At 33.5% G+C, this 71,032-nt stretch overlaps 3 protein-coding genes across 8 annotated transcripts in view; 2 read left to right on the top strand and 1 right to left on the bottom strand.

Moving 5' to 3' along the window:
• Window positions 1-10,466: 10,466 nt before the first annotated feature.
• Window positions 10,467-21,237, top strand: LOC134260188 (ETS domain-containing protein Elk-3-like). Of its 5 annotated transcripts, none has more exons than XM_062742776.1 (5): window positions 10,467-10,481; window positions 10,930-11,053; window positions 14,459-14,504; window positions 16,210-16,314; window positions 20,029-21,237. In XM_062742776.1, the coding sequence occupies exons 3-5, from the start codon at window positions 14,498-14,500 to the stop codon at window positions 21,030-21,032; spliced, it is 1,116 nt and encodes a 371-aa protein (XP_062598760.1). In that variant the 5' UTR covers window positions 10,467-10,481; window positions 10,930-11,053; window positions 14,459-14,497; the 3' UTR covers window positions 21,033-21,237. The 5 variants fall into 5 exon arrangements, with proteins under 5 accessions (XP_062598760.1, XP_062598761.1, XP_062598758.1 ...); XM_062742777.1 differs by lacking the exon at window positions 10,467-10,481 and adding an exon at window positions 15,284-15,361 and having other exon boundaries at window positions 10,799-11,053; XM_062742778.1 differs by lacking the exons at window positions 10,467-10,481; window positions 10,930-11,053 and adding exons at window positions 13,973-14,293; window positions 15,284-15,361.
• Window positions 21,238-45,233: 23,996 nt separating this feature from the next.
• On the top strand, window positions 45,234-60,470 carry LOC134260187 (NCK-interacting protein with SH3 domain-like). 2 transcript variants are annotated; one of them, XM_062742771.1, is made up of 12 exons: window positions 45,234-45,504; window positions 45,931-46,037; window positions 50,498-50,658; window positions 51,476-52,305; window positions 52,683-52,712; window positions 53,880-54,044; window positions 55,387-55,473; window positions 56,016-56,154; window positions 58,009-58,089; window positions 58,421-58,642; window positions 59,274-59,446; window positions 59,869-60,470. In XM_062742771.1, the coding sequence occupies exons 1-12, from the start codon at window positions 45,331-45,333 to the stop codon at window positions 60,082-60,084; spliced, it is 2,385 nt and encodes a 794-aa protein (XP_062598755.1). In that variant the 5' UTR covers window positions 45,234-45,330; the 3' UTR covers window positions 60,085-60,470. The 2 variants fall into 2 exon arrangements, with proteins under 2 accessions (XP_062598755.1, XP_062598756.1); XM_062742772.1 differs by lacking the exon at window positions 52,683-52,712.
• A 4,480-nt stretch (window positions 60,471-64,950) lies between these two features.
• LOC134260182 (uncharacterized) overlaps window positions 64,951-71,032 on the bottom strand; it is a 7,001-nt gene continuing 919 nt past the window's right edge. The window contains exons 2-3 of the mRNA XM_062742767.1: window positions 65,230-65,355; window positions 64,951-65,060 (exon numbers count right to left, since the gene is read on the bottom strand). Of these exons, the coding sequence (XP_062598751.1) occupies window positions 64,951-65,060; window positions 65,230-65,355 (236 nt within the window). The remainder of the gene's footprint in view (window positions 65,061-65,229; window positions 65,356-71,032) is intronic.

Here is a 71,032-nt window from a genome sequence, read left to right as displayed (position 1 = left end):
AAATTAAACCCCCACTAAAATTTGTGATTTCACAGTAAGTAAGAGGGAGGTTCAAAATATTACAACCATAAAATATTGAGTCCCCCTAACCTTTTAATTTTAAGAGGGGGGGGGGTCAAAATATTATGACCATATATTATTGAGCCCCCCATACCCTTTTAATTCAAGAGGAAGGGGTTCAATATATTATGTCTATAAAATATTGAGTTTCCCTACCTTTTTAAATTAAGTAAGAGGAGGTTCAAAATAATAAAACCATAAAATATTGAGTCTCCCTGACTTTTTAATCAAAGAGGGAGGGGGTGCCCGGGGTTCTAAATATTATGTCCAAAATTTATTGAGTCCCCCTATCCTTTTAATTAAAGAGGGAAAGGAGTTCAAATTGAAGTAAGATGGGTTCAAAATATTATAGCCCTAAAATACTGAGTCCCCCTACCCCTGGTTTTCATTTAAAATTGAGGGGGTTCAAAATATTATGACCATAAAACATTGATTCCCCCTACCTTTTATTCCTCTCTACCCTTTTAAGATTACTCTAAATATTGAATATTAAAGTAATGGTCTTGTAGACTGGGAATTAACAATATGTATATTTGCTGTCTTAAAATATTCTCAAGAGGGGATAGTTGTAGCTGCAATAATGTAGCCCTCTCCGATTTTTTTTAATCTGATGTTTTCTGGAGAGGGCTACAATTCCATCGCATCTCCGTAATGGTGCAAATATTTTTTTTTAATAGGAGCGACTGCAGGCAAAATAACTTATTTTTACATTCAACTTACTTCTAATAAGACGAATTTTTTATTCACTGTCAACAGTAGACACTGTTAAATGCGAAAAACTTGTAAAATAACTCTGCATGTTTCCTGGTAGTTTACTTCAGCAGCCATGACAGTTCACGCGTGACGTAATGAGACTTTCGCTTGAAATTTAGAACAACTGAATAAAGCAATTATCTGTATTTATAAATGTATTTGCTGAATTTCATCACAAAAACATAGGTATATAAAACCATTTTAAGTGTTATTTTTATGCAAGCAGCGATATTTATGTTTAAAATAAGGGAATTCCAAAAAGATCCGCTCCTATAGAACCTAAATTCTCATTGGCTGTCCCAAAATACAATCTATCAAGGTCAGTAAACATGGCGGATAAATTCGAGTTGTGATGTTGACATACACGAAAAATAAGCGATATAGGGATCGTTCTGTATATTTTTGCATTGGTTTACGTCTTGGATGACTACTTATTGGATGACTACTTATAATCAAAGAGGGGGTGAAATATTATGTCCAAAATTTATTGAGTCCCCCTATCCTTTTAATTAAAGGAGTCAAGGTAAGAAATGTTAATAAAATAGCCATTTACTGTTAATTTGAGCCGAAATCCGTGCGGGAGTAAATCACTCCCGCAGCTGCGCCATTAGAAAGATCCTAAGGAGTTGTAGCCCTCTCCCAAAAAAAAAAAAAAAAAAAAAAAAGGGAGAGGGCTACATTATTGCAGCTAGGATAGTTGGTACATGAACCATTCACCAGTAGCTGCAGAACTGTACCTCTCAGAAAAAATATAATTTGACAGACCAGAGAGCTACAGTGCCACCCATTAAAAAAAAAACTATATATTTATTGCGGACATAAAAGTGCGCTGTTTCTCATTTATTTCTCAATGTTTTTAAAACTGTCATCTTAAAATAATACTCACCATATGTTCCTTACAAATTCTTACACTGTTTCCGCAACAAAAATAATGCTTATTGTTAATAGTACAGACATTTTTTCGTAAACAGGGTACCCATACTTATTTCTACCACATCGTTTCAGACATCTCTGGTCAAGCCTCAGCTCTTTATTGTAAACCACTCATTTATTCCTAAAAAATTATGTGGATACATTTTAAGACTTTAATTGAGATACAACTTCTGGTTGGGAGTAGGATAAAACCAGAGAAAACCAGACTTCTGAATCTTCCATTCCTAGGTCTCTGGTTTTATCCTTCATTTATGAACCCAACTGGAAATTTGTATCCCAATAAAAGTCTTAAAATGTGTTAGAGGAATAAATGAGTAGTTTACATTAAAGAGGTTTGACCAGAGTTGTCTGAAATGATTTAATTGACAAGAAAAAAAGTCACAATGAGAGTACTTGAATGATAGAGAGGAAATTTAGGAATTTCTAGCTTTTTTTGCAATTAAGGTAAGAATTTGTTAATCCTCTGATCAGAACCAAGCGCAACTTTTTGTGTGCAATAAATATACAGTTTTTTTAAAATGGGTGGCACTGTCGCACTGTGGCTCTCCGGTCTGCCAATATATTTTTTTGGAGAGATACAGTTCTGCATCTATATATAATTCATCAGATGTCTGATATCAACTTTCAGTTTGTCTATGGCACTCTAATTTTATTTTTACTGCACAATATATTATTATGTTTAATTAACTAATTTTCTTTACTTTATTCTTTTCAATTTTAATTTCCATATGTCTTTTTATGATACCACTTTTTCGGATGCTCCTTATACATCATGTACATATGGGGGAATTCCTAAACTGAACAAGAGACATAAAAAATGGGGTAACACGAATCACCGGAATGCCCCGTAATCACCGAAATGCCCTTACAAATCACCGAAATGCCCAACAAAATCACCGAAATGCCCATATATGTGTTTTTACATGATGTTTTCCATAAAAAATAATGTTTAATTTTTTCATTAAAGCATAACTGATCGCAAAATTAATTATTTTCAGGTTTTGTGCTCGAAGAGTTCAAAGGGCGATAACTCGTATTTGGTGATAATCTTCTAGGAAGCTAGGGAAGTGAGATCTACGTATCTAAGAAAATAATAATGATATTTCTCAGAAAAATTATGAAAATAATTGTGACCGTTATCATTTCATGAGCTTTAATTAATAATTTAATGTTAAAATAGGTTAGTATAGGTTTCTGGTCTTAATTTTCATAGTCAAGTGCACATACTATTATTTCAGTTACCTATATCATACTTACACTGTTTTATTAACCAGGTGAAGTTTTGGGGAATTTTGATTTGTTTAAGTTAAAAAAAAATGTTTGTGTCCTTTTCTTTTTTTTTCTTCCTTTTTTATTGACTTTTTGCTTTGTGAACCAGGTTGGGCCATTTATACGCCTGCCGAAGCCTACCTGGGGAAATAGGTCTGGCGGTAAAATCTAAATACCTGACATTATTTATCGAGTAAATTTTTCTTTTATTAAATATATCTACTTTTATAGACTATAAAATTAATGTTTTACTAAACAAAATGTCAGAGGGAGAGAGAGAGAAAGTACCGGTAGACCAACTCCCATGATAATTTACGACCGTACTATAGTTCATTCCTATAGGAAATAGTAGTACAACGAATAATTCAGAGCAGACTATTGTGGAACTCTTCAACATCGGAGGTTTAAATGAATGAGACATAACAGAGGAAAAATAAACAACTTTATATTTTGTTGGATTTAAACATTTTAAAGGTAAGAAAGGAAAGTTTTATTGTGATAGAGACTTAAAGGGATGTTCAAAGGAAAAAGCTGAAGCGAGCAGATAATTCATTTCAGCCCATATTGATTGAAACAAGCGGTCGAAATCTGAGCGAAAAATCCCTAATCAGGTTGTGTGGAAGTGGACTGAGATGTCGTAGTGGACGTCCGACCAAATATTTTAGTCCCTACGACATCTCGCCGAGATTAGACATAGGGTAAAAGGCTAAAGTTCAACCCTTATCATATTAAATCGAACTTTACTCAGCAGAAGAATATATGTCTTTACTTACATTATTACCATGACATAGTATCAACTGTCAATCTTCACATGGCGATTGGCGAAATACAGGGGAAGTAACTCTAAACTGAATACAAATAAAGTTTTAAAATGACATTTTGTATTAAAATTAAATTCTGGCTTGCTTAATGGTCCTTATTCGACTCATAAAAATTATAATTTCATACATAATTAGTCAAAATGTGTCAAGTTTTGGACAAAATATGAAAATGAAACAAAGAACACGCCAGCAAAATATGACTCAAGTCAACTTCCGTTCTAAACAAAACATGTTTCAACATAAATGTAAGGAATATATTATTATAACACTGTCGTACCTTACTTTGTTTGTGAGAGGTCATCATATACATTAACAAAAATTGACTGATAGGACAATAATTCCCAATTTATTGGCTAATATTTGAAAAATGTTTCGTACCTAAAAATTCCACTTCCTGTTCGCCATTTTATCCTTCCGAAAATCGCACCTTCCAATGTTAAAGAGTTCCGCGCATATTTATTCGCGGCAAAATTCAAAAGTTTCGATAAACCAGTGTTGAACTATTATGAACCATGTTTCCTAACAGGAATAGTTTTATTCTTTCAACTGAGACTAACAACTTATACTACAAATACAAATACAAATATTTATAGGCACAAACACAATTACAATAATTGGCAAAGGCAATCATATTATAAATATCATGATCTTGATCAATTGTTCATTTAAACAATAAACTGGTATATAATGTAAGACTATACATAATCATAGTTAAATTGTACCATCATTTGTAAAATAATTATGTTATGCAATGATCATTTCTAGATGCAATACATTTTTAAATAAATGAGTTTGTTATTTTCAGTACTTCTGGACAATGGCTATTATACAAAGCTTAAAAAATATTATTAGGTAGGGATATATTTTTTATTAAAAGAAAAAAATAAGTAAAGTCAGGTGTCTGCACAGAATTTATATAAAATAATATCTCAAAGTAAACTGAATTTTTAGAGTATGCATCAAATTGTCTCAATTATAAAAAAAAAACAAACAAACAAATTTTCTCTTTCCACGTGTCTTCGTATTATGTAATAATTTTCGAACGTAAGTTCACAATATTAGATTTAGAACAACAAAAACATAGCATTTCATCACCCCCACCCCCTAGTATATTGATCTGCTAAATTATTACCAACAGTTGTAATAATAAAAAAGTCACATTGAATGTGTTATAATATAAGGTAATGACTTTTTATTAAATTTTTTTTATTTAAAAAATAAATCTGAATTTAACATGCATGGAGTTTAATTGGACGCTAAAACGCGCGACGAAAATGGAACGGAACGGTAAACGGAATATATTTTTTTTAACTAAAATACACAAATTTTATCATAAACGATATATCGTATACAGATTCAATTCCCCATTATTAAATAGAAGTTGATTTAGTCATGTTCAGTCTCTTATTCACGAAAATCGTTGACATAGTAGATCACTTTGCAAGTGGAAACCTCTTTGTAGGCCATAACTATGCTGATTCTGGGATTTCAAAATTTATTGTTCATATGAAAAAAGATGTAAAATAGAATAGGGTGTCTTTGTGAAACACTGATGCCCCCGTATGGCAGCTTATGGCGAATGTTAATGTTTCTCATATGCAAGTCAAACTCCAAGGTCAAAAGATGTTGACTAGGGATGTCAACGAATATTCGAATATTCGAATATTCATTCGATGAGTTGATATTCGAATATAAATTTATGATTCGAATATTCGTTTTTAAGTATACAAGCATTAAAAAGAGAGAAAAACCTGGCAAGTTTTATTAGAAATTGAATAAAGTTTGTACAAAATTAAAAAAAAAACACTCCTCTTGGATTACCTTAAAGGTGTGAAGAGTGTATCTATTAGAGTAATTTATTTATTTGTTCACTTAATTAGTAGTATAATAGTTTCCAGTACTTACAATCAGCTTGTATTGTTGTATGGACATAGTTTTGCAGTAAACACACAGACCCCTTGTTTATGTAAATATCATTTAAAATAATTATCAGGAAATCATAATTAGCGAAAAGTAATTGCTTTTAATATTTCACCGTTAGATAATTGTTCTGCTTGGTATAAATTTGTAGGAGTTATCAGTGTAGACTTTAGTAAGACGATCAATAATTAATCTGGAAAATACAGAAGAATCTTTTTAATTTTCTAAAGACAATCATTACATTTGGGATGTATACTATTCAATATTTTTTAAAAATATAATTGCAGTGTATTTACCGAACTCTACATGAGTTTTTATTCCAAAATAATGGCATAAACTCTATACTACTTGACAGGAGAGTGAAGATATATATTTAATAATGCAAGATGTATTTATTTTATCGAATATTCGAATATATTCGAATACTCCTGTTGAATATTCGAATATCAGTTATTGACAATTTTGACATCCCTAATGTTGACACTCAAAAAAAAAAAGACTTGTGTCAATGAATATACTTTTCATATATGAAAACTCGATTACAACAAGTCAGAAGTTATGTCCAAAGTTAAAGTCTTTAAAGAGTGGGTCCAACTGTTAGGTCAAAGTCAAAATAATGGTACCCAAGGGAAGACCGTGGCATAAAAATACACAAGTAAAATATGCAATACCTATAGCACCAACCGTTCAAAAGCTATGGCAAAAATGAAAGTTTTTAAAAGTAGGTCAAGGTCAAAATTGGTATTTAAGAATTAAGGTCTTGTCACAAGGAAGATACAATATGAACGCCTTAGTAATAACTGATTAAAAATTATAAGACCAGGGTTAATGTTTTCACAGGAGTTCACTTACCTATCAATTTTACCGAAATTTTCAGTAAATTAAAAAAGTACGTAATACCTATAAAAATAATGGAGTTATTATTATAGGTATTACGTATTTCTTTAATTTACTGAAAATTTCGGTAAAATTGATAGGTACGCGAACTCCTGTGATGTTTGAAGAATGTAGGTCAAACTTAGGGGTCAAGATTAAACGATTAAGATATTTACTACCCGTGGAATTTTTTTGTCACCATACATGATCAGATGAAGTTTGAAAGCCCACTGCGCAAGCAACTACTGTGCTGGTTGGTAAATGGGCTTTCATATTTAATAGGTGTATTTTTGTCACTAGTCCTTTCTTTGGGTAACAACATCTTTTGAACTTGACTTTGTAGTTTGACTTGAATTCGAGAAATTTAAATTTTCGCCAAAAGTTACCATACGGGGGCATAGGTTTTTCACAAACACATCTTTTTCTTGAGATGTTTTATCAATGGACCTGAATAATTTTTTTTCAGATGCAAATTTTATTTTCCACCAAGCTGAGATCACATGGTGTCTTACATAAGCAGAATCACTAATTTAGTAAACACAAGGTAATTCCTTTTAATTCCTTAAAAATGTCCCCATCATGGGAACCTCAAGAGATTTTACACACCTCCCACTCATCGTGGGATCATATCGTAAAGTACTTGTTTTCAGGAAATAAAATATACGTGTACTTATATTTTAAAAATATAGAGTGAGAAGTACATTCATAGGAAATTATAGTCTAGAAATCTGACACATCGTATTTTAAAAAATCATTATAAAAATGTTATGAAAGAAATGCAAAGCTCTTATCGATCGAAGAAAGACCGAGCATTCTGTTTCACAGACCAGAATACTAGTTTATCAAACCTTTGTATCCTTTGCAGATGACAAAGAATTTATAATGAAACACAAAGCTTTCATTATTTTGTTTTCTATTAAAAGTAAGAATGTAATAACCTACATGAAAAATTCAATACAAACGAATAGTTCTATTTTCCTTGATCCGTGTACATCATGTATTGAATCTTACTCGTGATACGATTGATGTTTGTCTGTCCTTCTGTGGCTGCATGAAATCTTTCACAATTTTGATATTTCCATACGTTAATTTTATGCATAAACACCTTCAGTCTTTATGCCAATTATCACGCAAGTCACTCAATTGATCACATCATGAAATAAAAAGAAAATAGACAGTTATTTCTTAAATCATATACATCTGGAGTTTACATCTCTAAGTTGAATCCATATGCAAGAACATGCATATGCCACGTACAAACCTTTTCTAAAACGAGACAAGCTTTTGACAAATAAGTTGATGACACAATGGTATCACCAGTCTCGTTTTAAATCATCAGTTCATTAGCAAATTCTATGGATCAACGATACAATCTATCATTAATTAGAATTTTAAATTATTATATTTTTTTCATATTGTTAAGGACTATAAATTTTACATTATATGGTTTGTAGATTTGGCTCGCCACATCTTACAAATTAAATCTGACCGTGTAAATAGGAAAAACCATAAGACATATAAATCAATAGGATACCTGTTCTGATCTATCGTACACTAAGTCGGATGGTTCCAAACGATCAAAAGAAAGATCAGAAAAATGAACCTAAATTAGGTAAAATTAACGTGGATTTCCCGCGACCGTTTGTTCCCTACTACATGTAATTTGAATTAATTATTACATTTTTTAGATTCATGTAATAAATTTAATAAGACCAAATCTTTCTTTTTTTTTTCATTTTCCAAACACTTAAATTAAAAAAAAACCAGGATAGTTAAAATGAACAAACTGATTGATCAAAAACTAATTATACTTAAGTTAATTTATCAGAAAAAATGAAACAATGTGGGTTAATTTCCAGCATGGCCAGTTTTTTTTTTTTTTACTTAAGGTATTGTATAATACCCACCTTGTCCTAAACAAGGTCTTGGTCATGTTCTTCTTTGTTCAAATACATGTCCACGTACCGGTAAAAGATAGTTGCTATCATTAGAAAGTATAACTGCTATCGAGTTTCTGATTGATAATACATGTATCTATGTGGTTTTCTGAGACTATGTCTTTCAACAATCTATTAGAATTCCCATGGGTACCAATTGCGCCTCGTTATTAGCAGAACTATTTTTGTATTCATATAAAACAGCATTTGCCCAAAATCTTATACTTTAAAAGAAGGAGAAAACACTCGATGTGACCTTTAACTCGACATTTAGATATACCGGTATCGATGATGTATTGTCAATTAACAATTTTTCTTTCCATTCTTACCCCGTAGGGATCCGGGTTAGAATAGGTCCTCAGTACCCCCCTTGCTTGTCGTAAAAGGCGACTAAATGGGGCGGTCCTTCGGATGAGACCGTATAAACCGAGGCCCCGTGTCACAGCAGGTGTGGCACGATAAAGATCCCTCCCTGCTCAAAGGCCGTAAGTGCCGATAGGCCTAAATTTGCAGCCCTTCACCGGCAATGGTGTTCATTAAAAATTTTTCAGTATACAATCAATCAATCTTTCCATTCTTAACTGTATACGATATATCCCGGTAAGCTTGAAATAAAAGATGTAACAGAGTCTGGCACATCTGTTTCATATATTTACCTGGTTAATATTCTACTTGAGAAAGACATTAATGTTAATAAAATAACCAAGCTTTATGACAAACGAGTTGACTTTAACTTTCCAATCGTCAACTTCTCTTACTTAATAAATGCAGCAATAATACCTTCACAACCTACATACGGGGTATTTCTCTCAGTTGGTTTGATACGCAAGAATATGCTCTAATCATGGACTTTTTTTAAACAATCACAATGTAAATTATTGACAAACAAGTTGATGAAACAAAAACAGGGGTCTCGTTTAAAGTCATAATTGATTTCTTAAGTTCCATGGTCGACTCAATGACCTGGTCAGGAAAATATAATTTATCATTGAGTCAAATTCTGACTGACGTTTTTCATTTTAATTGTTAAGCCATTATATACACACGATGAATTATCGACGGATTTTCAGTTAATTCACGGCGGGTGTGACCGGTCGGCAGGGAATGCTCATTTCTCCATGCCACCTGATCCCAACTTTGATGTTTTGGAGGTCATTGTTTGCATTGTATTGGACTTTTTTTTATTCCGGCAAAACCATTCGTCGATATACTTAGAACTTTGAATCTCGATGCGATCTACACTATCAAGACATACAATTTTGGGAAAGAAAGTTAAAAATCGTAGGAGGGGGATTTTGAAAAAAACACTTACCCGTAATTTTGTTCCAAGTTCTATTTTTGTGATCATGACGTATTGTCACGTTACATGCAATTTAGAATCGATATACGGAAGGACACTCTCCAGGGTACTTTTTTTTTTATTGAAAGAAAGTTTACACGTTACACCGCCAGAACATTATTTTTTCTACCGTATGAAAAAAAAAAAATGAAAAAAAAAGCCTCGGGGCCCCCTCTTCCAACACAAAAATATAATTATTGAACTGTCAAACTGTTATAGTAATTTGCACTCAGCAAAGGCGTCGGAACGGGGGGCTTTTTTTGCAAAGATAGACATCTTATAGGTATTCAGAATAGGAGTTTACCTTTTTTTGTTGGCTCAACCCCCCCCCCCCCATTTCATTTTTGCTCAGCATGAGCCAGACATTCTAACATGTTAACCTATGTATTATTGAACATAAAAAGCATAAGAGATGCATGTTGAAATAAACATGTCGAAAGACAAACCGCCCCCGCAAAATGTTTGGAAATCCGTCTTTATATTTTAAAGTTCTAAATTCCAGGGTTTAGAACTAAAATTTTATTGTGGGTGTATGAAATTCAACTGACAATTTAAACATTTGTCTTTCCAAAGGTAAGTCATTTTTAATGGTACTGATAAATTGTTAAAATCATTTTAACGGTATGTAAAAATTACACTGCGTATTGGATAGATCTACAAATTAATTACATAATTTTGATTAACATGCTCGCCAATGCAATACACACCCAAGTGCCATGCTTGTCAATGTACAATCTATTAATAGCAATTACCTAACGCTAATAACCATTTTCTCGGTATCGATTGGTCAAACGTGACCCTGTTTGGTTCACTGACAGTAACAACTCTTTTTTTTATATTTTTGTTCATCTGTGACGTGACGTCAATATGGGGAGTTCCCCGAGTAAACGCTAACTTCCGGGTCATCTGATTCACCCCACCGCATTCCACGATACGCATGGTTGTTTGTAAGAAAAAGAAAAATTGTGATGTTTTTGTAGAGTTTGTCATGGAATAACTTCATCTATTTTCAATATTATAGTTTGAGAAACGCTTGACAGAACTATACCGTGTGGGCAGGTACTATTTAGTGTGTCCGGGGATTTGCCGACGTCGTGGGAGGGGGTGCATTTCACTTGACCCCCTATTTTATTGGAGCTTCGGAGGTCAGTACTGGTGATGCTGTAATCATTTATTTACAATATTAAACACGTGATCAATATTGAATGTTTAGAAGGTTGTAATGTTTTATGTTTATATTTGTGAGAGAGAGAGAGATACGAGGGCTGTTCAATAAATAATGTCCTCGGTGCTCAGAAAGAAGCAAAAGACGTTTTTCAATGATTTAGTCTTCATGATTTTACTAATTAATCTCTTTTAAGTAAAATACATGTCTGTAACATATTTTATCAAATTTCTGATTGTTTTTAGAACTCATTTTTGAGTATGACCCTCAGTATACTGGAAAATGGCAGATCCAATGATTTCCCGGACTTGATTCTTCCCTCTGAAATGTGTTTTTTCAAGTTTGGAAATAGAAATAAGTCAAAAGGTCGTTTGGAAATTGTTTAATGAAAAAACATTAACTTTCTGTTTATCCCGAAAACCCCTTTATTCTTCAGGGCATGCGAGTTTGGACGCTGTTTTGAAGAAATTCAATGTAGTGGATTCCTGATTCTGGGTCCTTCCTCTAATAAACCTTTTGATTTTTTTTGCAAAAAAATTGCTTTCTAGACTCCTCCAGAAATTAAAGTGTCTATCCGAATACGAATTTGAACAACAATACCACTAATTTTTAAGAAAATTACATATAAATCTGTCTTTGTGCTCTTGAATACCTGTGCTCTTGTCAGACATTCGCCGTTTTTATCAAGTACATCTTATGGTTAATTTTATTTTGAGGGTTTTAATCAATAGATTCATGTTCCAATATATGTTTGAAAATAAAAAAATCGTGGATAACTAAAATTACTGATATTTTCAAATAATTGTTAAGAATTTCGTATACGCTGTCGTTTGCGCTCATTTTTCAAAATATAGGGTGACCTTTGAGTACCACGCTTTTTTACCGTCAAACGTTTCTTAAAAACAGTGTAAACTACTCCCGATATGATGTCTATCAAATTTGCTATGTGTATTAAATTCAGTCATACATCATCAAATATTATTTGTTGAAATTTGGCAAAACATAAGTTGTTATAATTTTTGTTGGCAAACCATTTTTTGATGCCCATTATATATTTTTTTATCATTGAAATCCACCTGCTCTTTGTCTATAAAACAGGCATTGGTTGCTGTAAATGTCATATATTTCATTGAATATTTTTTTGGGATATTTAACAAGTTTTACGGCAGCTATAATACAGCTTTTATTTTCACTCTAGTTTACTGATTCTTTACCATTCATTTATAATGCAGTGTCTCGAAAAGCCCTTGTTTCCCAGCTTCTCAAGATGAAACTATGTGATGAAAAGTGGTCACATAAACTGTTATAAATTCATGAAAGATTGAATAATGAGAGAAAGTTAAGTTTAATGTCATATGATATCTTTAATGTATGTTATAAAGTTCAGGACATTATTTATTGAACAGCCCTCGTAATGTATTGATCATTTGAAAGATATTTCTAGATTTCTTCAAAGGTATGAAAACTCGAAATTTTTACTGAGTTTGTACGTCGAACGTATCACACGCTATATCTAAATAAATACATTATTTTTTTCAGTTACAGCTTTTTGAACCAGTGAGCCAGTTTACTGTAAAATATGTGATTTCTCAGTCCCAGCCATTATTAAATTCTGTACGTTTGGAAATTGTTTAATCTCAAGCCATCTATCCGCCCTGTGTTAGCACCAGGGGGTCAGATTAACACAAGTGTGTCCCAAACAAATTGAAGCATTAGATCCTATTCAATCTTCACTCAATGTTTCCGGTGTTATGTCAAGTGGGGTACCCGCTTTACAGATTGGGTCTTCAAGTGTGAAATAGCATCCCATCGGGAATTTTTCAAATATTTCAAACCGACCAATTTAAAAGGATCTACATGGATTCTTAAAAATCTTTACAACATAATTCCCCATAATTGTAAACCGCTGGCAAAAAAAAAATAGCATAATGGTTAGGGGAAACCAACAGTGGGCATATGTACTCTTCTCTTAAAAATTGATAGAGGTCACCGGAGCAGGTGCCCGAGAGAAATCCTACAGGGAATACAATCTCACGAAAGATCAAAGTTAATGATTTTTTTCATTAACAACAAAAAAGTGTTTCGGTTTTTTATCGTAAACACTAAAACACTCAGTATTAATAAACAACTTTGCCCCGGCTATCTGAATTTAGTTGTAGACACAACAAAAATACAGAGGCGCATTTATAGTGAGCATGACTGGTTAATGTCACTTTTTGGCTGTGTATTACGTAATGCTGAATGTTGGGTGACGATCAAGGTTTGCTGCTCTATATCATTATCTCACACATCATGGACACCCACACGCAGTGCTTACTCTCAAGTGTAAAGACCTTTCGTAATTAGAGTAAAGCATAATTACATAGTCCTAGTACAATTGTAGATTACTTCGTCTCCGAATCAAACACGCATAGACAAACCATTTCACGAGAGAGAGAAAGAGAGAAAGAGAGAGAGAATCCTGTTGAATGGGTACAGTTCCGGAACCTGATAAGTTTTACCTGTATTCGTTCAGCATATGTTCTCAATGATGCATGAATGTTCTGCAACAAGTATTTGTGGGAATTATCAATGCATCTGATTTCAATATTAAGGATCACTGGTTTTAACACATTCAATAAGGGCATGAATAATAGGGAGGATATCTAATTTTATGAATAACAGTTTCAGTTGTTTAATTATTACTTGTACTTATATTCAACCTCTGATGTTTAAGAATGTGTTTACTCTGCTCCTGATTTGAATTACATTTGAATGGACTTGATAGCTAGAAATCTGTACACTATATCGATATGTTTTATTAGATCTTGAAGTTTGAAGTTTCATCAGTATCTAAATTCTATGTATTGGTGCTTGGAGAACTTATAAGTTTTAAGTGTTGAAATTCACAGAGAAATGTTCAATGCGATGAGGAATACAGTAAACTGTTCTTAAAGTATTAACTCAGTTTCTTTGCCTTGAACTAGAACCCAATAGTTTATTATTGTACACTGTCTAAATAATATACTCGGAAGTAAAGACTGGCAAAACTTGATTCTCTTTACAAAAAATAAGGAAGTAATTCACGTCGGAAATACTAGAAATCCCGCGGCATTAAAACCCCTGTCTTAACAGTTGGTTCCAGAATCTTTTTACCAGATTAAATGTCCTCCGTGTCGGTTTACATCTCCAATAATACAAAAATTAAATATACTTCATACACAAGGAAGACTTATTGGGGGTAAGTTTCCTTGTCTATGTATATATATAAACAAGCCCCCGATTTACCGGACCTTTTTCGTAGAACAAGCTATTTTTCGCCATTGAATGTAAATGTGTCACGTGTCGAGATATAGAAAAGGCTTCCACACCAAATGGAATAAAGCATTTTTTGAATTTTTTCCAGGAATTAAAGTGTCATCAATAAGAGTCGATTCATCATAGTATGGAAGGTAAGTTTAAATTTTCTTGCTTTTTTAGTGAAAGAAAAAGTGATTTTGTGAATCATTGACTTTGTGGATTAAAAATTAACCCATATTTGTTTATGAGACAATTTATAAATGCTTGGTGTAACTCTTGCAAAGCGGAGATAAAAAAAATCATTCCAGAAAAAAAATAAATTGGAGAATCTTATCCTGATATGTAATGGTCCCGCCGACTTTATCTCTGAAACTGATGTGAAAATATGTAAGAACATTTTGTTATGATTCCGTTCTCCTGCCGCCTCTGAGAAAGAAAAAAAATCTCCTCGGAATATCAGCGTTCTGCGTCATTTGGAGAAACATGATACCGTCATAGGCTCTTGAAAAATCAAAGGAAAGAGAAGCCAAAAATTCCGACTCCCTCTCTACTTTTGAAGTGCTAGGGCGAAGATTCCCACCGATTTTTTACCCCCTAAAGTGCATTTTTTGCATGTATAATAGATGGGTAACCCAAATTAAAATTTTTAAGGTTGCCCTAGAGAGAGTGGAGAGGTGGAGTTGATGTTGTAAGTAGCAGTCTCCCTTTCTCGTTCCCCTTACGTTCATGACAGGCGAGATTTTGGAGCTATAAGGGAAACATTTTTGGGAGTCCTGGGCGCTGAGTCGCTTTATTTCAGGCCCGTGGATTCAATTTCAGCCGCTCTTTACTATGAAATTATTTGAAGAATGTGTAAATTCTCAACAGATGGGGAAAAAGTTGTAGATGTGTTTTTTAATACTTCATAGTTTTTTTTTCTTTCCACACAAAGAAACTGTGATTTGAATCCAAATCTGCAAGGAAGAAAATTTTGGAATTTCATTTCCGCTAGCTGTTTAGGTTTATAAAGGTCAGTAAATGTATACCTGCATGAATATAAATTTTGAACCAACTTTTGCGGTAGACATTGATTGATAATGATGTATTTGTTCAGTTTGATTTGATCAGTCATAACATTGTACCAGTCCGTGTAGTTTCAAAATAAATTCAATGTTTCTATGGGAGTAGATGCACCAGACGTTATACATGTACAACAATAAAACAGATAGTATACATAACAGACGGGCATTGTGTATAGGCAACTAATTACTTCCTACCTAAATGAACAAAATATAAAATCTGAAAAAAAGATCATTAAATTAGTCTTTTAAAACATCGATGTTTTCAAAATTATGGAATAATTATACATCACCAATTATAGTGCATTTTATTAAAATTGAATTGATATTGGACACGTCAAATAATTTTTTCTGTCATGCACGTTGCAATGTCTTATGAAATAATTGCAACAAGATTTAGACCGCTGAAAGAACTCTGATCTAGAAAGCAAATCGTGGGGATTGACGTCACGACGTGATTGGCATTTTTCAAATGAACCATATTATATATCACTGTATATCATTCAATACACGGTAAAAAGAGCTGTCTCTTGAGAAGTCTTTGTCAGCATCAGTCTGCCCTACATGTAAGACAGAAACAGTGGAAGATTGAAAAATAGGTAACAGGGTTTATTAAAAAGGGGGAGCGGGCGGGGGTGGGGGTGTACAGGGGCCGGACGAACGTTCACATTTTGTTGGCATGTGATTGCCTTTCTTAACACCTTTCGTAAAAATGTAATGGGCAGGTGCTTGCATATTTAATTTGATAAGATCCATATTTTTTGTATGTTTGAAAGCTACGTAATTTGTTTATTTTAAGATGCCCGCTCGTGGACGGCGTCCCCCGCTCTTTCTGATTCGTCATCTCGACTCTCTGACGGCGGGGAACCCCCAAATAAGAAACTCTGTGTAACTAAGCAACGAGGTGAGTAGTTTTTTTAGCACATATTTTTTAAAATTAACTGTATACATGTATATCATTATGTACAATGTAGCTTTGAAAAAGATAAACTTGAAATTAAGAGCCAAAAATATTAATCTGTATGAAGATAACAATGGTTAGAAGGAATCACAATCTAGTTTGTTGGGTATACCAGGGTATCAACGATAGTTGGAAACATGGGATAATTTGTATAACGTGCAAACCACACGTTATGCTTAAATTATCCAACGATTTAACAATCAATGACCTTAGCATACCCAACAAACCACGTATATATGTATGCATATTAGGCCTCCTGACCTCAGCTTCTGACATATCGCTTGGCAAAATTTACATTCCTGCAGAATTATCAAGGAATCAACTCAACTAACTTTCCAAGAGTGACATACATGTTAACCTATTGTGATGAAAAATAGGGAGATTCAGACCTCAAAAGCGGTAGCATTGCGCGCGCGTTGTTTAACGCTTGGATTATCGATATCTTTCATGTAATATACATGTATATTATAAGCCTTAAATGAAATCAGGTACCTACACTAATTAATCTTAAATATTAAGCCTTAAATGAAATCAGGTACCTACACTAATTAATCTTAAATATCAACAGCAAAGAAGAAGACAGAAACACCTTAAGTTTGACATAAGTTGTACAAATTCAAATATTTTTCATGCTCATCATTTTGCTTGGATTGGCTGCTTTACTTAGCCTTTTGAAGAGTGATCTTTGCTGATATAGCCTAGAAGCAATAATTCTGAATGTTCATTCAGTTTTTAAACAAAACAAATGATGACATGGTTTAATCTAGATCTAAAACAAGTTCCTATCTTTCGTTATATAAATCAGATTTCCCGCGATGATCGAAAACGAAAGTAGAGATGTGCCACATGGCCATGGCTTGGTCAATCGAGTGAGTTCTATTGACTTTATTGATAAAGTTGTGAGCTTCTGTGCTTTTAAAGACGATGTCAAATGTTTTCATCTAATTCTTAAAAGCTGTATCTCCTTTTTCATGGCAGGGATGTTGATTAATTTATCGTAACCAATGTAATCACTGGTAGTCTTGTGTTGTTGTCGTTGTCAAATCCGTGCTTGAAATCTATGTACAAAAAAAGCGTTTGTATGATTCCGAGTCAAATCACGCGATATCTAGCGAGATTTTATGAGAGTGGCTTCAAAAATGGATACCCAAGCGAACCAAAAATACTTTAGACGCAGCTTTTGTAGAAAAGCGGTAGATTTCTGAATTAAATCGGTAGGCGGGAGATGGAGTGAAAAAGCGGTAGACTCCCGCCTAAATCGGGAGAGTTAACATGTATGAAGAGTGATCTTGAATAAACAAATAGAAATGGAAGTATTAAATTTTTCACCATTGACAAAGGGAAAGTCAGACATTTCTGTCGTACTTAACGATCCAAACGTGATCTGATCAAACTAAATACATGTAGTTCCAAAATCGACCCGTTTCACTCATGCTTTCTGTAGGAAACAGGAAATTATATTTTTTCTGTGATAAAAAAAGTTTTAACCCTCGGATTTTACCAGATTTATATTAAAACTAGAGCATACGTGTTGATATTTTCGTCTACAAAGGGGTGGGTATATTTTGTACTCTCAAGCAACTGTTACACAAAAATAAACAGTTACATCGCTTTTTTTCTGTACTTCAGTTTTAAAATGTTAAAGAAGCATTGCTTTACAGTGTCTTTGGTAACATCTACTTGAAGTTGTTCTATTTTTATAAGAATTTACGTAAATTCTGAAGGAAATTAAAACACAGTAAAAATCTTTTTTTGTAACTTTTCCTATTTCCTTTTAAAGTAAGCATTCACTTCATAAAAACAACAACAGGAACAAATGTACAAGATTATGCTTTATATGGAATACTAGTATACTTATTATATCTAAACATATAAAAAAAAAAATCAAGTGCAACAAAGAAGTTCCCAGCAATTGTTGTACTATATATATACAGATTTTATCATGCACACTTTGTCATCATGGATATTTTTATTATTTTGGTCGTTTAGCGTCCTTAAAAGTTTCACGTGTACCCATTCTGGTTTAGATGATCGGTTTCCGGCTCTTTACGCCTGTCAGACTGTTTCCCTCTTATCCTTTAAAAGCCTTCTCACTTAATTCTTCCGCCATATTATCTTCCGTGTTTGTTTGTCAATGAAAGGATGGGGAAAGTCGGCCAGGAAAAGATAAAGTTTACTATTGACTCCGTGTTGCGGATATTTTAAAATATTATTTTTATCATTTATTCCAAGCTCTCTGATTGGCTCAAACTTGATCATGTGATTAAGTATATAACAGCATAAAGACCTGAGTTACTATATATAGAATCTGAAATGCATATCGACTTGATGTTTTTTAAAATGGAGATTATTTTCTGTAAAACAAAAATAATACTGATTTCACAATTATAGCTAATACAGTGTATGACTTGATGTTTCTCAAAAAATATATACTTCATCTTGTAATTAATATTTTTTAATGTTCTGTAATTAATGAGACATAACAATTCCATGAATTAGGATCTACTTTGTATTGAAACATATTGAATATGTTTGTCAAAAATTGATACAAATAAATGTACTATTTAGAATTAGTAAATCCTCTAAATTACTTCATCAGTATAAAGGTTACAAAATTACATTAAATAGCTTAATTTATTTTGATCTCTAGTCTCTAAAAGTTAAAGATAGAAAACTTGTGCCTTGTTCCCATTATTTTCAAATTGTATTTTGTTAATCTATGTAAAAATAATATAACAAATGTAGCCCTTTAATTCGGTCAATCCATAGATATATCGACTTCACAGAAAAGCATATCGACCTCGCACTTCGTGCTCGGTCGATATGCTTTTCTGTGAAGTCGATATATCTATGGATCGACCTCATCAAAGGGCTATATTTATATAATAAATCTCAAGTTTAAATTTGAAGAGTTTTTGAGTTAGGGCATCACGTGCCGTATTCTTCAATGAAGCTAAATATGGCACGTTACGTTAAGGTCATCTGATTCAAATTAAATATGCCGTAACATTGTCAAATAATTGAGCAATACCATTTAAGACAATTAAACACGTTTTTTTTTTTTTCAATTTACAAGTACTTGAACTACAGCCAAGGGATTTATTTTTAAAATGATAATTAGGAAAATAATGAATTATATATTTTGATGGATAAACCAAAACCTCATTTAGCTAGTGGTCTGTTCGCGTAAAAATTGATAAAAAAAAGAAAATAAAGGAGCTAGAATTTAAATTTGAGACTTAATTATGCATAAGCAGAAAGGTGAATAGTACATCAATATTGACATGTGTTTGTGATCGATCGCGCTGTGTGAGTAATGTGCAGTGTTTACATATATATGTGTTATATTGTTCACCGATTGAAGAAAACAAGGTGACATATTGTATGATGCCTCTTATAAATAATTTTAATGATTGTACTGCTTTCATATTGACGAGCATGTTCAGACAACACATGCAACGTCTGTAGGTCACGTATGACCCTCCCAGACAGACGGACAGACAACAGATAGCGTGTTCTACCAGGCCAAGCAGACGATACTCGACTACAAAATCATGAATGAGGTTTTACCCACATCATTCTTCCGTCTTTCCCCTATTTTCTGTATAGATTGAATTTTGTCTGCTTTAAGTCATGTTAATGTGTTGTCTTTCACAGGATCAGTGATGGATACCAATGTGACGCTGTGGCAGTTCTTACTGGAGTTACTGGTGGGAAATCAACACAGTGAAATCATTCAATGGACGAACACAGAGGGAGAGTTTAAACTGATAAACGCGGAAGAGGTGGCGAAACTCTGGGGACTACGTAAAAATAAACTAAACATGAATTACGACAAGCTCAGCCGAGCGCTTAGATACTATTACGACAAAAACATCATTAAGAAAGTGATGGGACAGAAGTTTGTGTACAAATTTGTGTCATTTCCGGAAATTGTGAAAACGGAAAATAAAATCTCTTTTCGTGCAATGATGGATAACATGGCAAAAGAACATGGGTGTGTTATGCCACATTTTGCCTCTTACGACATAAATAGAATAAAGTCTTCTGCTACATTTGCACTGAATCCTGGAAACCCTGCAGCACCAACGGTTAAAACCGAAAGTCCTTATATCGGCAGCGTAAAGTATCATAGCACAAATCCCACATCTTCCGTAATAAGAACCTCTCAACCTGCACCCCAGACTGTGATGTTGATCAAATCAGAACCACATTCAATGCCTTCCTCCCCAGTGCCCAAATCTCTGTCTCCCGCGTCGTCTGCTTCAACTGACCAGACGTCTACGTTATCAAACGCGCGCCCAAAGCCGACCCCACTCAGTCTCTCTATCCACGATCCGTCTCCGCTCCTCTCCAGCGCCCTCTCCACACTTCCGATCCCGAGTCCGAAAGTAACAATGTCCGCCGGATTGTCTACACCTATGGTGCTCGCTAGTCCGGTAATTGGCCCCAGAACGCCTTTCCTCCATTTTTGGAGTTCCTTGAGTCCAATTACAACGATGAGTCCCCGTTTAGGAGGCCCTACATCAGCTTTCCAATTTCCGAGTTTCGCTACAAATCACGTGACACTTTCTCCAATGACTGCTACTTTTTCGAATGTCGAGTCCTTGGCAACTCCCGCCTTGACGTCACCGACGAGGTCCATTCCTTGTGTGTTATGACCACTACAGAAGAAAGAGTCCGATCTCTGATTCTCCGGCTCTTCCTCGGTGCTATTGGGACCAATTCCACATTTATTAAAAATTGTGAACAAACTACAAAATGTAGATGCTCATGATCTTCAAAGTTTTTTTTCATGTAATTTATATATACATTTATATTTGTGATTTATTTTTGTACGTATGAAAACACAGAGGATGTTTTGTTTTTGAATTATTTACTTTTTTTGCGATTTAAAACAAACACCCTGGAGGTGACATTTGTATAGCGTATAATAGTCGCTTAATCATTCTAATATTATACTGATGCTTAGAATTATATATACCAATAATTCATCCACATCATTAAGTCCCATTGATTTTGTACATAGTTCAATGAAGTCTGCGGACGCAAACAAACAAAAAAAGTGTTGGAGTTGTATTTTATAAAGGTTATTCTCTGTATACACTAGAGTCGTTTATTTGTAAACTAGACTAGATTTGTTGGTAAAAAAAAATAGTGCCCCACAAGTCGCGTTTAACGCTTGAAAACGTTGCATTTTGATCTTTCATTCGAGAATTTTTGTGAATATTATACTTGCAAATGCCTTTAAATACCTGGCATTTGACCGTATATTCCTGAAATAGCCGTCTTCTCTCTCAAATGACCTCTGAACTCTTTTTAATCTGTAATTCTCTGATAACCCATTGTCTGTTGCCCGCCTGCCAGTCCGTCTGTAAACTTTTTACTATTTCAACCACTGGGCCAAGTTTAACTGAAGTTGGTATAGCTGCAGATCTGTAGCTCTCCGAAAAATATATTGATAGACCGGAGAGCTACAGTGCCACCCATTGAAAAAACTGTATATTTATTGCGCACAAAAAAGAAATCTTTCCTTTTTTGCAACTGAGGTAAGAATTTGGAAGAATCAATCAAGAACCGAGCGCACTTTTTTTGTGCGCAATAAATATACAGGTTTTTCAATGGGTGGCACTGTAGCTCTCCGGTCTATCAATATATTTTTTCGGAGAGCTACAGATCTGCAGCTAGGTACAAAGCTCCGTGGGTAAAGGGGGAAGATGAAATGAAGGACCCAATCTAATTAAAATTAGATGTTAGATCCCGCTCGCATTCTCGCAACACTAACAAATTAAAATTAGATGTTAGATCCGCTCGCATACTCGCTACACTAACATCTAACAACATCCCAAAGAGGATCAAGTCAGAGGTCAAATTCTTTCAACCAATCAAATCGTTGCTTGAAAAATGATCGTATATTGTTGAAGCGAATAAATCTAGAGCTGTTCCGAATTTTACCTCTGATATGACCCTCTTTGGGATGTTGTTAGATGTTATTGTAGCGAGTATGTGAGCGGATCTAACATCTAATTTAAGTTAGTGAGTATGCGAGCGGATCTAACATCTAATTTTAATTAGATTGTGAAGGACCAAATCCCAGTTACAAGGTTTTAAATATCGAATTGGCAGAGTAAAATAAGGCAAGATGCTTAATCGAAGTGTTTATAGCGAATAGGAGAGTAGAATATGACAAGATGATAAAATGAATAGTTAGAGAGTGGAATATGACAAGATGATAAAATGAATACGCAGTGAGAAAAATGTGACAAGATGATAAAATGAATAGAGAAAGAGTAGAATATGCAATATGATAAAATGAATAGACAGAGTGTAGAATATGACAAGATTAAAAAATGAATAGACAGAGAGTAGAATATGACAAGATGATAAAATGAATAGACAGAGAGTAGAATATGACAAGATGATAAAATGAATAGACAGAGAGTAGAATATGACAAGATGATAAAATGAATAGGCAGAGAGTAGAATATGACAAGATGATAAAATGAAAGAGAGTAGAATATGATAAAATGAATAGACAAAAAGTAGAATATGACAAGATGATAAAATGAATAGACAGAGAGTAGAATATGACAAGACGATAATATGAATAGACAGAAAGTAGAATATGACAAGATGATAAAATGAATAGACAGAGAGTAGAATATGGCAAAATTATGAAATCAATAGATAGAAAGTGGAATATGTAAAGATGATAAAATGAATAGACAAAGAGTAGAATATGACAAGATTACAAAATCAATAGATAGAAAGTGGAATATGTCAAGATGATAAAATGAATAGAAAAAGAGTAGAATATGCAAAATGATAAAATGAACAGACAGAGTGTAGAATATGACAAGATGATAAAATGAATAGACAAAGAGTAGAATATGACAAGAGAGAATAGAAAAAAGTATGACAAGATGATAAAATGAATAGCCAGAGTAGAATATGACAAGATGATAATATGAATAGACAGAAAGATGATAAAATGAATAGATAGAAAGTAGAATATGACAAGATGATAAAATGAATAGACAGAGAGTAGAATATGACAAGATGGTAAAATGAATAGACAGAGAGTAGAATATGACAAGATTTTAAAATGAATAGATAGAAAGTGGAATATGTCAAGATGATAAAATGAATAGAAAAAGAGTAGAATATGACAAGATGATAAAATGAATAGACAGAGAGTAGAGTATGACAAGATTATAAGATGAAAAGACAGAGAGTAGAATATGACAAGATGACAAAATGAATAGACAGAGAGTAGAGTATGACAAGATGATAAGATGAAAAGACAGATAGTAGAATATGACAAGATGACAAAATGAATAGACAGAGAGTAGAGTATGACAAGATGATAAGATGTATGACAAGATGGTAAAATGAATAGACAGAGAGTAGAATATGACAAGATGATAAAATGAATAGGCAGAGAGTAAAATATGACAAGATGATAAAATGAATAGACAGAGAGTAGAATATGACAAGATGATAAAAACAACAGACAAAGAGTAGAATATGACAAGATTATAAAATCAATAGATAAAATGAATAGACAGAGAGTAGAATATGACAAGATGATAAAATGAATAGACAAAAAGTAGAATATGACAAGATGATAAAATGAATAGGCAGGTAGTAGAATATGACAAGATGATAATATGAATAGACAGAAAGTAGAATATGACAAGATGATAAAATGAATAGACAGAGAGTAGAATATGACAAGATGATAAAATGAATAGACAGAGAGTGGAATATGTCAAGATGATAAAATGAAAAGACAGAGAGTAGAATATGTCAAGATGATAAAATGAATAGACAGAGAGTAGAATATGACAAGATGATAAAATGAATAGACAGAGAGTAGAATATGACAAGATGATCAAATGAATAGACAGAGAGTAGAATATGTCAAGATTATTAAATGAATAGACAGATAGTAGAATATGACAAGATGATAAAATGAATAGAGAGAGTAGAATATGACAAGATGATAAAAAGAATAGACAAAGAGTAGAATATGACAAGATTATAAAATCAATAGATAGAAAGTGGAACATGTCAAGATGATAAAATGAAAAGACAGAGAGTAGCATAGGTCAAGATTATAAAATCAATAGATGGAAAGTGGAATATGTCAAGATGATAAAATGAATAGACAAAGAGTAGAATATGACAAGATGATAAAATGAATAGGCAGAGAGTAGAATATGACAAGATGATAAAATGAATAGACAAAAAGTAGAATATGACAAGATGATAAAATGAATAGACAGAGAGTAGAATATGACAAGATGATAAAATGAATAGACAGAGAGTAGAATATGACAAGATTTTAAAATGAATAGATAGAAAGTAGAATATGACAAGATGCTAAAATGAATAGACAGAGAGTAGAATATGTCAAGATGATAAAATGAATAGACAGAGAGTAGAATATGACAAGATTATAAAATCAATAGATAGAAAGTGGAATATGTCAAGATGATAAAATGAAAAGACAGAGAGTAGAATATGTCAAGATGATAAAATGAATAGACAGAGAGTAGAATATGACAAGATTATAAAATGAATAGACAAAAAGTAGAATATGACAAGATGATAAAATGAATAGGCAGAGAGTAGAATGACAAGATGATAAGATGAAAAGACAGAGAGTAGAATAAAAGATGATAAAGAATAGACAGAGAGTAGAATATGCAATATGAATAATGAAAGATATAAAATGAATAGACAGAGAGTAGAATATGACAAGATGATAAAATGAATAGACAGAGAGTAGAATATGTCAAGATGATAAAATGAATAGATAGAAAGTGGAATATGTCAAGATGATAAAATGAATAGACAGAGAGTAGAATATGACAAGATGATTTTTAAATGAATAGGCAGAGAGTAGAATATGTCAAGATGATAAAATGAATAGACAGAGAGTAGAATATGACAAGATGATAAAATGAATAGACAGAGAGTAGAATATGACAAGATGATAAAATGAATAGACAGAGAGTAGAATATGACAAGATGATAAAATGAATAGACAGAGAGTAGAATATGACAAGATTTTAAAATGAATAGACAGAGAGAAGAGTATGTCAAGATGATAAAATGAATAGACAGAGAGTAGAATATGTCAAGATTATAAAATGAATAGACAGAGAGTAGAATATGACAAGATGATAAAATGAATAAAAAGAGAGTAGAATGTGACAAGATGATAAAATGAATAGACAGAGAGTAGAATATGACAAGATTATAAAATGAATAGACAGAGAGTAGAATATGACAAAAAGATTATAAAAATCAATAGGCATAGAAAGTGGAAAATGAATAGTCAGAGAGTAGATAAAATGAATAGACAGAGAGTAGAATATGATAAGATGATAAAATGAATAGGCAGAGAGTAAAATATGATAAGATGATAAAATGAATAGGCAGGTAGTAGAATATGACAAGATGATAAAATGAATAGGCGAAGAGTAGAATATGACAAGATTATTAAATCAATAGATAGAAAGTGGAATATGTCAAGATGATAAAATGAAAAGACAGAGAGTAGAATACGTCAAGATGATAAAATGAATAGACAGAGAGTAGAATACTGAGTATGTCAAGATGATAAGATGAAAAGACAGAGAGTAGAATATGACAAGATGACAAAATGAATAGACAGAGAGTAGAGTATGACAAGATGATAAGATGAATAGACAGAGAGTAGAATATGACAAGATGATAAAATGAATAGACAAAAAGTAGAATATGACAAGATTATAAAATGAATAGACAAAGAGTAGAATATGACAAGATTATAAAATCAATTGATAGAAAGTGGAATATGTCAAGATGATAAGATGAAAAGACAGAGAGTAGAATATGTCAAGATGATAAAATGAATAGACAGAGAGTAGAATACTGTAAATCACTTTTTATTCGCGAGAACTTTATTTTCGCGTAATTACGCGAGACAGTGTACTCGCGAAAATTTAATTCTCGCGTATTATAGTATTCCTTAAGATTATATAGAGCAATAACCACAATTCGTGAAAATTTTGTCTCGCTAATCAAGAGTCAATGACTATCTTGCCAAAATAAGGTGTCGCGAAAAATTAGTGATCTACAGTATGTCAAGATGATAAGATGAAAAGACAGAGAGTAGAATATGACAAGATGACAAAATGAATAGACAGAGAGTAGAGTATGACAAGATGATAAAATGAATAGGCAGAGAGTAGAATACGAAAAGATGATAAAATGAATAGACAGAGAGTAGAATATGACAAGATAAAATGAATAGGCAGAGAGTAAAATATGACAAGATGATAAAATGAATAGGCAGAGAGTAGAATACGACAAGATGATAAAATGAATAGGCAGAGAGTAGAATATGACAAGATGATAAAATGAATAGGCAGAGAGTAGAATATGACAAGATTATAAAATGAATAAAAAGAGAGTAGAATGTGACAAGATGATAAAATGAATAGACAGAGAGTAGAATATGACAAGATGATAAAATGAATAGACAGAAAGAAGAATATGACAAGATAATACAAAGAATAGACAGAGAGTAGAATTTGACAAGATGATAAAATGAATAGAGAGTAGAATATGACAAGATGATAAAATGAATAGAGAGAGTACAATATAACAAGATGATAAAAAGAATAGGCAAATAGTAGAAGATTAAAAGTTGATAAAATAAAATAGAGGGGGAGTAGAATATGACAAGAGGATAAAATGAATAGACAGAAAGTAGAATATAACAAGATGATAAAATGAATAGGCAAAGAGTAGAATATGACAAAATTTTAAAATGACAGAGGGAAGAATATGACAAGATGATAAAATGAATAGAGAAAGAGTAGAATATGACATGATGATAAAATGAATGGACAGAGAGTAGAATGATGTAAGGCGATAAAGCAAATTGTTTACATTGATACTTTTAAGGCAGAGAGTAAAATTAAAACTGAAAAATTAGACTATGGAAAATTTGTTTAGGCGATAAAAAGTTTTTATATCGATGAGGCAGATTATGAACTGATTTTCTTTGTTGTAAATAACCATAAAATTGGTACAATCTTTGACATTGGATAAGATTCGTCTACCTTTGATTGTAATATTTTTTTATGCGCTCGATTTGATAGATCAAGGCGTGTATTGTTTTTGTCCTGTCTTTATTATTTTTGTCTGTTTGTCTGTCTGTTGTCAACTTTAACCTTGGCCATAACTTTTGAACCATGTAAGGGACTTTATAATTGGTATGCCTACTCCACTTATTAAACTCTTTCAAATGACACCAAGGTCAATGACTTTGTGACCTAGACAGTGACCTATATGCTAAAAATAGCTTTTCCGAGTTTTTTTTTTTTTGCCGGGCGCATAGTGTTCACAAACACATCTAGTTTCTATTTAAGGTATTTCAAACCTCATGTTCGCTTAATCAGACATTGCATATTTAAATGCTCAAAAAATAACTCCGAATCCTTAAAATCATGTATATTTACCCAAGGTAATTTTCCTAACTTCATCATTAAATTCAATCATATTAGGGCTGACTTCAAGTATATGGGGAAAATTAGTGAAACTCAAATAAATTTTCAGGAAACGTGACTTAAACACCGAGCATGCATCTTCTTATTACAAATATAGATCTACGAATATATTTTTTGGAAAAAAAATCGATAGGAATCCAGGCTTTTGAAGAAAATTGCACGATTTTTATATTTATTTGGTACGTAAGTTTCTTCTGTTACTTCAATTATTAATAATGCATCGTGTATATAAAGTACTTCCTATCATTGCTAAACTTCAAAAATCTATTCTAATTTCAAATAACGCCAAGAAACAATCCTATCTATGGCTAAATTAAAGGAAAATGTATTTATAGTACAAAACAATTAATAATCGCCCGAAATGTGTAGGTTGTCATATTTCCATGCTGTAAGACATAAACAAGCAGATGAATAATCCTTTGTAGCAAATAGTATATATTATGTTATACTGTATGGAACGCCGTCACTGCCTTATAGCAGAACACAACAATTGCACTGCGTCAACCTTCAATTACATTATGTCAACTCCATATGACAGTTACTCACACAACTATTACATTGTGTTAACCTTCTATTACATTATGTCAACTCTACATGATATTAACTCATACTACTATAGCATTGTGTGAACTTTCCTTTACATTATGTCAACTCTTTATGACATTTGCTCACACTACTTTGCATTGTGTGAACTTTCCTATACATAATGTCAACTCCATATGACAGTTACTCACACTACTATTACATTGTGTCAACCTTCAGTTTCATTATGTCAACTCTTTATGACATTTACTCCCACTATTATTTTATTGTGTCAACCTTCCATTACATTATGTCAACTCTTTATGACATTTACTCACACTACTATTGCGTTGTGTCAACCTTCCATTATATTATGTCAACTCTTTATGACATTAACCCACACTACTACTGCATTGTGTCAACATTCCATTATATTGTGTCGATTCTTTATGATATTATCCCACACTACTATTGCATCGTGTAAACCTTCCTTTACATTATGTCAACACTTTATGACATTTACACATTCTTGCATTTCGTAATGTTTACTGTTCATGACATTTAATTAAACAACAATTACATTGTGTTAACCTCTCATTACATTATGTCAATTCTTTATGATATTAACTCACACTACTATATTATGTCGATTCACTATTACGTTATGCGAACACGGGTATCCTCGGCCTTTATATGAGCATACCGTATTTTCCGCAATCGGCAATCCTCGGCTGACTCCGCTACACTCGAGCTCCATTCAAACGTTATGTGCGAGGTACGAGTCATCCGAGGAATTCCGATTGTATTTTCCGCGTTCCGAGAGCACTAAAATTGGCGGGAGAGAAAATTGCCGTAGAAGAAATTTAAGCGATTTGGGAATGGCATCTTTAAATAAAAATTTTAAGCGACAAAGGATTGACAATCTTGAAACGTGCAAAGCCTTAACACTGCGACTGTGAATTAAAGTCACGTCGAAATAATAATAATAATAATAATAATAATAATGCTTTATTTAGAGAAGGTAACCCGATTAGTACCAGGTACTATTCTTCCCCGGGGCCTTCTAATTTCAAACAACATATTACATAAAATGATACAATCAAAGATAAAACATGTAGAGTTCGTTAGTGCATAATGTAATGTACATCTAAACTAGAGCAAAGCTCGTTGCAAAGCAACGAGTAGGTCTTCCGTCCTGTTTTGACCGGAAGTAACGTCAACAAAAGAAAGAAATGAGCTTAGTCGTCTCCAGTCACTTTATAATTTTAATCTTGCATCAAAACTTTAAAAAATAAACTATTTTTGATTACTTCCGGTTTGACCGGAAGTGATGTCGATGGACGGAAAATTAAAGTTTTATGCTTCCAGTGACATATGTTACCCAAAAACTTGTCAAGAACGGCAAAAATATGCATTTTCTGACTACTTCCGGTTTGACCGGAAGTGACATCGCCGGACGCATTTTGACGACTTCAATAGATTAAGCTTTACATTTTGAACAACTTTGCTTCTTGGATGTATTACAAATTCTCAATACTTTTTGAGATATCTGGAAAAAAATTTTGGCCCCTCTAGATCCCTTAATTTAGGGGTCAGCCCTTTTTTCGAGATATCATTTGAAAGATCTTGTAATTCTGCACAAATTTTGTTCTATATGTTTTAACAAAATATTTTTAGTTTAGAAGATTAAAAGCAAAATATGTGTAAATTTTCGCTCTTTTAGGCGTTCTAATTTTTGACCCCTATATAGCACCATTTTGAATAGAGAAATCGAAAAACAAAAACCGCCATGCACAACTTCAATCCTTCTATTATCTAAAATCAGTAAAATTTCTGCTCCAGCTTTAGCCGTCTCTGAGCCTTTGTCTGGAAACGAAAGCCTGTAATTTTTTGTTTAAAGGGAAATAACTCAAAACCGGAAGTGACTTTTTGAAATTTTAGATAGCATTCTGATAGAGTTTAGTAACGTCTATAAACTCTGAAAATTTGAGCAAAATCCATGGAGAAATAAGTGAAATATGAGGCCTCAAAGTTGGCGTCTAGGAAAAGGAAAAAAAAAAGAATAATAAGAACTAGAGCCGAGCTCGTTGCAAAGCAACGAGTAGGTCTTCCGTCCTGTTTGACCGGAAGTAACTTTCATTTGAAAAAAAAAGAGTAATGAAGTCGAAAAATGGTTTAATCCTCCAAATCTATGTTCATTATTGCAAAATTAAGCCATTTTTGGCAACTTCCGGAACCGGAAACCGTGCTTTAAGATTTAAGCTTCCAGTGATATATGATATCCAAAAACCTGTCAAGAACAACAAAAATATGCAATTTTTAACTACTTCCGGTTTGACCGGAAGTGACGTCCACTGACGTATTTTGACAACCACATTAGATAAAACTTGACATTTTGAACAACTTTGCTTATTTGACGTATTATAAATTCTCAATACTTTTTGAGATATTAAACAAAAACTTTCAAGGGTCCTAGATCCCTAATTTTAAGGGCCAGCCCCTTTTTAATGATATCAAATGAAAGCGCTTGTAATTATGCACAACTTTTATTCAACATGTCTTAACAAAATATTTTTAGTTTTCAAGATAAAAAGGAAAATATCTGTAAATTTTCGCTCTTTTAGGCGTTCTAATTTTTGACCCCTATATAGCGCCATTTTGAATGCAGATATCGAAAAACAAAAACCGATGTGCACAACTTCAATCCTTCTGTTATCTAAAACAAGTAAAATTTCTCTCTCTCTCTCTGGTCTCTCTCTTTATCCGGAAACGAAAGCCTATGCTTTTTCGTTTAAAGGGAAATAACTCAAAACCGGAAGTGACTTTTTGAAATTTTAGTCATCATTCTGATAGAGTTTAGAAACGTCTATAACCTCTGAAAATTTGAGCGAAATCCGTTTAGAAATGAGTGAGATATGAGGCAAAGTTGGTTAAAGTGAAAAAAAAAGAATAATAATCTTTACCAACAGAATCAGTTGAAGGTCTTCCATTTTGAAACGGAAGTTCTTATGAGATATAGATTCAAAATTAATAAAGAAGTCAATATTAATTGTTCAAGAGACATTGTCTTAAACAATAGTAATAGTCAAACATTTTATTCAAACATTTATTTACATACGTGTGGCTAATTATTTTTTTCTACATTCAATGGCGTTTACTTTAATCTGATAATTAAATAAATCAAATATTATGAGTCGTGCAGCAACACATTTTGAATTGTTGTTTGTTTGAACTGTTTTTTTTGGAAAAAGTCTTTAACTACTGATCTTACTAAGAACATTGTCATAATTTTTTTTTTATCAGTCTTGAACTTTCCTTTTTTTTTTTTTTTAAGTGTAAACACATCGTATAACATACGTGCACTGGTGGGTTGGGGGGAGTTTGAAATCTGCTCCGCATTTGTACCAAAATCTACATGTACAAAAAATTAATAAATTTATTGGATTTACTTTGTAGGACATTGCAAGTTTCACATTTGTGTTAAGTTGAAAACTTTTTTTTATAAAACTATAAAGCCTGAGAGCTTCAAAGTCTCCAAATAAACCGTCCCCCTTCAACAATTTTTTTTGTTTCAAGATTCTCATATCCGCTACTGATATGTGTTCATGCATGCTTACTAAGGCATATTCAATTGATTTAGATGAGGGATCGGTAGATTTTTTGTAAAAGAATTCTGGCCCTGGAATAGTTGAAAAAAATTACTAATTCCAGTGCGTGACGTTCCTTTTTAAAGGATGGGGGGGGGGGGGGTTCAAATAAAAATTTAAAAAAAAAAAACTTGAGAAGCCAAAGAAAAAAATTGTCTACTCCAAGCAAAAATCCTATATTCGGGGAGGGGGGTTAAATCAGTCCTAATTTTTTTTGTCAGATATACTACATTACCCTCAGTGGAAAAAACTTCAACAAAAAGTGGGGGTGGGGGCTGTACTTTCAATGAACATTACATTTTCTATTGTAAAGTTATGTTTCCAAAAAGAGGGGGTTTGATATTTTGTGCCTCTAATTCTTCCGTATCAATCAGGACCCCCCCCCCCCTGTGTCTCGCCAGTCATAAAAACACGGTCGTCAACCTTCATTTTATACCAGATATACAGCTTTGAGATAATGTAAATGTATTTTTACATCAGGTAATGCACTTTTGGAATCAACATGATAAAGAGTTAACACAATATAAAGATATTTTAAGATCACATAAGAAAGAGTTGACATAACGTAATTATATATCCACATCACGGAATTGAGTTTATAAAGTGTTGATATAATATAAAGATATGTTATATATATATACACTTTTTACACCACGTAATATAGCATAAATCACTGACATAAAGGTAAGATGTGTTCACCTCACATCATGATGCTATCGCCGTAAAATAAAGATAAACCCATATCATGTAATAATGCTTTGATATAATAAAAATATACACTCTCAAAAAGGAATGGATTTTTGACTTCATGTAATGATAAGTTTAATTATAAAACACAATTCACTTGACGTAATGCAATTTTGACCTCTCATATTAAAGAAATGAAATGATGTAAAGAAACATTCATTTCACGTAATAAAGTTTTAACACAATGTAAACACATTATCGCTTCACATAATGAATTTTCGACTTCAAGTTATGAAGTGCTGACATAATGAAAGGATGTATTTACTTCATGTAATGCAGCATTGACATGATGTAAAGATATTTTTACATAATCTCATAAAGAATTGACATAACGTAAAGATATGTTCACATCACGTAATGATAAATTGACATAATAAATGCATAGTTGTATGCTATAAGGCAGTGTTGGCGTTCCATAATACTGGATGAAATACACAATTCTGATGCAGAAAGTTCCAAAATAATTGTTACTTTAAAATATGTTCGTGTTACATGTAATAACTAGAGGTATTGTGAGCAATGAGCTAACTAAATGATACCCCCCCCCCCCCCCCGCAGGTGCACATTGGCAATACGTAATAAAGATTCTGTGAAAGTTTCATCAAATTTCACTCAGTGGTATAAGAGGAGTTGTGGATAAGAGATGGGTACCCGAAAGCGTAACAGACAGACGGACGGACGTACAGACAGACGGACGTACAGACATACCGATTACAGTATACCCTCCCACTTTTCAAGCGGGGGGGGTATAAAAACATATATTTTTTACTTAGCATAATCTTTCATGCTTCAGTTTTTGAGAAAATACATGTACTAGTACCTCTATTGGGTATGTATTAAAAATAATTTTATGCAAAACCTATATGACATTAAATTACAGGAGGTGGAAATACTTTAAAGTAATACACATATAGTGAAGCAAATTAGGAAAATAAAAAAAATAATAAAGTAGGCTTTTTACTTTTGGTGAAATTGATGAAAATGTAGGCTTCAGAAAAGTGCGAGTTTCACAACTTCTGGAAAAACCTGCTTTAAAGGTTTAAGTTAATTTAATAATTGACCTGAATCACAAAAATATTACATCCCTCCCCAAACAATTGCAGCAAAGTGGAAAGTTGGTAATGTGAGAATTTTTACAAAATCTGTTAAAAAAAAAACGTCCTCAGAACATATTTTTTACTTTTGCGCACACCGGTGATGTTTCATTCCACCCAAAATACATTTAAACGATAAGATTGATACAACCTTAAAGTTTGCCTTTTTTAATTCCTTGAGCAGAAACGAAGCACAAGGCAGGTGAGTCGTAAAAATTTGAATTTTTCTCTCTCTCTCTCTCTTCTCTCTCTCTCTCTTTTAAGTTGATTTGATACCCAATTTCAAGAGCATGTTCTATGCACAAACAATTTTTGAAACGAGGAAATTAAGCTGTTGACAAATAAGTCAATGACAAAAGGATATTAACAGTATTATGAAAGTCCACTTTTGCAGTTCTATAGGCGATGGCTTTGTCAACAAACACAATCTATCATTAAGTCGACTGCTGACAGACATTAATTATTAAATTTTTTAAACCATTATTTACACTGAATTGTTTGTGGATTTTTCCGCTACACTGATCGTGACAAAACACACGCGGTGGGTGTGAATATATTGAAAAGGGGTACTTTCTCTCTATGGCACCTGATCTCTTGTGCATCTCTGCAGGGGGGGGGGGGCTATGATTTAGAAAAAGACGAAATTTTGAGAGTGCGAAAGCGATTCATACATGAAAAGAATGTTGCTATACTGAAGATTCCTTTGTTATGTCATTCAAATAATTTTAACAATAGCGAACACTGTACACAATAAAAACGTAATGTTCAGGGAGTTTAAATCTCAAATCAGATAAACGAAAAAGCACTAAAAACCATTAATCACGACCGTCACAAGGTAGCTGACGCAAAGAAACTCTATAATAATTTTACGAGGTTTCCGAAAGAAGAAATCTGTTGATAAAAAAAGTAAATCAATATATGGACTCGGCTTTTATGTCTGGGTTTTTCTGAAACGGCAGTATCAGGGGTAAGTATGTTTTGTCAACATTGCATCGATTGGCATGTTTAAACTGGAATGTTAATTAAATGCCGTCATATATACAATCAAGTCCCCCTAGTTGAGTGTAGAGTTATAATTATAGATTTATAATACATGTATTCATTGTACATGCACATATTTTCGTCTTTGTTGTATTTGTTTTGAATATAATTATACACGACATTAACTTATAAGATTGGATGCCAAATCCAACCTCTACCACCCACTATTAATACGACTGGCTGCTCCAAATCTTGCACTGTGGCTTGCTGTTACCGATAGTAACAGGGGGCACTTGATATCTGTAATTCTACTGTCGTTTCCTTTTTACAGGTGTTTGTTATGATACCTCTTTTTGCATCTGATATGATATTTTGTTTCTATTTTCTCTGCATTTTTTTTTCATATGAATAAGTTGAATGCTTTAAATCCTTCTTTTTGCAGTATTTCTGTTTTCTCTACACGTTTTTCTGTCGTATGAGAAGGACACGAACAATGATCGATCTTACACAAACCTATAAACAATTCAAATATTGTCAAATTCAAAAGAGGGCATAAAATACACACCCTGGAAATTTTAGAGGTGTGATCAGATGCTTTAGAGGGTTAATTAAAGCATCCCCTATTGAGTGGTAACCCCAATTCAAAAGTTTTTTTTATGTCCACAATATCGAAAATTCGGAGGTTCATGTACTATATAGTTTTTTGCCCTGTCCCTCCGTCTGTTTAGCTGTCTCTCTGTCTGTAAGTGTTAATCTGCAATTAAGTGCATAAGAAATTGAATCTCGTCAGGAAAGTAATAATGCAATTTTGCAATATTTAGCATCAGTGACATCGGGATAACGAGGGAGGATGCTATATTAGGTACATCTGATGTCAGGTGTTTTGTAATTCAGATTCTTCCCACCGTAACTATAGTTAATTAATGGCATGTTTTGTAAATGAACAAAGTTTTAGCAAAATGACATAGGATGAAAGGTTTGACGTGACTGAAGCTTTACAAGACTCTCAACAGATAGCTAAGAGATAATTATATCATCGCATGTCGTCTGTTAGTTTTCCTTTGATTTTTATTATACTATGTAATCAAATGGCACGATGACGTATCATTTTGTTTCCTGTTTCACAGGCATTCAATCGATATGTTACCAAAACGTCATACAGTAATTGTGTTGGCAAAAAAGCCAATTGACCAGGCTTGAAGACCATAAACTGAGAAAAGACTTAAGGTAAAGATCTAGTAAATGAAAGGTGCCTACAGATTTATCAAATTTGAGAAATGAATTCCTTCATTGATGCTTTATAACTTTAGCTTGGTCAAATAAGGTGTTTCGGGGCATAAGTTGTAGATAGACAAGGTGAAAAATTGTATTTTAAACTGTCATTTTCAATGAAAAATTAAGAAAACCAGTCATGAATGTGGGAGATTTTTTCATATTCGACAATAGAAATGTATCCAGATTGCCTACAGTCTCTCAGAAAACGGTAATTAGTATGTTCATTGCCACTTCTTTAAATCAATATCAAATTTAACTAGAGCTAATTGTAACGGGAACCGTTACAGATGTTCCCCAAACGCTCCCCAGCTCCCTTTTGTGCCATATTCCCTGTAAGCTTCATTAAATAAGACAAACGCAATACATATAACATTTTAACAAGGTTTTCGCAGAAGTAATCAATTTCAGCATTGCACGCATGCGCATTTGAATGCAAGTGCATAATGACCATATCATCTTGTCTACACTAATTTTTCTCCTTTCACGTGCACGCACGTGCATGCATGTGCATCATGATCATACCCTTTTGTAGGAGTCTATAATATCTATTTATGTTCTGAATCCCATCCTGTTTGGTTGAAAACCAAGGGAGTTATAGCCATTTAAAGTTTAAGCCAATCAGATTGCAGTGCACGTGCATGCGCGTGATTTGATGAAAATTATTATATATCATATTGTAGGATTTCCTAAAGCATGCCTATGTTTTAAATTTCAAAGCATTTCGTCAAAAAACAAAAAAGATATTGAGAATTTTTTTTCAGCCAATCAGAGCGAAGCGCACGTTCATGCACATGCAAGCATGTTCATGATGACCACACCTTCTTCTAGGAGTCCATTATGTCTGTCTATGTTCTAAATCCCATGCTGTTTGGTTCAAAAACAATGGAGTTATAGCCATTTAAAGTTTTAGCCAATCAGATTGCAGCAAACGTGCATGCGCGTAATTTCATGACAATTGCTATATATCATATTGTAGGACATCCTAAAGTATGTCTAAGTTTTAAATTGCATAGCATTTCGTCAAAAAACAGAAAAGATATTGAGATTTTTGTTTCAGCCAATCAGAGTGAAGCGCACGTGCATGCGCGTGAGTTTGTGCTAATTTGACAGTGTCACATTATCTACAATATTAATATATCTTCATATAATGAGTTTCAAATCATTTCTTTAAAAAATGTAAAAGTTATACTAATATTAAGTAAATCAGTCATTTCATTCATATCACGCGCACGCACGTGCATGCGTATGCGCGCAAAATGACCTTTGTTCCGCACACCTACACTACACACCTATTAACCCTAAAAAGGTTTTAGCTTAGTTGGGTGAACAGTTTCTGAGAACACTCGCGGACAAAAAAAGTCCGGAGAAGAAATAAGAAGAAAAAAGAATAATAACTAGATGCGATCTCGTTGCGAGCAACGAGTAGGTCTTCCGTCCAATATCTGATGGAATAAGACCAGTGTTGAAATAATTCCATTGATAGGATTAAAAATAAAACTAAAGATGTCAAAAGGGCATGAGAATTCTTCAAAATATGTTTAGAAAGACAAAAAAATGTAGGATCTATCAATTCCAATTAACTTCCGGTTCTTTTTATTCACTTCCGGTGCGACCGGATGTGCTCAAAACGACCTTCAACCTTACATCAAGCAAATAATAATGATCCCTGAAAGTTTCGATGGAAAATACTTATTTTTAGACAACTTCCGGTTTGAACCAACCATACTTCCGGTGGAAATATTAAGACACGACGCACTCTATAAATTTTTATTATGAACAATTACATTCATTAGAAAATAAAAAAAATGAAAAAATACGGTATATTTAAACTACTTCCGGCTTACAACGGAAGTGTCGACGGAAAAAATGAAACACGCTACGCACATCTAAAGGTCAAGATATACCATCCCTGAAAGTTTCACAAATTTATGTTCAAGCATCTCTAAGAAAACGTCCGGACAAAATTTCATTTAAAAAACTGAAAATCGGCTGTAACTCACGACCGGAAGTGACGTTTTCAAAATGAAAAAAAATGACACAAGTTCAATTAATTTTACATTATTCCTGAGAGTTTCAAGAAAATCCATCTAGGCGTTTTCGAGAAATCGTCTGCACAAAATCGGTAAGAAGAATAATAATAACTAGAAAGTCTGCTATTGCAAGCAATAGCATATGTCGCCCCGTATTGGACAAGACTTTCATTTTTATCATCACTAAAACAATGGTCCATTAGCTAAGCTTGGACAACCATCCAGTCGTATCAGTTCTTTCTGTTGGAAACGGAAGACCTTAATTGGGTACATCCCACTCATTATTTTTAGAATCTGTAGGAGAAGAAAGTAGTGCAGGAAAAAAATTACAAGTCTTGCATACAAGAAATTGGGCAGATGTACTGAACTGAGCCTCATACTTGTAAATTGGCAGTATCTTTCCTACCAAAAAAGCTTGGCAAATATTATTTATTAAGAAGATCAGCCGAATTATTTTGTGTATTATAACGCAAGTGAGAACTCAGAAATTTCCCTACTTTCACTTTAATTTTTAGAGGTTCTGCCGGAAAACGAATCTGACATGCCACCTTCAATTCGAGCTTTTCTGCATTGTACAGGGCTGATGTTTCTTATGAGATGATAAATCATGTGTAAACTTTCTCAGTTTAGCGGAATCATGAACATTTTCGGCGAGATGAATGTTTTGTTTACAGTAGTGATCAAGGCTTAGCGAACCTGTAGAGTGGATCCAAAGATTTATGAATGAATAAAAACTATGGAAATAACGTACCAATTTTCTAATTTATTCTTGCACTATTTAATGAAATTAATAATATACAAGTAATAGATATACCAAAAAAAGCGAAATGCTAATAAATGCAGTTGACAATTGTTATATTTTAATATAGAAAAAATAAAATAATTAAAAAATCTAGAGACAAGACAGAAGAAGAATGACTGTTGGCAAACTATCAAATCACATCAGGAGAACTGAATTTTATGAATGAAACTTTAAAAACGTTACTTGTAAATTGTATATGTTATATCTGTGTATTCTACCTGGCAGTACGCTTCAAAAAGCGGGGGGGGGGGGGTCGTCTTGAACATAGTAACTTACGTTTGAACGGTAAGGGCTAGGGCTTTCGTATTTCAAATATGTAATCCTTGTGAAAAGAACTTTTATTGGACACGAAGAACTTTGACCCTTTGACCCTTTGACCTAGAACTTGGAGAACACATGTGTACATTTTAACCTTTTTTTCTGTTTCGTTTCTATGACAAGTGTGAGCGACTCATTACAATTATTTTAAAAGAAGAAATCACTTTGACACATTGCAAGGAATTAACATTGAACGTTTCAAAACGATTGCTTGAGTAGTTATTCAGAAAATCGAAATTAAAGAATTTTAACATTTCCCTGGTTTCCATGGCAATAATCTATTATTTGAAAATTTTAAATGCAAGACGCACAACTACAGATACTAATCATTAAAATAAAAAGAGTTTCATGACGAACGTGTAAGGGACCAGAGAGAACACTCTCGGACAAAATTCGTCGCTTTTTACAGGTTTCCATGGCAACGGTAGACATATTGGAACTGAACGACCTCACTGCACAACTACAACCAGTGATCGTCCTTTGAGGAAAGTTTGAGGAAGATTGCCCCAGCCATCTCCGAGAAACAGCCTGGATAAAAAAAACATGCGTACAATATCAATATGTCGTCCCCGACTTCGTTCGGGGCGACATAATAATAGTTGAAAGAAACAACAGAATAATAAGAAGGTCTTCCGCTGAAGACGGAAGACCTTAATAATAATAAGAAACAGAGTAAAAACAATATGTTCCCCAACTTCGTTTGGGGAACATAATAATAAGAAACAGAGTAAAAACAATATGTTCCCAAACTCCGTTTGGGGAACATAATAATAAGAAACAGAGTAAAAACAATATGTTCCCCAACTTCGTTTGGGGAACATAATAAATAACACTATAAGACTTTTAATCAATGAAATATACGTGTTAAAACCAAATCCAATCTATAGAGTGGTTTTCTTTCTTTTAAGTTGCAAATATCAATTTATTTCTAAAGGCTTTACACCTCACGCATTCTCAATTTATAGTCTCAATTCGCTTTAAATAATGTACCGCGTTTTAAGTAATATAATATTTCAAATAAATTTTATTTTCTGCCAGTCCTACGAACCTTTGTTGGTTGTTGATTGTTTGTTGTAGCTTGAATGATTGTCTTAGGAGAAAATCACATTTTATAGCAGAAATCGATATTTACGTTACTGTCGCCGATCATCGTGTAGTTTTTATTTTAAACCAAAAAGAATTTTTAAATTATTAACATATCTTTTTCTTAGTAAGATTGTCCTACATTTGAGTTATATTTTCTGAATATCACACCCTTCACACATATGCGTGTCACAGATTTTTAAAAATGTTAATATATTTATCAAATTTTGATGTCACCGCAAAATTATTTCTTTTCTATTTGGAAATTCAATAGGACTGGAAGGAATGATGAACTAACTCAATAGGACTAAGTTGTAACTTTTTAACATCATGAGCACCCTTTCTATTGCATGGAAAGGTAAAAAAGACACTGTTTATCTGTGTTTATGAACAATAGCCCCCCTTTTCTTATAAGTCCAATGGTTAAAAAATTCAACGATATTTACGTGTTAGTATTTATTCACAAATTAAGTAAGAGAACTACACTGTCCCCTATGGGCCAAATTGCCTCACACTCAAGCACTAGAATATGCCTTTAATTAACAGTGGAATAATTGAACAATGGCATTAAAAGTTACGATAAATCTCAGAAAGATATTTACGTTACCGATATTTACGTTACCATGTTTTAAAGTAAATAAGTATTAATTTCTAAAGCTGTTTCAACAGATTTGCGAGTGAATCTTTATGATGTAAATACTGGGAACATGAAGAAATATACACTGTTTCTTAAAATGTCATTTTTTCTGTAACAAGAGTGCAGAAATGCAAATGGAAGTGCACATGCAAAGGTGAACATTTTTACTCAATATCTTGTGCATCCGTGTGATCTGAAAATTGAATTGACATAATATTATTCACAAGTAGAATCGTGGTTTAATGATTGAATCTTTCCATTTTGAGCAATTGGTTAATATTGCATAGTTTCAAGTGTAATGCACGTTATCATTCGGAACGTAAATCTGAAACAAAACTTTCTTCAAGTCTGTATTTTGCTGTTTGTTTGAACTGATAGTGATAGTCAACTTTAAAAAATGGTTATATACACTTGAATTGTATACCAAGCTAAATATTTTGAAGAAAAAAATATCATTTTTGTAGGAAATATAATTCCAGAAAATAGGCGCTGCGTTGCATGCAGTGGGGGGGGGGGTGTTCTACATCGGGTAAAAAAAAGGAAGACGACTGTGGGTGTTGTGTGTCAAGATACTGGTTAAAATTGAATCCATTTCCATTTTTGTTGCTTTGCAAGAAATACATTTATTAACATGTATAAAATTTGCACTTAATTTTTCCCATTTGCATTGTTGCATACACATATGACTTAGGAGGTATGCGTCTATGCTTTAATGGTACTGAAAATTCAATTTACGTTATATGAACGTAGAATGTATATTGCTCTATAGAGCACATGTGATGTGCAACTGTAATTATTGACAAACTTTTTAAGGGTGGTCTTTGTTTTATTTTTGAGATTTGACGATAAAGTTTTCACAAACAATTAAGCATTTCTGGTATGTAGCAACAAGGGGGGGGAGCAGTCCCCCCCCTGCCCCCCTTTTTTTTCTCCAGCCTTACTTCAACTTCAGTAAATGTTCAGTGAAAGGCTGGTTGCCCCCACCCCCACTAATAGTGATGTGCGGAAAATATATTGTAATAATTGGTACTGAATGTAGTTGGCATTGAAAAAAGTTCGCCTCCCCCCTCTAGGATTTTCGACTTTGAGTAAGTTTTCTCATCCCGCCCTCCTTTTTTTTTTTTTTGCCTTGTCAACTTTCCAGGTAAGTAAAAAAAATTCTCTGGCTACCCCCCCCCCCCACACATACACTTTCAAAAACGTTGCTATGTGAATGACTGCATTTGAAATAATCAACAGATTAAATGGTGGAAGGGGGGGGGGGGTTATGAATTACATGAGTCCTCTATAGATAAATCATTTATAACTTGAATTTTCAATTCAACCCTTTGTAAGAACACAGATTAGAAAATTCATAAAATTCAATAATTTGAAATAAGATAATCATTTTTCCCCCGAATATACTTTTATTTTTGTATGATATCTATGTGCGATATTTACGTGATATTTAACAAACACTTCGTAATCAGGTAATGGCGAAATATTTAACCTTTTTATATTCTAAATAATGTGCGTTTCTCTGAGCAGATTAATAAAGAGTCAATTAATGTAGCATTTTAGGGAATATTATCATTATTAAGCTTATCATCGAATGTGCTAAAACTTGTTAAAATAAAAAGAAAATAATTTCATTTCAATGAAAATTATGTCCGTTTTATTTTTACTAATAATTGAATCAAAGATTGTACACCCCTTTTACAAATGTGCTTAAACGTTTCATAAATGTTTATAGTTAACAAAATTTGATGTGTATTACATTAATTTTGTATTTAAAAAAAAAGTCTTTCGTTTCCAAATATGGCTTTTCAACATCACGTAAATATCTTGGTGTAAAATTAGCCCTCCAACCGCTTTTATTTCGAAGGAGGCCAACAAAACAATGCATGAAGTATGTAAATCAAATTGCGATTTTTAATAACTATACACTTTCATGTTTCAAATGACGTATAAAAGTGTTAATTTCAGTTCACTAATTTTTTTGACTTTTCCCAAGATCGATTTGTGACTATAAATTGAGAATGCGTGACCTACTCTTCTTTCTCTCAGTCCCCTTTTGAGTACATATAATATTTTAGAATCGAAAATAAAACTCGGATTCCGGGATAATTTCGCATTCAAATTAGAGAATGAATTAAGAATATTTTTTTAAAATATAATCATAACAGACATTTCAGATTTACAGTACGCTGACAACTTTAAACTATGCATATACTGAAAGCAGTAACCAACGTAATCTTTCATGCAGAAGTGGATATGGAAACTCAAAAGTCTAATTATTTTTTTTATGTGAAAAGTTTGGATATAGACGTCTGCGACGTCATGGATACTACCTCCGCCTTTATCTCGAAAGTTCTATTCCCACTTACAAGTCAGAGTTATCTATCTTTGCTCATTGTCACTACGTAAATAGAGAAAATGAATTTATTGACGGAACCTTAAATCTCCAAAATGCAGAATCCGATTGAATAAATAATGTTTTGTATTTTTGTAGAATAATTTGTATATACATCGCTGTAATGTATACTGCGTACAATATTATTTTCTTCAAAGTGCTTAGTTGACATAGAACGGATTTTTTTTAGATATAAATTTGTAAATCAAAAACTTTCAATATACAGACTAAAACTATACAACCAAATTTAAACTAATATGCATATAGTGAATTAAGTAACTATTGAATGTGTTAATATGTTGACCTGGAGAGCGTATATATGTCTCTAACGTCATCAATACTATTTCCACCTTTATCTCGAAAGTTCTATTCCCATTCACAGGTCAGAGTTATCTTTCTTTGCCCACCTTATACATACTACGTAAATAGAGAAAAATTCGGTACCGAAAATATACAAAATGCGGAATCTGATTTAAAAACTAATTATATATTTAGTATTTGTAGAAAAATGTCTGTTTTACATAAGAATATCTTGAAAAAATATCTAAAAACAAAAAAATCAAAAATTGACCAAAAACAAATTCACTTCCGGTTCGGACAGGAAGTACTGGAAACACACGAAAACAACTTCAAAACAAATAGAATATCATGATCAAATACTCCTGTAAATTTCATATCTTTACCTTAAACCGTTTCCGAGAAAACTGCCGGACAAAAGTCCATTTTAAAATTCGAAAATCGGCCATAACTTCGGACCGGAAGTGAATTTTTCAAAAAACGGAATTTTATATAAACTTCATATATCAATCTACTTACATGAGAAAAATTGTGAAAATCTATCCAGCCATCTCTGAGTAATCGCGCTCACAAAATTTGGGAGGAATAATAATAATAATAATAAAAAGAAACAATACAAACACTATAAGTCTTCCGTTGTGAACGGAAGACTTAATTAGAAACAGAGTAAAAACAATATGTTCCCAAACTCCGTTTGGGGAACATAATATAGGTATCCGATTTACTTTTCATATGATTTCAAATTGAATGTCATGAAAATACCCTATTTTCTACATAATTCTGCTAAAGCCGTAAAGTACGGGAAAAAGAAAGTTGAAATTGATTATGACATCATAATGGATCCATTATACCTAAAAAGTTCGTGGATAGGCAAGGGCTTGCTCTGGTTTCTTCTTCCCATGTGAATTTTAAAATGTAGTGCTGAAGAATATGTTTTGCGACAATTGAATTTTTCAAAGTTAGAAATTCTTTGAGGAAAATTTATTTCGTCATCAAATATCATTTGATTTGTGTTTTCACTCTGCAAATTTCCAGACGCTAACACTATTAAATATTGTCAATTTTTGCGAAGATTCCGATAGGTATCTCTGAGTCTCCATGGACCTGCTATTTGTAGCCTGGGAAAGATCTTAATACAGCCCCCCCCCCCTTGCAGTCAGAAAACCATCCACATAGTGTCCCTGATTTATACACTAAATTGACGACGGATTTTTTTTTCCGTTTATCCCGATAATGACAAGGAGCACACGGCGGGTGTGACCGGTCGGCAGGGGATGCTCACTCCTCCATGGCACCTGATCTCACCTCTGATGTTTGCTCTGCTCCTCCTATTTTTTATTGTTTTATTGACTTTTGATCCTGAATTATGTTTGTTATCTCCATATGTTTCACTTTGAAGTCATATCGAAATCCTGGTGTGGTAACGAATTATTAAGGGAACGACTGGATGCATTATTAAACTGGTCCTCGGGAGAGAAAACTACCAGTAAATAATATTGACATGGATTGCTAATTTTTTTACTAGATGACAAATTAGTCGTAGGTCATTATTATCGTTTATATCGAGATGTATCGGGCCTTGTATAGTTATGTGGCTAAGACGAAGAACTTTGACTTGTCATTTGAAGCCAACGATCAGTTTACAGATCTCGAGAAGCCGGAGGGCGGGTGGCTGCTAGTGCAAAACGGCTTTGGGGAAATCGGCCATGTACCTGCTAGTTATGTTGAGAAGGAAGACAACGTAATTAAGCATTCATTTGTCACTTTGTTGGTTGCTATTGTTCACTGTTTGACGGTTAGCGAAGATTAGTTAAATGTTGTCTTTTAAAATGACCTAGGCTACTTCAAATGTGTGTGTAAATACGCAGTTAAAGATCCTCAACCATGTCAAGTAGGAGGAGTTGATCTTATGCAAGAAGCAATTATTTACGTGCTATTATATTTTTTTTTGCAGTAGTGTTATATTGTTTTTGAAATATGTACGTATAATTACTTCATTTTGTGCAGATTTGTTGTGTACTGCAATAATTCTGTCAGCAATGAAGCACAAATTGCATCAGTTAATCACCACATGTATGTGAAATAGTTATGTTTTATATAACTCGATTACATCTTTTATAAAACATTCCTAAGCATTCTCTTCCAAGAATGTTATCAATTTTTTCAGTCCACCTTGGCCGAGATCCTGAGCTCAGTAGATAGGGCAATACAAAATATACATTACCAGGCCGCCGCCTCTGGGACCTATACACACCATCAAAGAGAAAACCTGCAGTATGTATACAGTCTACTGAAATACATCTATATTTACAAGTACATGTATATTTATATATATTTACATTACACATTTTTAGGTCACCTGAGTAAACTCAGGTGACCTATTGCTATCCGTTTTCGTCCGTCGTCGTGCGTCGTGCGTCGTGCGTCGTGCGTTGTGCGTTAACATTTGAACATTTTCAGCTTCTTCTCTGCAACCACTGAACCAATTTCAACCAAATTTGGCATAAAGCATCTATGGGTGAAGGGGAACAAAAATTGTGAATTTCATGATCCCTGCCCCCCTGGGGCCTGTGGGGTGGGGCCAAAACCACTAAAATTAGTGCAATCTTTAAAAATCTTCTTCTTTACTCCTGGACATCAAGCAGTCAAACTGTTTGCGTGATTGTAATCAGCAATGAGTCCTCTACCAAAATTGTGAAATTCATGGCCCTGGGGTCAGGGGTTCTAGTGCTAGGGCGGGGCTAAATAAGTAGGTAGTGAAAATGCATTATTTCTTTGAAAATCTTCTTCTCTGCTCCTGGGTATTAAATAAATCAACTAAGTACATAGTTATGATGAGCAAGAGTGTCTCTACCAAAATTGTGAATTTTATGGCCCCAGGGTCAGGGGTTCTGGTGTTAGGGCGGGGCTCTATTGATTATATAGTGAAAATACATGAATTCTTTGAAAATCTTCTTCTCTGCCCCTGGGTATCAAATAAACTAACTAAGTACATAGTTATGATGAGCAAGAGTGCCTCTACCAAAATTGTGAATTTTATGGCCCCAGGGTAAGGGGTTCTGGTGTTAGGGCGGGGCTCTATAGATTATATAGTGAAAATACGTGAATTCTCTGAAAATCTTCTTCTCTGCTCCTGGGTATTTAATAAACTAACTAAGTACATAGTTATGATGAGCAAGAATGCCTCTTCCATAATTGTGTATTTTTTGGCCCCAGGGTCGGGGGTTCTGGTGTTGGGGGGGGGGGGCTCTATAGATTATATAGTGAAAATACATGAATTCTCTGAAAATCTTCTTCTCTGATCCTGGGTATTTAATAAACTAACTAAGTGCATAGTTATGATGAGCAAGAATGCCTCTTCCATAATTGTGTATTTTTTTGGCCCCAGGGTCGGGGTTCTAGTGTTAGGGCGGGGCTCTATTGATTATATAGTGAAAATGCATGAATTCTTTGAAAATCTTCAATTCTCCTCCTGGGTATTAAATAAACTTACTAAGTGCATAGTTATGATGAGCAAGAGTGTCTCTACCATAATAATAAATTTTATGGCCCCAGGGTCAGGGGTTAGGGTGGGACTGTATTGATTATATAGTGAAAATATATGAATTCTTTGAAAATCTTCTCCTTTGCTCCTAGGAAATAAATAAACTAACTAAGTACATAGTTATGATGAGCAAGAATGCCTCTTCCATAATTGTGAATTTTATAGCCCCAGGGTCAGGGGTTCTGGTGTTATGGTGGGGCTCTATTGATTATATAGTGAAAATACATTAAATCTTTAAAAAATTTCTTCTCTGCTCAATGGTATTAAGCAGATGAACTACAAATAAAGTTATGATGAATATAGTTATGATAGACAAGGGCCCATATCTTACAGAATTGTGAATTTCAAGGCCCCAGGGTCAGGGGTACCATAGAGGGGGGGGGCTGTACTTATATACTGAAAATGAATGAATGGTTTGAAATCTGCTCCTTGGTATTAATTAAATAACAAGGCCAAAGGGTCAGGGGTTCATGTATGGTAGGGGCACTACTGATTATTGCTGAATATTACTGATTAGTTGAAATGCATTTTGTGTTCCCTTACCCTGCGTATGGGTATTAAGTAAACAAATTAAGCAACTGCTAAGTGTATTGTAATGATGATCAATGGTGCCTCTTTCAAAATTGTGAATGCCATAGCATCTGGCTTAAAACATGAATCAAGTTTAATCACTGGAAAGTTGTTGCATAATGCTCAGGTGACCTATAAGGCCCATGGGCCTCTTGTTTGCATACAAAGTGTATGGAAATCTACAGCATTTTAAACACCATAAATTAAAAATAGAAAGGGGTCAAAAGGTTAAAGCATGCATTTTAATTTGACATCAAAATTGTTGTACGCTGAGGAAATGCAATTTCATAAGTAAAAATAAAAAGTCATGCTTACAATGACCAGAAGCTGTTACGTTGGCTCTAGTAACTCTAGCTTACAAGTAGGATAATACAGGGGTTTTAAGATATAATTATAAAGCACAATTATAGTCAAGGAAGAGAGTGAAAAAATGTAAATATAAGCAAATATATAACTTTGTGAAATCAGGTAATCTGATTGGTCAATACGAGGTAATACGAGGTAATTATATTTTAATAAGGACCGCTGAGAGCGAATAATGACTCGCACGAACTGCCTCATTTTCACTTTCGCTTAGTCAAACATGGAAGTTTGCAAGTTTGTATGTTGAAGGTGAGGAAGATTTAAAAGATATAGGGTGAATTCACCATGCATCGGACATATACCTTGCTTCGGACAAGTTTAGACAATAAACTCTCTTTCAACTTGAGTGTTCCGTGTATTTATTTGTTTCTGTCTTGAAGCTGAAGATTTAAATTTTTTAATGATATCGATTGTTATTATCATGTTGTGATAAAAATATCCCGAGAATGGCCATCAAAGGGGAAAAACCAGAAATTTATGATTTTGCAATTTTTAGAGTTATCGTTCTTTAAATTCGATTTCAACGGAACGAGTCAGACTTTGGTAAATTTTGTCAAAGATTGGCAATTTTACATGAATTTTAAAGAAATTTCACTTCAATGTTCGTATAATTCTTTTAAGAGCTGGTTTTTACTAGTATTTTCATTTCTCCATATATGGGACACAAATAAACCATGCATCGGACACTTTCCGATGCAAAGGTAAGCACTACCATTTTCATACAGAACCCAACTGACAGCTGTTTTTTTGCGGAAATAGAAACTCTATATTTCAGTCAAAATACAAGTTATTGATCAATTGATGTATGACATCTAGAATTTGACTCAATTTATTTCTACAAACCAGAGTATGATAACCATGAGAAAAAGGCGCGAATTACCGCATTACAAGCATTTTAAAGCATTTCTAAGGCAGAGTGAGGTATCTTGAGTCGTTCTACATTTGTGCAACGATATCGTCATTTAAACTTAAGGGTTATTTCTTAGATAAAAGATAAAAATATATCCATATCAAGGACTTTAAAGCACTGTGATAAAGGTATGATATTTTTCCAGTCCAAATACCGTCTGTCCGATGCATGGTAAATAATATCCGATCCACGGTGAATTCCAAGTTATTTTTAAAAACTTGATTTTTGAGGACATTTTCTCAATAAAAGGCATATATTTGCGTCCCAAATGAATATTTTAATCACATACTAAATGTTTAGCTCCATTTTGATAATTTTACGTCGGTAGCGATATCACTATAGAACTTGTTGAAGTACAAGGGTGTCCGATGCATGGTGAATTCACCCTAGTGAAGAACTCTGAGTCTGAGAATACAAAAGGATTAGCAAGGATATCTGTTAGCATTTTTCAGGAATAGTTAGCACATAGCATTTCATGGTTGAATTCGATTTTTCCACTCGATGAGCAGAGTCTTGACGCTGTTTATGGAGACTAAAGAAAATAAAGACAAGCATGCCATGTTTGATTGCATTTCCTCTGCAACTGTGTTAATGAGTGTGATTCTGGGGGAGGGGGTACTCTGTGTTATTGAGTGTGATTCTGGGGGAGGGGGTACTCTGTGTTATTGAGTGTGATTCTGGGGGAGGGGGTACTCTGTGTTATTCGGAGTTAGATACCTTGTAATTGTATTAATATGTTATGGGTTAAAATTTGTTACAGAAATAATTGCCTGTGAGTAACATTCAGTAAATTCTGAAACATTTATATTCTACTTATTTATGGTTAACAACAACAGCATATCACTATTTCTGTAAACATTAGAAAGATATACATCATTTGTACTAATAAATATGGGAAATTATATAATATAATAAATATGGACTCAATGCACGGCCAATATGCATTTATAATGACCCGGCCAGGATGACAGATATTGACCGAAGACACGTGGAGTATATCGACTGAGGGCACTTATTGCTTCTTAGCTATTGACCTACATTGAGTCCATATTTGTATTTTAATCACCATTTTTTTTGAGAGATATAGTCTCATAACTGCAACTGTTTGTGCAGTTAAATGTTCATAACAATGCTAATGTACATTACTCAATTTGTTTGCACACTTTGTTGCAGTTATGAGACTATATCTTTAAAAAAAATTCTTTTCTTAAATATCATTTCACCTCTATAAAATTAATAGGATATAAATTATGTAACATGTTGCAACAGATTATTATAAAAATGCTAGTTTCATTCATATATTACTTTAGAAATTTTTTTTTTGATTCAACAATTTTTTTTTTTCAGTAAACTTGGACTGCATAGAGATCATGTGTTGAGGGAACATGGACCTCAAGGAAACGTTGAGCATCATTTACATCACACTCCGAGTGATAGCGGGTCAGAGTCTAGTCATCATAGTGAACACAGCTCTCACAGCTCACCCGAAAAACATTGGCATTTAACGGGTAAGTATCTGTAGTAGAAAAAACATTGGCATTTAATGGGTAAGTATCTGTTGTAGCAAAAACATGGCATAACCTACAGAAATACATGTACTTTCACTTGCCAACAGAAAGATAAGATATTGCCTCCTTGACCTGTAGGTTTTATCTGAGAAATTGTGAATTTTTTTAACATTAATGAAAAAAAACTTTCTTGTCAGAAAAAGAAATAAAAAGTTGAGTGTAATCACGAGAGACAGTGTGCTGGTGAAAATATTATTCTCGCATAATATTAGTATTCCTATAGATAATATAGAGCAGCTAGTAACCACAATTTGTGAAAATTTTGTCTACCTCATAAAGAGGCAATGACTATCTTGCAAAAATAAGGTGCCAAGAAAATTTAGTGATCTGCAGTATTGTTCATTGAACAGACTTCACATACAGCATATACATGTACAGTGTACTTGTATATGAATTGGGTGATAGCACTGATAGGTAGTTTAACTTTATGTTCAACTTGTAAATAAATCTTATAAGACTGGTTGTGTTCCAGACTACTAACACATGAACAACTCCAACATCGATCATTACCTACCTACCTACATACCTAGTTCTTGTTGCACCTGGAGGCACATAGGGCAGGGACTAGGGATTTCCATTCCTCTCTGTTTTTTTTGCAATCTTCTCCACCTCTCCCCAGGCCATTACCATCAACATTTATACAACAGAATATTTCTAATAAATACTTTTTACTTTCTTAACTTCATATTCATTCTACATTAAAGAAAGCTTACGGAAATGCTTCAAGATTTGAGTGTAAAATTGATTTTTTTTGTAGATGTTGGACATTTGATGAAGAGGCACTCTAAGCGTCCAGCGCCCCCGCCACCAACTGCACCCCCTGATCAGTCCCCCCATACTCAGTCTCCCTGGCCACACCATACCATACCCTCCCACTCCCCACCAGAGGAACATAGATCCCCCCACTCCTCCAAAGGATCACTGAAGCATTCAAGTCCACACTCTCAGCACCACTACGTCAAGCACAAAGACCAGAGTCCCCACTCCTCCCAGGGGTCAATATCAGGGTCACTTTCATCCCAAGAGTCACTGAGGCAAAAGGGCATCAGTCCACACTCATCTAAAGGGTCCTTGCAGCATTCGTCCTCTCAGCAATCTGCAAAAGCCAGACTTTTTCATGACCCAGAAGATAAGGAAGCCCAGGACAATGGCTGGGTACATGTAGACGAGACTGACGGTAAGGCAGTGTCCGTTACTGAAGGTCCGACTGTACCAGAGTCTAGTGCTACTCCTCGAGGGGCCTCTATAGAGAGTGTGGAATCCCCAGACCATTCTACGGGAACATCAAACCTGTTGTCGGTCACTGACAACAAAATGCTGAAGTCCGAGAGTGTGATCTCCCTGTCGTCTCGGCTGTCCATCTCCAATAGTCCGATCAAACAGCTGGACAGCCCCAGTGTTATCAATGTTAACACCATTCCCCTGCCCTCTAATCTGGCCACCGAGCTCGTTAGTGAGGTGAGGAGACACACGAACCTGAGCTATGATAAGTCCTGTCTGGCTGTGGAGGTGGTGCTCACTCACATCTCCAACAAAATGCCCCAGGCTGCTGGTCTGATGGAGAAAATACTCTGTACATTCCAAGAGGTAAGTTATTTATCAATCAACACAATAAAATAAATATTAGATTTCTGTCAAAATTTTATTTTGGAGTTTTGTATTTCAAGGTTTACATGGAGGTAGTGTGTATTTTATGTGTTTGACAAAAAATTTGACTGCTTTAATACACTAACGGTGTATCTGTATGTGTAATAGGTAGTGTGAAAATAAATCAAATCTTGTTTCTCATAAAAAATTATAAGTATCTCAGATTGGACATAAAGGTACATATGTAGTTTACATTACACACTAGTATTTTTACATCTGATAGTGCACTGTAACTCAAAGCTTGTTGTTTTACACATATTTCTCACAAATTTGATATTTCTGTGTGAAACTGAGACAAGTAGTTCAATAATTTTCAGAATTTTCACTATTCATTTAAGGATATATGGGTAATGATTTATCATTTTATTTACTTTATCATTGATAAATCAGGATGTCTGCTATTCTTGAATGCAATGATGCCATGAAAATTATTTTACTAATACAAACATTTACTAATTCAAGAGTACAGAATGTTGGTTAATTTTTAACTTGCATTTGAAACGGAGGAGAAATGACCCTCTGATAAGGGGGGGGGGGGGGGGTTAACTCTAAATTCATTAACATGATTCTTAAATTTTTCTTCTTTAAAGGATGATAAAATTTGATATTTCAGAAAATTTGATCTTTTGAAAAGAAAATATTTAGCAGTTGGTCATTTTATCTCTAGTAGCTTAGTTTTGATGTCGACAAAATGGTATACACTTGCCACTGTAAATGGTATACACTATACTGTAAATCACTTTTTATTCACGAGAACTTTATTCTCGACAATGTGCTCGCGAAATTTTAATTCTTGCATATAATAGTATTCCTTAAGAATATATAGAGCAATAACCACAATTCGCAAAAATTTTGTCTCGCTAATCAAGAGTCAGTGACTATCTCGCGAAAATAAAGTGTCGCGAAAATTTAGTGATCTACAGTAATTGAGTATAAGGAGATATTTAATGCAAAATAAAAATCTGTTTTGATCATCAGCAACGTAACCAACATACAGATGTATTGTGCATATTTTGCTAAGTTGAATGCATGGACCATAGCATTCTTTTCCAAGTATTTATTAAAATAAATGTTCAAAAGCATTTTAAATGAATTTTGCATGGAAACAAAAAATCCTAATATTTGTATGAAGCAGTAATTGAATGATACACGTGTTTGCATGTTGAAAGTGTGACTCAGATATCTGCCTGAGATTTAATATATACACTGTACTTCCAGTTGTACATTCCGAAACATACACTTAAACTTTGGTATCTCAAACACCAAGAATATGTTTTAAGTGATTTGTAAGTTCCAACTGATTAATCGTTAAGTATTTTACCATCCATATCTCAACTCATTAGACACCTTTATTTTTTTTCTCTGTCCCATACTGTTTGAGATCATAAGGTTTGACTGTATTTTAAATTAAATGTCGGTTGACTTTTTTTATCATGTAAATGTAGAACGTTAAAAGAAAAAAAAATAGGTTTAAATTATTGATTTAGATATATATATTGATGTTTATTTTTCAGGCCAGCACTGCTTCTGAAGACGACCTGAGTCACGATCACGTCCGTCTCCGAGAACTCCTGGAGAAGATCACAGAGTGTAAAGAGGATTCACAGCAGAGGAGCTGGGCCCTCCATGAGGACCAACACATAATATCAGGCTACATTGAGGAGCTGCTGTCAATACTGGTAATATATATGTAGGACTCCAAAGTGCGATGGGACTCCAAAGTCCGATGGTCACGCCTAAGTCCAATGGTCTACGCCAGACCCCGATGGTTTGACACACCAAACCCCGATGGTGCTGAAAACAATTAACGTTTATGACGTCATAATACTAATGCGGCAAACTACAATGCCGCACCATGCAAAGATTTTAAATAAGTATTAATAATTATCATTATGTGAAAACTAACCGTATCTCTCGGATAGGTGAGAAACTAACCCTAATCGCTCGAAAAGTGTGTAGGCCTAACAACTATATAGATATTTAGATATCTTGGGTGGGTGCGATACTAACCCTAATAACTCGACTAGTACGCGAGGACTAACCCTCATTCAATTAAATTAAAAGGACTAACCCTTATCAGTTGAGTGGTGTGCCAGGACTAATCCTAATATCTCTGAAACATGAAAGCAATACACAAAATAAATAAAAGCATATGCAAGGATAAATTCGGAAATGATGGCGTTTGAATGCAGGAAAACGGCTCCAAGGATTGACGTTGAATTATTGTGACGTCATAAACGTCAATTGTTTCTCCGCACCATCGGACTTTGGCGTGTCAGACCATCGCACTTTTGCGTCGCACGTCTCATAGGAAACCAGCCATCGGACTTTGGCGTGACCATCGGACTTTGGTGTCCGTACTGACAACAAACCATCGGGGTTTGGCGAGACCATCGGACTTTGGCATCACCATCGGACCTTGGAGTCTTACATATATAATAATTCATAATATATAACACATAATATATAACACATAATATATGACACGTAATATATAACATAATATATAACATAATATCAGGCTACGTTGAGGAGCTACTCTCAATACTCGTAATATATATAATAATTCATAATATATAACACATGATATTAGACTACCTCGAGGAGTTGCTCTCAATACTGGTACATGTAATATATATAACACATAACCTCAGACTACCTTGAGGAGCTTCTATCAATACTTATAATACATGTACATATAACACATAATCTCAGGCTACCTCAAGGAGCACCTGTTAATACTGGATATATTTGTGTTTATGCCTTGAAATCTAAAATGTGTAGGGATTGTTATTTTAATGACATGAGTGCATACCTTTCGTTTTTTTCACACTCTTGGGCAATCACTGCTAAAGCATTTTAACATTATTTCTTGGTCAACGATTACTAGGTATGTTAGATTTGGGCCACACTCATATTCAGATGTTGATACATTATTGTATCTTGCTTCTGATTATTTCTGATATAGATATTATGTTTGTTCTGCTCTAGTTTACTACATTTTACCTTTCTTTATAACAGGAAAATGCCAAACCTTCTACATGCCGCCATGCCATAGCATCTGATGGTTACGAATGTATTCACAACTTAGTGCAGTATTATCAAATGGTATGTATTACACAGGGTTAAAAAAGCATCATCTAATGGTATGTATCACACAAGCCTCATGCAATGCCACCACTATGGATAATACATATGTACTGCATATAAGTAATAAGTAGTATTGGTTGGTATTTATTTTCCTGACTTAATTCAGTGTCATTAATAGTATATTTCATATGTACAGTTTGACCTATCCCTAAGGTAGTCTCTTTAGATGTTAAGTTACGTCATTAAATATAGTTAAATGATAATAATTAACCTGGCTTATTTATCAGTTTTCAATTGTGACGAAAGTATTATGCATTACAAGCACATTTCTAAGACAAGGGATGTAATTGTAACAGCATTTATACTACTGGCATATATATATATAAAAGTCATAATGAACTCCATTCTAGATTGTGTAATATTTTATAAGAAATAAGATACACGTACATGTAACTATCAAATATTTTAATAATTTTAACCATTTTATTTTTAGTCAGCAGTGACTCTTTTAAGAATACAGGTCTATAAATGTGATTAAATATGAAAAATTTGTTTTTAAGGAGGTTCGCCTTCCCTTAAGGATTTCCCTGCTGAAGGTTTTCGGAGCCCTTTGTAATCTGGAGTCCTCCATTATTTCTCATCTGCTGTACTCCATATTGCCTTTAGAACTAGTCTCGGAAATACGCAACCAAAATCAAGGTACCGTATTTTGGGGAATACAATACGCACTTTTTTCCTAAAATAAATTACTGTGAGAAAGGGATGCGTATTTTACATCACAATGGGAATTTGACAAGTTTTTCTTTCAGGTGAAACACGGCTATCATACGACGCTGAATTTCGTGTGAGAGCAACACAAACAATTGGACAACAACGATATATCGGGAAAGTCGTATACCGCAGTATTACCTAGAGACATATGCAATTTCTTTTGTTTATTGCCATATTTTAAACTTCGGAAAGTTATTGTTGGAAGGTATGCTTCTTAAAAATGTCACTTTCACAATCTTTTGATACCAAAATAACATGAAAAAGTAAGTTAAAAGTAATTTGAGCTGCATGTTGATTGTCTCCGAGGAGGCCACCATTACCGATGTTATTTTTAGACGTTAACTCATGCTTATGTCACGTGTTTCCGTAATGATAGTGCACATGCACCTTATCTGCCAGACAAAGTAATAAATAATTTTTTAATGAAATACAATAAAATAAATATTAATTTTAGGTTTAAAATAACTCATTGATAATCTGCAACAATATTTAACACCCCTCCATACGTCCCAATGAAAGGAAGCCAATGTTGTGCGCTTGTCAAATGATAATTACCTATCAACACCCCTCGGGGCAATTAAATGTCTACCGACTCCAAAGCAATGTTTTTACAGTTACAGCACTGATTATTTACTGCCATGTTAATTGCTTTGATTATTTTCTTTGTTAAAAAGGGGGGTCGGTTTATGACCTTTCGTATGTGTGAGCATGTGTTGATTACGGCACTTTAAACAATTAAACACTTGTTAAATGTAATTTTACCTTATCTTATACTTATCGGCCTCTTGTTTAAATAATCGAGAGTTGACAAATGAAATATAAATTATGCTAAAACTTTTAATAAAATTGGTATCATTTAGAAAATAAGATATCCGCGAAGATTTAGAAGAGGAAAATCGTAGTCTTCTTAAAGAAATAAATACTTTGATGTTTCAATTTCGTTTCCTGTTAAAATATTGTCAGATAATTTTCAGCATGATTATCTAGAACCTAAATTAAATATGACAACTGATAAAACTTTCGACAATATCTCTTGCTTTGTTGAAATAAAATTATTTCATCTAAGAATATGGCGACGCATTATTTCAAAATCACCGTAACTATTCTTTAAAAAAATCTGTTAATACTTTTACGCAATATTATCTTGTACTTTGTTGAAATAAATGAATAAATAATTTTCTCCAGATTGCCGCGATATGGAATGTCAGGATTAAGAGAAGTTATAAAGTGTGTATTTTAAAAAAAAAGTGTGTTCAGTAAATTTTTGACACTTAATCCTCGCGCCGATTTTTGTAACAAATTACCGCGATTTTCAAAGTTCAGAACATCGCTTGGTAAATTTTTCTGTTGCGTATAATACATCCGAACTGAGTTTTTTCCCCCAGTTTCAGACTCAAAAAGGGGGGTGCGTATTTTACATCAATGCGTATTATACTCGGCCAAACACGGTACTAGGAGGATTAAGAATCATCACAAATAATGGAAACAAAGTGACAGTTCAGAGAATGCTCTTTACTGATAAATTTTTCTTTTGTTTGATTGTGTTCATTCAAATTCTAAAAGATATTAAAGTAGAACGCATAGGGACTTTTGTATGAATTTTTCCACCTCTTTGTTTATGTGTAAATTGCTTTCTAAAGAAGGTGTTTAGTTAAAATAAAACATTGAAAGTTTAGTCACTTTTTTTATCAGTGAATTTTTTTCCTCTTATTTTTTAATTAATTTGCATATACATGTGTTGTAGTGTATATTTTTAGAATTTTCTTTTCTTGTATTTTGTAGAAGCTCAGAGACTAAGTTACGTAACTGGAGTTTTGACCATGATATTTTGTACAGGAGAGCCAGTGCCTGCTAATCTTCATGGTATAAAAAATAAAATTGAAAAATACAATGTAATTGATTAAATAAAACTGTAGTGATTGACACATGGAAAGCTCATGTGAGCTTCTTGAACCCAAATTTATCTACAGTAGCTGAAGAGTCTTTAACAGAAAGTTTTAGCTTAATGGACTCATGGGAACATTGGTCATGTTAATAGTGAAAATGATGAAAAAAATGAAAGGAGAATAAAGGTGCACAACAAATCTAATCAATGAAGTTTCTTGTATTCTTAAATTAATACAAATGTATTTTTTGCCACCGTTATGTTATTTACAAATATGTATATTATAATTTGTTGATTTATGCATGATAGACACCATGAATGAGAATTTCCTGGATGAAGTGTTGGAGATGATAGAAAACCCAGCCTCGCTGGACCACGATGACCTGTGTACTGATTCACTGGTCACTCTACTTCTGGCTTATAATCTCCACTTCCCCTACCAGGAAGAGAATGACATCATGTCTTTACTCGCCAAAAAGGGAACTGTCAAGGTCTTCACGGAGAAACTCTTGGAAATCTTCAATAGAGGAGGTATGCTATAAACCAACTTTTATTTGCGTTTGAGAGATTTTTCGTGAAGTTCTCGAGAGACTCGTCATCGCTGTAAACTGTTTCTTAAAGTCTATGTGTCTATTAACAACAGAACCTGAAAAAGGCTTGATCAAGAAAATTATTGTTTTGAACTAGTTTACCCCCAGTAAATTGCGAAATAAAGTCGTCACCAATAAAAGTTGGTTTACAGTAAAAGTAGAGGACAAAAATTTTGTCTCATTTTCACAGGTGGCACATGTAAAATTAGAATTGTAAAGTAATTTAGAACTAAATATTACTTTCTTATATGCTTGAAAAATGTAGCATTATTGCTAACTATCTCACCAGAAGGCACACTATGCAAATTTTCCGAACATCCCTTTGGTATCATCTCTTCATCTCATAAAGTAGGTGTAAAAATTTATGCCAAATAAGTTTATGACAATGTATTGATATTTTATTGTACATTGAGTAAAGTTGAAATGGAATAGGTATCTTTAAGTCATGAAATTTTAAGTAAACCATAACCATTTACTCTTGAAAATTTCAAGACTCCTTGATTTCTTACTTTTTGTAGATTTTTGTAAAATGTTACATTGACTGATTTAACAGAGATAGTGTTCTCTTTCAGAGGATCCAGTGAAGATGTTTGATCACCTGACCTACCCTGTCCAATCACAGGTCAAGTTTATGATTGACATGTACAGCCAGCCAGGCACCGCCTCCCTTCTGTATGTTAATGACGCCAAAGTCCTGATAGACATCCTGATACGATTCCTTACTGACCTACAACCAGGAGACAAAGTAGGGGACTAGGGCTTACTCTCATTCTACATCAAATGTGTACTAAATATAAGAATTTATTTGACATTTTTTTCTTTCTTTCTTAATTATGTATGTGTAATATTACTTTATGCAAAAATTAGTGTCTGACTGAAACTCTGCACATACAGTACATGACATGTAGTGCATGTGTACATAGTTTTAAAATGGACATTTCCATAATTATGATGAAAAAAAAAAAACTTATTGGAAGGAAAATTTATTGATATTTTTAAACTAAACATCAGCTCTTAGCATCATAGCCTGTCAGCACCAATCTTTGTATTATTAACAAGATTTTTTTCTATTTTATTTATCTTGACATGTACATGTAGATATAAACATGTAATATTTCTATCAGTGTTTCTAAACTTTTAATGGATCCATCACTTTTGTCATTGCAGCTCCGGTCTTCAATTCTCATTCTGTTGAAACTCCTTGTGAAGAACTCAGATTACTTTGAGCACCAGCACAAACTGAGTGAACTGCGAGAGTGTTTGATGACGATCAGGAAAGAGGAAGAGGAAGCTACAGCTCAGGACAGGAAGGAAGTAGAGGTTATCCTGGAGGAATTAAATAAACACATGGGGGACAAAGGGAAAGTGAAAGTAGAACACTGAAGGAAGGAAGGGAAGATTGCATTGTGGGTTTAAGAACCTTACAGGAACAAAGTGATAGCCATGGCAGTATGCTGTCAACTTTTCCATATGCAGTAGGAAATTAGAAAAGGAAAAGGGAAGTTACTGTACTTACTCAACATTAGTTTATTTAAACACCATGGTTGTATTCACAAGTTATAGCATTTCCTTTATATAGCTGTATTAATCTGTATAAACCTGTAAAAATTCAGCTTTTAAGGGTGCACAAGTTTTATTTTGTGTTTTCACAGAGTGAAAATGTTAGATGCTGTGAAGTTCATACTGTGTTTGAATAGTAGATTTCTGTGTTAGTTATAGATATATGTGCTTTGTAACTTATTATGATATATGTGCCATATTATTTTGATGTATATCCCAATTTAAACAATATTTTCTTTTGGTCATTATAAATGTCCAAAAGTTGTGTTGTAAACTTTAAAGTTTCTTACTGTGTTTAAAAAAAAATTATTTGTAAACTGAATACCTGCCAAAGAAATAGTCATTGTCCTGCTACATTTGCAATGTGCCCAGCTTTTTTCATAAAGATTCTCTTGCATTATATTCCAGTGTTGTTACATACAGTCAGGCAGACTGAAGTGTAGAGTCTGAGAGTTTTGTTTTATTACACATTATAATTTATTTGCAGTGAGATAGCCAGTACACAGACAGTACAGTGTTTATAGGACAGAGTTGTTCAGCAGTGTAGGAATCGTATTAAGGAGTTTTTAGTGATTTTATTATCTATTGATTATATAAAAGACTGTTTGATTTTATAATATGATATTACATAGGTGGTTTTATATCATTATAGGAATTAAGTGCTTTATATTCACTTTCCTCTACGTTCAAAACTTTCAAATGCTGAATTGAAAAAAGTCATTGGCATTATTGTACTTTCCTTTTTAATTTTCACAGATTAAAAATGATTAGAATATTGTTTCTATGTGACATTTGTTAGATTACTTTTGTTTTTTTGAGATATAGGGATAGAATTCTATGATTTTGAAAAATTCTACATTTAATATAATTTAACTATTTTAAATTTGGTGGATTAAAACTTTTGTTGTAAACCAGGATGCACAACCTTTTAATGAAAATGAGGAATACAGTGCAAAGTTGCACTAATCAGCAAGTATTTACCGGTATTAGATGTAATTTATGGTACCGTTATACATATTCTCTATCTTGTCCAAAATCTAAGGTTAGGGTATTCTTACGGACATTCAGATGTGTAACACTGAATCGTTTAATAGATAAATAAACTTTATATACAGAAAGAATTTTATGCAAAGCAAAGAAACTGACAAGTCTGTAAAACACGTCACATTTTGTTATTACAAAATCGAGATGTATTGTTAAAAAAGAATTGTGGTCCCCCGCTTTCGGTTTCTTTGTGGATGAGATGTTATTTTTTATGACATATTGTGTCTAATATGAACATCCTATCATATGTCATTTCTTAGAAATTATCATTGAAGCTGATTTTTTTGGAAGGATGAAAACCCTAGTCTTGACCGTTAAAAAGTTATGGCCAAAGTAAAAAAGTTTTTTTAAAAGTAGGTCAACTCCAAGGTCAAGATCAAAAGGTCAAATTTATTTTTATTCAATGAAAGGTTTTCTCACAAGGATTACATATGTGAAGTATGAAAGCCCTAGCCCTTACTGTTCAAAAGTTATGGTCAATGTTAAAGTTTTTTCATAAGTACGTAAATATTTAAGGTCAAGGTCAAAGTTACTGATATCCAATGAAAGGACTTGCCACAAAGAATACATACGAGGGTTGTCCCGTTAAATCGTGGACAAATTGTCTAGTTTGAAAAATAATCATCACTGCGTTCTGAAAGTTTCACTACTTTTTAGTACATATATTATAAATATTCATAGCAAATTTCAAATAGATATGTGCATAAATAAATAAATTGTGATATTTTATGTTATGTACTGTAGCGCCCTACGGCGCACGGATGATAACGTCGACGTGTCTAAAACAGCGTCACGCTTCATGTTTGCTAAAATAAAGTTGGATATGCCCCACTTAAATTTAGAAATTTTATTGATTTACATACGTGAGTGTTTATTACCAGTTAAGGAACCAATGTGGCACACTCATGTGATGTTCTGAATATTTATGAGCAAGTTACGGACAGTATTCTCACCATCAGTCAAGTAAATGAGAATCTCATATCGACGGTCGACAGTGACAGCGTCTTTTACTATTACAATGGCAGTCTGTCCGCATGTTTTGTACTATCTGGGGACTCAATCAAGAAGACTTTGTTAAGAAAACGTCCATTTTATTTGTATACTAAAAGTCTGGTGATATTTTTCATATTTTTGTTCTTCCGCATTCATTTAAATTCTTTTAAAGTGTCATTAAAACATCCTAATCTAACTGAACTGCTCTCCGGTGCGCCGTAATGTCATGAAACGTCGCCATTTTTCGTGTATTTTGTATACAACTTTTCCATTTCGAATGCTCGGGAAACAGCCAAAATTTAACCAAATGCCTTGAAATTTTCAAAAAGACGATAGAATTGATTAAGGAATCGAATTAGGATAATTTTCATCCTAATCTTATGCATTGAAAACTTTTATTACGAATGAATACTTGTATATTCTCTAATACAACCTTGTTATTTTTACCGTGCGCCGTAGGACCGTACCCTGTGCACCTTCAAGCAGAATAAAATCTTTATTTTTGTATATATATTATCAAAAACATTATGATACACTTAAATATGATGAATAAACATTTACTGAAAATTTCAGCTTAGTGCGCCCATTACTTTTCGAGAAAAACGCTTTGTCTACGATTTTACGGGACAACCCTCGTATATTAAATAAAAAATTCCTAGTATCAACCGTTAAAAAGTTGTGACCAAAGTTAAAGTTTTTTAAAAAAGTAGTTAAAACTCCAATGTCAAAGTCAAAGGGTCAAAGTTGTTGGTATCCAATGAAAGGTCTTCTCACAAGTATTACGTATGTGAAGTACGAAAGCCTTAGTTCTCACCGTTCAAAAGATATGGTCAAGGTTAAAGTTTTTTCATAAGTACGTAAATCTCCAAGGTCAAGGTCAAAAGGTCAAGGTTGTTGGTATCCAATGAAATGTCTTGCCACAAGAAATACATATGTGAGATATAAAAGTCCTAGTATCTACTGTTAAAAAGTTGTGACCAAGGTTAAAGTTTTTTAAAAGTAGTTAAAACTCCAGGGTCAAGGTCAAAGGGTCAAAGTTATTGGTATCCAATGAAAGGTCTTCTCACAAGTATTACATATGTGAAGCACGAAAGCCTTAGTCCTCACCGTTCAAAAGATATGGTCAAGGTTAAAGTTTTTTAATAAGTACGTAAATCTCCAAGGTCAAGGTCAGAAGGTCAAGGTTGTTGTTATCCAATGAAAGGTCTTGCCACAAACAATATTTAATCATGTGAAATATGAAAGTCCTAGTATCTACTATTCAAAAGTTATGGCCAAAGTAAAAGTTTGGAATTTTTGTGTAAAAGTGGGTCAAACTCCAAGGTCAAGGTCAAAAGGTCAAATTTGGTGGCACCCAAAGAAAGGTCTTGTCACAAGGAATACACATGTGAAATATGAAAGTCATAGCTCTACTAAATCAAAAGTTATGGGCAAGGTTAAAGTTTTTGTGACGGACAGACTGACAGACGGACAGACTGACAGACTGACGGACAGACGAATGAGATTTAATGTCCCCTCGCTTTCGCGAAAGCGGGGGACAATAAGAGCCAGGACTCAAAGGGATATTGTATGCTTTGTTGTGAAGTGTAATTGAAACTCAATAAATACAACTCACTAGAGTGTGGAATATTTATTTTGTTGTCATCTGTGCAGATGCTTAAACTGCATCTGTGTCATGTTTATTGTATGTTATTAGAGGCAGCCCTTAGTAGGTAGTGTTGTAGGAAAGAAGAAATGATAAGAAAATAAACGTCTGGAGAGGGAATCAAACCTTGGACTCCTGTATCATTGATCAGGTGCTTTATCAAATGAGCTATCCAGATCAATATCCACACATCAAGCCGAAACTTCTACAGTTGTCAGATCCAGCATTTCTTTGTTTGTAATCTTAAGATTTAAATATATTTTTTTAAAATATGCAAGCAGTATTCAGTTTAGCATATTGTTTTAAGATTTTGGTATTTTTTTTTATGCCAGCAATCACAATTTTAAAGTCATATATGGTGTATTTTTGATCAAAAATACATTCAGACTAACTAAAACTAAAAAGATCTTTCTATTTGTTTTATTACTTTATATTAAGATAGGACTTTCCTGAAAATTTGAATCAACCACGTTTCATAGGTTTCAAAAATTTTAAACAATAATCTATTAATATCCGACTTGGAATTTAAATAACAGACACAGTTTAAATCGTGGGTATATTCAAGTTTAAGCATCTGCACAGATGACAACAAAATAAATATTCCACACTCTAGTGAGTTGTATTTATTGAGTTTCAATTACACTTCACAACAAAGCATACAATATCCCTTTGACTCCTGGCTCTTATTTAACAATACATCTCGATTTTGTAGTAACAAAATGTGACTTGTTTTACAGACTTGTTATATTATTTATGAAAATAAATCCAAAACTCTTAATAATTCTCAGATACAGTCAAAACTGCTATAGCGACCCACTGTATTAAGCAACTCACTGTCACATGTGACCGTAAAAATCCCCCCCCCCCCAACGCTTTTCCCTATATATTCTACCTGCATTAAACGACCACCTGTCTAACGCGACCAACAACTGTGATTTTTCTGACCAATTTTTGCATTTTCAAGCAATTTTACTTGAATTTAATCAACTTTGGATTGTGTTTTATCATCACTGATCGATGAATATGATAACCAGGAGATCACCAGTGGAGGTGACACATAGCTGTGAAGGTGTCCAGCCCTGTAGTCTGATCACCTCCTCTGTCTGTCCATTCTTCACTTTATATACAGAACTTTCCAATCAGAGTACACTAGATCCCCATCACTTGTCAAGGCTAATTCATGTGGCCATTCTTCTGATTTTGTTTTGAATGTCTTTATTATTGAGCTTTGAATATTAAGACATTTCGTATCAATGACTTTCCTTGCCCTTATCCAGATTTCTCACCACCGAAACAGATAACACTGCAAAGCTTATCATACCCTGCATCTATAGCAGTTATAAGTTCAGGTTCCTCCAACAGTTCTTTGATGGATGTTTCTGGTTTCTTCATTGTGTAACCACTTTCATCAGCTGTAGTGGATAAGGGTTTCAGGGATCTAAACAATGAGTAGAACTGATCTGTATCTGTTGTCGTTGGACTGAACGTTGGCAAAGATACTAAAACTTTGGGAGAAAGTTTGCTGAATTCTTTGGTTTGGAAGATCTATTTCATAGTCCGTTCAATTCTTCATTCAATTCTTCAATTCTATGCAATTCTAGCAACGTTCCTTTTATCCTAAATTTTAGTAGTAGCAACGCTCCTTCTATCCTATATTTTAGTTAATTCCATCCAAATAATTTTGCAGCATGCTCATACATGTATGCTTGATATCTGAGTTTATATGCCTTTTTCTAATTCTTCATATGTGAGGAAAACTAAGCTTTCTAATTCGTCCGTATCTTTTCTAATTACTCCTTTTTTGCATTATAAACATCCGAAAGGATTGAAATTTTATGTCCCTTGTGTGTATTCGATATTATGGAACAAAAAGAACATACAGAAATATCGCATTCTTCACAATGAAATTTACATCTTTTCGTTTAATGTGTTGTACATATAGGATAAATCAAGGTTGATTTGCTCTGCTGGACTGGGACTATTTTATCTTTATCATAGTCATCACAAATATTCTTCCCTGTACATATAACGCACAAGTTGACTTGACAAAAATTACAGTACATCTGTACTATTGCGTCTTGGCAAAGGTCACATTGAATGTTATCTTGGACATTTTTGCTGGGATTCATGCTGAATCTGAAATACAAATGAATAGACAGTTTTATTAATTGATATATATTATTTGGAACTGGGTTTAAAAATGAAAACAATTTAATATACAGAATATGAAAAAAATAATTATATTGGTTTGACAAATATTGATTATTAGCGACTTCAGTTTGAAAAAAAAATTGTTTTTTTCTTTTCATACAATAAAATAACTATTAATAGGGATGGGTATCGCCAAAAATTTCATATTGAGATGTATCACGATTTTTCACACAATATCACGATAATATCATGATATTTTTAAAAGCAGTTTTTACAATAATTTTATATGAAAAGTCATTATTTTTCTAAAAAATATGCTAGAAAAACAAAATTTGACTTTCTTGAAATTTTTATGTATATAAAATCAATTATGTTTGGACGGTAATATGCCACTCTTTTCACTTTTTACATTTTTTTATACTTTCTGTAATTGTAATTTGAAAGATTGAGCAAATAAATGAATAATTTCTGGACTGTATAATATGTACCTAAAGATCGGTATTTAGGTCTCCTTATCACGCAACAAAAAATCGCGATATACCCTAATTAATAATATGTTTAATATTCGAAAAAAATGCTCCATTCTTCTAAAAAACTAAAATATAATATTGTACAAGTTTAAAACACCACTTCTATTTTTGAGTTAACATAATTTTTAAGAAATCAATAATTTCATTTGAGATACTAGTATATCAAAGTACACACCCCCTACATTTATCATGCTAAAAGAAATTAAAACGCCTTTTTTTGGAATGCTAATTTAGTAACTTTCATCTATAATTTGATTATTTCAAACTTTCATGCTAAAAGAAGTTTCCTACATATAGAGTTACCTCTCTTTCTCTGCCCTTTAAATCCGAATAACTAGGATACAAATTGTTCTTAACAGGACAAGTGCATTTTAATTAGTAATTAGAAATCAATTAAATGAGGTTGAGACCACTAAATTTTTTCACATCAGCATAAATTTGTATGTTATATTAGCTACCTTCATAACATCATAAAAATCCTTACAAAAAAGATACATTGCGGGTTCCAGCAAATGTTCAACAAAGCCTCTATCGTTACTCCTCACTAATATATTGACAGTAGTGAAGGATAAACTTCAAGTGTACTGTGCAACAGCATATTTAAGAAGTGGCGTGAATCAGATGTGGATACTAGAAAATTCCAAAGAACGTTTGGACAATTTGAAAACACAAGAATTTACCAAAATCAACACATTAAAAACTTACGATTTTTCAACTTTATACACAACCATTCCCCACGATGAATTAAAGTCCAGGCTTTTTGATATCATTGACAGCTGCTTTTTCAATATAAATGGAACTCATAAATTAACTTATCTTGTCACTGGTCATTTGCAAAATTATTTTGTTAAAACACATTCTGATTGCACACACAAGTATTCTGAAGTTGACATCAAAGAGATGCTTGAGTTTCTGATAGACAATATCTATGTGGTTTTTGGAGACCAGGTATTCCAACAATCTATTGGAATTCCCATGGGTACCACTGCCCTCTGTTATTAGCAGACCTATTCATATGAAGAATTTGTGCAAAATCTTCTGCGTAAAAAGAGGAAAACACTTGCTGTGGCCTTCAACTCGACATTTAGATATATCGACGACGTATTGTCAATTAACAATGGTCATTTTCATTCCTACGTCGATACGATATATCCAGGTGAGCTTGAGATAAAAGATACCACGGAGTCTGACACATTTGTTTCACACCTGGATATTTTACTTGAAAAAGATGTTAATGCCTATCTAACAACCAAGCTACATGATAACCGTGATGACTTAAACTTTTCTATCGTCAACTTCCCTTACTTATGCAGCAATATACCTTCATACATGTAACCTGCGTACGGTGTGTATATATCTCAGTTGATTCGATACGCAAGAGCATGCTCTACGTACGAACAATTTCTTAAACGAGGTAAATTATTGACAAGCAAGTTGATGAAACAAGAATATCAACAGTGTCGTTTAAAGTCATCATGTCGTAAATTCTATGGTCGATACAACAATCTTGTCAGCAAATACATTTTATCATGGAGACAAATGCTGAATGAAGTTTTTCATACTAATTGTTAGTCCCTTATTTATACACTGAATTGACGACGGATTTCTCCGTTTTACAAGCAGCACACGGCGGGTGTGACCGGCCATCATGGAACGCTCACTCCTCCATGGCACCTGATCCCACCTCTGATGTTTCGGAGGTCCATGTTTTCTCTGCTCCTACTTTGTATTGTTTTATGGACTTTTATATTGAATGCTGTTTGTTATCTCCATATCCTTCAACTTTTGTACTTTATTGACTATTGAATGAGTTATCGTTTAGTCAAATGCTTACTGATTTTGTCATACTAATTGTTATGCCATTATTTACATACTGAATTTTCAACGGAGCGTTCTGTTATTTCCTGGCAAGAAGGACACGGTGTGACCGGTTAGCAGGGGATGTTCACTCCTCTATATGGAACCTAACCCCACCTCTGATGTTTTAGAGGTCCTTGTTTGCTCTGCTCCTATTTTGTAATGTTTAATGAACTTAAGTAATGTTTATTTGACTTGAATACTGTTCGTTATTTCCAGATGCATGGTGGGCTACTACAAGTTTCAATACGAACTCAATTTTGAAGAAAATTTAGGGCAATTTGAATTGTTCCTAGAAGCTCATTTTTATTTTTTTTTTATATTTATGAAAGGAATGAGTGTATTTTTCATGTGATATACATGCGAGTAGTATTAGACAGTACAAGGTACTCTTCAATTTCATCAAAATGTTTTATGAAAATGCAAAAGTCAGAAACGTACAGTATTTGAAGCAACTATAATCATATGTTTGACGAAAACATCTTTACGTAAAAAAGTGTCTTTCATAAAAGCTAGTGTACCCAACCTGTTAAACAGCACCAAAATCAGCACAAATTTTTAATAATTGAAGATTTTGAAATGATCATAAATACCTGAAATCCCTAAAAGGCGTACTCTGTACAGTAAAATCAGCATAAATTGTTGCATTTTTAATACTTTAATAAAAAAAATGTAGGGTGTTAAATTTACTGTGTCAGGGTATAAAGAGTATTTTTGAAAGCATGTCCTGAACAATATGCTTATAAAATACAGTATCACGTTTCACGTCACAATGGGTTTTGTATGAGAGTAACGAAGTTAAAAAGAGTAGATTCAAATTTTAATACAATGTAAAACATTGATAGTGATTTAAAAAAAATAGGATAAAAAGAATCTCCGATGATGTATTCTTGCATATGATAAAAGTACTTGCATATAGCAAATGTCAAGACACTGTACTATAGTGACACCTGCATAACTACACAGTAAAAGAAGAAAGCAAAATCCGGTTAAAATAATATTATCTATTTTTGAATTTAGGTGAAATTAACTAAATGCTTGATGCCGTGGAAAAAAAAGAATCAATATTTTTGGGGGGTTACTAGTATATATTTGCGATTGATAGGAAAATACTGCTTCAGGGGATTTAATTTACTAGTGGTTAGTCAATCGTGATTATATACTTTCTAAACCTAATTGACAGTATTCAAATGTATATGTATGTATCAATTCGTTGAAATTTTACTGTATGCTCTCAGATACTGGATCGTGTTTTACATCGCTGATATTTGTTTAAAAAAATCGTGTAAAAATATTATGAATTCATCTGTGCTCAAACATAGAGAACGAAAAATGTGCAGGAAAGGAAAAAAGGAAAAAAACTGAAAGGAAAAAAAAGCAGGGTAGCATAATACTCGATATTTTTTTGACAGCATGACCAAAAATTTGTCAGATGAGAATGTTAGTAGCTATGCACCAAAATCAATGTTCAGAATTACTCAACCGTAAAATGTATGACGTCACGTAGGGAATACACCAAAAAGCCAAAAACACGTGCAAATTGATGACGACGAGTTTGTCAACAAATCATATTGTACCATTTGCTGCACCAGGGGTATACACATTGTTTGTCAGTATTTAGAGACGATATGAATTTCATGCAATCTTGTTACAGTTTACAGAAGTGTAATGGGGTCGGGTTTTCGAATGGTCTAGGTAAGGAAAAAGTGAAACAGAAATGGTGGTTGTTTAGTTTCGTATAAACGTTAGACCTACTTTTTTTTATATATATAAATTCTTAAACACTAAAAAATATTAATTCTCAGATCATACAAGTAGTATGAAACTGCCTATGTACTGGGGCTGTACTGAGGTAATACATGCTGTGTTACAGGAACTCAGGGGACCTCTCTGGTGACGGAATGGATAAACATTAGTTTGTTTCATCTCTTACATACGGTCGTAAGACCTGAATAATACAGTGAGACGGCAGGGGATAAACAGCTAAGTGTTTCACAGTACACCAAAGCACGTAAGACCTGAATAAGGCTGTCACTTGGTTGTAGAGAGAGGTGGCATACCACAATTAGAGGTGGGGGAAGTGCCAAGATGCAGCAGTACTAGTGGAGAGGCAGGGCAAGAAGAAATTTACTTGCTGGAGACACCCGTTGACCACAGTTAGTGGTTGTCCAATTAAGAAGACACCCATTGTATTATTGTATTGTATTTGTATGTATTTGTTTTTAATTGAATTGGTCAACAAAAACCTGAGTTAACATGTTAACGAACCTAAGTGTAACGCCTCGGTAATACGACTTATCACCAAACACCAAGCTCGGCCGCGTTGCACGGTACAAAAGCAACAACATGTTACTGAGCAGTTTCTTGTAAATTTCCCCCCATAGCACGTGTTACCCGTTGTCAGAGAGGACCAGGAATGGTTTCCAACCAACCGTGACGATGACTTTAATGCGAAAGAGAGTCTCAACTATCGGGATATTCGTCCTGCCACCTGTTTAAGCGCCACCTTACTACCACAGAAAATCGTAATTAATACAGTAGACTATCATAA

This window comes from Saccostrea cucullata, unplaced genomic scaffold (genome assembly GCF_032062105.1).
Source record: "Saccostrea cucullata isolate Sc308-1 unplaced genomic scaffold, CSIRO_AGI_Scuc_v1 ctg2201, whole genome shotgun sequence".
NCBI lineage: Eukaryota > Metazoa > Mollusca > Bivalvia > Ostreida > Ostreidae > Saccostrea > Saccostrea cuccullata.
This window is presented reverse-complemented; position numbering and strand designations above follow the sequence as displayed.

What these genes read in the sequence shown, in the direction of transcription:
- LOC134260188 (XM_062742776.1), top strand. An exon ending in CTGTGTAACTAAGCAACGAG is followed by an intron (nt 16,315 to 20,028) that starts GTGAGTAGTTTT and finishes TGTCTTTCACAG; the next exon opens with GATCAGTGATGGATACCAAT.
- LOC134260187 (XM_062742771.1), top strand. Translation starts at nt 45,331, where the DNA reads ATGTATCGGGCCTTGTATAGTTATGTGGCTAAGACGAAGAACTTTGAC. An exon ending in ATGTTGAGAAGGAAGACAAC is followed by an intron (nt 45,505 to 45,930) that starts GTAATTAAGCAT and finishes CAATTTTTTCAG; the next exon opens with TCCACCTTGGCCGAGATCCT. An exon ending in TAGTGCAGTATTATCAAATG is followed by an intron (nt 55,474 to 56,015) that starts GTATGTATTACA and finishes TTTGTTTTTAAG; the next exon opens with GAGGTTCGCCTTCCCTTAAG.